Source organism: Pinus tabuliformis, chromosome 4_2 (genome assembly GCF_031772625.1).
Source record: "Pinus tabuliformis cultivar Carrire ecotype Pingquan chromosome 4_2, CPIR1, whole genome shotgun sequence".
NCBI classification, from domain to species: Eukaryota; Viridiplantae; Streptophyta; class Pinopsida; order Pinales; family Pinaceae; genus Pinus; species Pinus tabuliformis.
Genome location: NC_142304.1, coordinates 282,605,636 through 282,677,724, shown reverse-complemented (window position 1 = coordinate 282,677,724; position 72,089 = coordinate 282,605,636). Strand labels below are relative to the sequence as shown.

Below are 72,089 nucleotides of genomic sequence, written 5' to 3'. Positions count from 1 at the left end.
TCAATAGGATTATCAGAACAATACTTAATGTACCACGTTAGCACGTGATCCTACAAAGCGGTACCCAAATGCGCCTTCTTTTTATTGTCATCAGTAATCTATTACATTGTCCATAAATAATTCACAACAAACTAGAATTTCTCTACATCTTCACCTCCTATGGCCTTGAAGATCGGCATCTTCATTGCATTCCCCATGTTGAATGGTGGCGGTGGAGGTGGAGGTGTGGGCGAAGGTGTATGTAGTAGAGGTGGAGGCGGAGGTGGAGTGGAAGGATGATTTTCTTGAGGAATCCCCTAAGTGATTAGCTAAACAACGCTTCGTGACGTAGTCTGCCCCACCCCTTTGTCATCACTTGAAGGAGGTCCAATCAATGGACTATACTCTAGTCTTGATCCTTCATCATTTATAAAGAATCGTCCACTTCACATAGCTTCGAACATAAAGGTAATGACATCACCCATTTTTCACGTAACAACATTTTAATCCAAGTATTCAATGATCTTAAATACTTACCTCGTGGTCCTTTGAAAAATCATCACTCTGCTTCACTATAGCTTACTGAGGTATCAACTGCAAATTCTATAACATATCCTCCCAGAATCTGATCGAGCCAATGATCGACAAGCCACGCGATCTTGTTTTCAGAGGCTTCTAGTCGTCGCACTAATTCTAGAGTCCACACTATAGGACTATCGAGCTTCCACCTTCCTTGATTGTCTGTCAATTTAGCTAACCACTCATACAGTTCAATGGGGCAAGTGTAGAAGAAGATCTCGTGTATTTCTGTATACAAATACCTGTTCAACCACTCTTCCTTTGGCACTTGTGGATTCCTATTTTCTTGCACTACAAACTCGTGAATATTTCGATCCAACCACTTTTCAATTTCTTTCTTAGTCGGATTCAAATGATGCGACATCACACATCTATCTCAAGCAGATCCTGGTCCCGGCAATGGAACCATTTTTTGGCTTAAGGGGTCTTGACCTAGGTTCGAAGTTGGTTGTGCCAACCAATAAAACCCTACATTACTGGCCCTTTCGGAAACATACCGCATAATGTAGGTTACAGTCTCACCCGAAGCAATATGGTGGGATGCAAGAACCAAGTTTATGCATCTAGAGACTAGCGTGATGTCTTCCAACACCTCAGATTGTCCTTTGAGAAGATTGGTAACCCCTAGGGCTCGTTAATGTAACTCTATTAAAACATCCTTCAGACCTTCGTGAATGTCTAAGATCAGTCCTTGTAAACCTTTAACAGACACCTATTTACGTGCATCAGAAAGCAGTCCTAAATTAGTGTTCATGCAGATCTACTTAAGTCATTAGTAAACATAAGAAAAATCACCAGAGTCTTTGCGAAAGTATTTAAACATGTATTGCGTACATTATTAAGATAGATTCAAGATAATCACATAGCATTTATCAATAATTCATACAACATGTCATTTATCAGTAGCATATAACATTAACAGAGATAAACAAAAATACTCAATAATTCTTTAGAAACTTGTCTTTTTTATCTTAATTCATAGTTTATAGACTCAAACTGCCCTACACACATAGTTGCAGGCATATGCACACTCAGCTGCAGACTCTACCTAGACCTCTACGCACTTAGATGCAGAGCCTTTCTTCTTCTAAGTCCTCCTGAGCCTTTCGCTCTTCTCCCTTACCCTCTTCGACTCTACTTACCATCTAGTTCCTTTTTCCTTTTTCTAAGACTCGCTATTTATAGACTTTTTCCATACAATGCCATGGTCTGCGAACCTTGGATGAATCTCAAAACCCACTCAAAACTTATCCAAAATGAGGGGCTAAGCCCCTTTGACTCCTATTCATCTACACGCTCCGCATCCACAAATCAGGGAGACTTTAAATTATTTACAAAATTGTAACAACTTTTGGGTTATCTTAACCCCAACTAACCCAAGGGACCCCATCCCATCAGCCTCTGACAAAGATATAGGAGCATATCTAGGCCAGATAGATGACAAGTTACCTTATGCCATTTATTTCATTAGCAAAAATCTGTCCAAGGCTAAATTGAACTATATTGTGACTAAAGAAGAGGTCCTAGTTGTTGTCCATTCCTTGAATAAATTTTGACATTACATCATTGGTTACCATACCTTTGTACATATTGACCATGTTTCTATTAAATATTTGATGAACAAGCTTGATGTGAATGCCAAAATTATTAGATGGTTTCTTTTATTACTATAGTTTGATCTAACTATCATTGATAAGCCTAGTAGAGAAAATGTAGTTGCATATTTTATGTCTAGACTTGCTTTGCCTGCAGGTGAGGAAGGAATGGTTGATGATCAGCTGCCAGATGAGCCTTTATTTTCTATTTAAGTTCTCTCTCCGTGGATTCCTGACATATTCAATGACTTAGTGACTGCACAGTTCCCTCCAAATATTTTCTCTAAGGAAAAGAGCAGAATTATAAGAAAGAGCACACCATTCACTTGGATTTGGGGCAATCTCTTCAAGATAGGCCCGGATCAAATTCTGAGGAGATGTGTCAGAGATGAGGAAGTATTTGACATCCTTATGGCCTATCATGATGGGCCTTGTGGCAGTCACTTTGTAGCCAAGAGGACAACCTTCAAGCTACTGCAAGCTGGCTATTATTGGCCCACTCACCACCAAGATGAAAGAAGATATATCAGTCGATGTGACCAATGCAAAAGAATGGGGAAACATACTTCTAAGGATGAAATTCCTTTGCAACCTCAAGTGACCCTTGCACCATTTTACAAGTGGGGCATGGATTTCATTGGGCCCATTGATCCACCTTCAGGGAAAAAAGTACATAACTGTGTGCACTGATTACTTAAAAAAGTGGGCTGAAACCAAGGTTGTCAAGGTAGCAACAAAAGAGAAAGTGGTTGGTTTCTTAAGAGAGAATGTGTTTTACAAATATGGGTACCCTAGAGAGTTAGTCATTGATTAGATCACTCAATTCACCTCACACCTGATTGAGAATCTGTTGAGTCAGCATAAGATCAAGCATAGGAAGTCAAATTCTGACCATCCTCAAGCCAATCGATAAGTAGAGGTTACCAACAAAGCATTAGAAATCATTCTCACAAAGTTTTTGAGCAGCAATAGAAAATATTGGGTTGACGGACTAGTGGAGGCCACTTGGGCCTATAATACAACCTAGAAGACAACCATTGGCTTCACCCCTTATGATTTGTTCTATGGGAAGAAGCCTCTGCTATGCATTGAGTTTTATTACAACACTTTGAGAATGGCAGCACAGTTGGATTTGGATGTTACGAGGGCACAGCAAGAGAGTCTACTCCAGCTAAATGGTTTAGATGGATTCAGAATGCAAGCCCTCCTACACACAAAGGTGACTCAAGTACAAAGAAAGGTTTGGCATGACAAAAACATCAAAAGCAATTCTTTTCAAGAAGGTGATTGGGCTCTACTATATGATTCTAGGTTCAAGGACCTCAAAGGAAAATTTATGACTAGGGATGGGCCCATATCTAATAGAGAAGTGCCATGACAATGGGGTTGTGCAAGTAAGGACCATTGATGAAGAAGGTATCCCCTTGCTGGTCAATGGCTATAGATTCAAAGCCTATAAAAGACCTTTGTCAAGGGAAGAGTTCATCAATACCATTGGTAAGGAAGTGATTGTGCTTGGAAGTGCCTCGGCTTCCAGCTCACTAAATTCTTGAATACTATTTTATTTTTGGAAAAAAAAGAAAAAACAATAGGGACTTAGGTGAAAACCTCTATGAGGCACCTGAGGCCATCTTTTGTGGTTGGAAACCTCCTTGATGCAGCCCAAGAGTGAAAAAAAGGGGAAAAATAAAAATATCCCTAGGTGAAAACCGCCCTTGAGGCACCTAGGGCAGGAAGACAAGTTGAAAACCTCCTTTGATGTGACCTATGTTCCTTTCAAAAAAACAAACAAACAAAACAACGTGGCAGGGACTTCAAACCCGCCCACTAATAAAATTATGTGATTTTTGCATGTTTTTAAAGGAAACAGAGGTCACAAAGTTTAGAGGATAGCAATCCAAGAAACGCCTCATTCTTCCTTCATTCACTTCATATCTCCCATGCCTACCATGTCGCCATCATCCATCCTCACTTCCAGGCATCAAAAACCAGTTAGTAGGCAATTTTCTGACTTTTACAAGATTTATTGTAGTGACTACAAGAGTTTCCTATAGTACTATAGGATGTCCTGAAAGTCTACAAGAATGGAATTCTGGTTGGAAATTTATGATTCAGGCTTGTTATGGGTTGAAATAGGGGACCATACACCTCACCACCTCTCACCCAACACCAACTCATGACCATACCACCCTTTGTGTCCATCAAAAACCACTCAGAAAAAAAAAAATAATAAATAAATAAATAAATATATATATATATATATATATATATATATATATATATATATATATATATATATATATATATATATATATATATATATATATATATCAAAAATAGATTTACAAAAAAAAAAATAGAAAAGTCCAAGATTCATGCCATCATTGGCTTCACTCACCTACCACTCCATATCCCCCATTTGCACCCTTGCCACTCCTACATCACCACCTATTCCTCCTCCAAGTAAAAAAACAAAAACAAAAAAATGATGAAAAAGGTAGCTACAGGTTTCTTGTAGTAACTACAGGAAACCATGTAGCAGCCTATGCTCTCATTGGAGCATCTCTCCATACACTCTCCTTCATAACCAAGGTAAGCAAGGAGCTCTAGCACCCCTTCAAACACTATGACTCCCACCCAGAGCTCAACAATAGCAACAGCAAGACCAAGCACTTGCACACAGCAAAAAAGAGGACAACCACATTAACAAGAAGAAATATACAGAAAAATACCAAAGGAAAAGCATTTACCTAAACAAAAATAAGCACATCAAATCCATCCTCCAGCATGCAAAAATCAAGCAAAGGAAGGCACAGGTATGTCACCTAATCCAAGTTCTTCCCTAGGTACGATATAGTAAAAGTGTAGGAAAATGAAAAAGCCGATTTTATAAGTTGGAGGTGGCCAGTTAACTTGGAAACCGTCATATCGAAAACAAAAATTGAACTCCTATTCAGTCTGACACATGGCATCCTCACATAAAAGAGGAATTATTTGAAGAGGTGGTTGAGTTAAGTTGTGCGATAGGTTACATGATAGCTAACGGTGGGCCAATGGTCCATAAAAGGAAATCTTGTACACTGCCAGCCAATACAGCACTCCAAGGAAATTACCATAAAAAAGAAAATATTCCAAACTCTCATGCACCATTTGTTCATTTCAAGATCATATAGGGCTAGGACCAAATTTGAGATCCATCAAGGAGCCAAACTTGTTTCAGCCAACCTATAGGAAACAACAACTACAAGAAACGCAGGGAGCTACAGGAAACAGTGGAAATTCACAAAGAACACTAAAAGGAGGTGCATAGGGTCCAACTTCTCAAAAATTATCCTCATCCAAAGCATCACAGTGAAAGGTAGGTGGCCCATATCTCCTATGCTTTGAATTGATAGCTAGGAACAAAAAAAAGTGGGTTTTTAAGTGATTACAATGGGTCTGGGAGTTTAAATATTTTTGAACAGTTTTAAAGTGTGTGGAGATAGGGAAAATTACAGAAATTCACCACCATCCCTCACCCTAATAACTAAAGCTAATCCTACCATACTCCTTACAGTCAGCCAACTAGAAAAGGAACATTAAAGGAGGGTTTAACAAAAGGGAACCCATAGAGACATCCAGGGCACACCTCCGTCCCCATGTGGTAGAAATATTCAAAAGAAATAATTGATCGAGATTCTTTGAGCTACTTAGATGGTATGATGATGATGTAGCTCAAGATTTTTCCATGGCACTTAACTCTTAGGCTAGGATCAGTGCTACCACAGTGATAAGAAGACTGTCAATCACAATTACTCCCGAAGTAATTAGCAGAATCACCACACTTCCTCAAGAAATGCCATGGAGAAAGAAGGATAGTGTTGAAAACACTTTTTCAAAGAAGAACTTCTTCTTAAGGGATGAAGATACAATTAAGGATAAAAATGGGATAAGAAGGGAAATCCTTCCCTACCCTTGGAATGAGGTACGCTATCATATTCCCAAATATATCTCTTGTGAAGGGAGGCTCAATATATTCTATGGATATCAATTTAGGCTCATCCATTGTTGGGTTGTGTTATATTATTTCCATGACTAGCCCATGTATTTAACCAGGGGGTTAGAAGGGGGGCGGAACCCCCCCTTTCGTTGCACCGATTGTGTAGCGGGGGAGGTCACAGGGGGATTGAGGGGTGCAGGTAACCCCACTCTATGGGGTTCGGGGCAACGCCCCGGAAAAATTTGTTTTTGGACCCTATATTAGGTTGGGCGGACCTACCTATGGTTTTGTGCATGATTTTTTGCACATTGTTTTGGATGCGATGGTTTTCGGTCCATGGTTTTGGACGCGATGGTTTTCGGTCCATGGTATTGGATGCTTCGGCATGTATAAATATGTATTGTAACATCGAAAGTAACATAATGAAAAATCAAACTGGTAGTCCTGGTTTTGGGATCCAGGGGAAAATCTCTATGTATATGTGTTTTATGTGTTATGCTCTCACATTGTTTATTTTCTGTGTTTTAGAATTCGTATGCAGGTAGTTTTTGTACAGGGTTAAGACCTACATTTGGTATCAGAGTCGTTTTGGCTTCAAGGGGATGCCTTTATTGCTAAGGGTTTCGCTCGGGCCTGTGGTAGACCCTATTCAATGGGAGATCTGCGGAATCGATTCTGGTAGTGAAAGAAGATAGTGAGCAGTGGAAAGATAGAGATTGAGAAATTTAATGGTCAGAGTTTTAAGTTATGGAAACTCAAGATGGAGGATCTGTTGGTGGACAAAGATCAGTGGGTCGCAGTAGATCCAAATACTAAACCAACGGGAGTGTCCGATGAAGAATGGAAGAAATTGGATTGGAAGGCAAAGAGCACAATACGATTATGTGTCTCAGATTCAGTATTGTTGAATGCATCAAGGTAAGCTACGGCGAAGGTTTTGTGGGAAAAGTTAGGGACTTTGTACCAATCTAAGTCTCTAGTGAATAAACTGTTCCTATGAAAAAATTGTATAACCCAAGGATGAAAGATGGAGACTCGGTGACAGAGCATCTGAATGCATTTAATACTGTGGTAAGTCAGTTATTATCTATTGATATTAAAATTTCAAATGAAGATAAGTGAATCAAGTTGTCGTGTTCTCTACCAGATTCGTGGGATAGTCTGGTTATTGCAATAGGTAGCAATGCAACTGCCTTGCAGTTTGATGAAATAGTCTCATCCTTGTTGACGAAGGAAATGAGACGGAAAAATATGGAGAGCTAGAATGATGATGCCTTGTCTGTATGAGGACGATCCCAAAACAGAAACAAAAATAAGTCATCTAGTGGGAGATCTAAATCTAGAGGGAGATCTAAATCTCCAAGAAAACCTGTAAAGGTGGTTTGCTGGAAATGTGGAAAGGAAGGGCACTACAAAAGGGACTGTAAATCTAAAGCTCCTGACAAAGGAAAGGGATTTGATGATGCTCCTTCTGCAAAGGATAAAACCACCTCAGATGAAGGTGGGGATGTGTACTTGGCTTCTTCAAGTACACATGTAGATCATGAGGCATGGTTGATTGACTCAACTGCATCCTTTCACTTCACTCCCCATAGAGAGTGGTTCTGCAAGTATGAGAAATACGATGGTGGTGATGTGTTCTTAGGGGATGATAGGAAGGCTAGAATCGTTGGTCACTGAAAAGTAAAGTTGAAGTTGCAAGGTGGAAGGGTTAGAACACTTCTGGGTGTTCTACATATTCCTGCATTGGCCAGAAATCTGATTTCTGTAAGCAAGCTGGATGATGCAAGTGTAAAAATAGTGGTCAAGAAGGATACCTGCAAGATGGTGCGGGGAGCACTAGTATTGATGTGGGGAGTTTGGATTGGAACTTTGTACAAGATGGAAGGTAGCACTGTTGTTGATGGGTGCAACAGTTCTATGGTTCCTGAAAGTGGAGCAGAAAATCTAGTGGTCTCTGGAGAGAAGACCATGTTGTGGCATCAAAGGCTTGGACATATTGGAGAAAAGGGCCTTTGAATACTTCATGGTAAAGGTATGGTAGAAGGTATGAGTAATAGCTCTCTAGATTTTGATTTCTGTGAAAATTGTGTATATGGGAAGTAGAATCGGGTGAGTTTCCCCTCTGGTGGTAAGAGGGCGAAACAGATATTAGAGCTTGTGCACAGTGATGTGTTTGAACCTATGAAGGTTCCATCACTGGGTAAGCATGTGTACTAAGTATCATTTATAGATGACTTCTCAAGGAATACATGGATCTATTGTTGGCATTATGATGCATGTGTTGTACTTGATGGCAACCCTCTCATAGAAGAACATCTCACTTAATGAATCATCAGAAGAGAAATCAGATGTGACTAAATGCATGGGATGCAGGACGGCTCAAAGGAATCAGATGACAGTTCTCAGTATGACAAGTTAGCTTTGCCATCAAGTCCAAAGGGGGAGATCATTGGCATTATGAGACAAGTGTTGTCCTTGATGGCACTCACACAGATGGTAGATCATAGTGCAGCAGATCAGTAGCAAAGATTTGATGGTCAGAGAATGAAGAAATAAGAGTATATATGCAAGAAGAGTACATACGCAGGTTTGCTATATACCAAGTAGGGTATACACACAGGTATATGCAGGTTCACTATATACCAAGTCACATATACGCAGGTTTGCTATATACCAAGTAGGGTATACACGCAGTTTCATGCACGGAAAAGCGCGTACATGTCGAAAAGCTTATTTCTGGGTCCGTGGTATTTAGACCTATGGTTTTGGTCCATAGTATTGCACCCATAAGTGTTGATCCCAAGTATTGGGTCGATGGTATTGTTTTATTATGGTTTTGGTCCGTGGTATTGAGCAAGGCCTAAGACTATAAAAGGAGAGGAAGATCATTAGGCAAAGGTATTCAGAAAGTCTTGAATATCTGATGAAGTATGAGATCCAGTGTGCAGGTTATGGGTTGATGATGCATTGCTTGATCTGAGCTAAGGAGGGATCACATCGGTTGATGGAGAACAAGATCTAAGGAGAGATCGAGATCAAATGGTTTGAAATGAACTATCTTTATATGGTCGATTATATCTGCATACTGACGCATGTAATATAAATTTTATGAGTATGAATGATGTCTGGTACAGCTGCAAAGTTATAAGAAAATATTTTTAGATCTGTACGCGGGTTGGCCTTGGAAAAAGCACGTATGTACACGGGTTTGATTCATCATAGTAGCGTATACCATTTGAGCTATGATGTCTGAAGTTACAGGTGGTTCTGACTGTTGATGAGTTCTGATGACTGTTTAATGGTGTCAGTATTCTGCATATCTTGGTTGGATGATTGTGTATTGATGGATGAAAACTAATATGGATCAAGATCATAATGACTCATATTTATGTGATCCAATGGACTAGATCTGGGTGCTAACACATATATTATCCTTGTATATGTAATGATCTGGTTATGTCTGAAGTCAGGAAGTGCAGAGAAGTTATGAATAAGTAATTAATGACATATACGCTGGTTCACCTTGATGAAGTTGCATATACACACAGATTCAGCACTTCCAAGTAGCGTATGCACTCTGATGCATGTTTTTGATGATACAGTTGGTTCTGATTGATTTTGCAGAGTTTTGTGACTGTGTTGATTGACAGGGTTTCAGTGTTTCAGTGATTCAGAGATTGATGATTCTAGTAGTGATTGTTTTGAGCTTCAATGATAGTTATGGGTCTAGTATGAAAATTGGATGAAACGTGGCCTTCAGATTATGTGTTGTGCTTCAGGAGTATCCAGTCTGAAAATGTATGAAACATGGTACCCGAAGGAGAAAAGATTGTAGGCCGGCGCCTATGTACTAGTATCTTAGCTAGTACAAGAGCAAAGGGGGTTGGAGCTCCCTTCCAGGAGAATCTGGAGAACGTGAGAAGGTTGTAGCCTTCTGCAGGTTGTAGCCTGCGTGCTGGCAAAGGACTGCACCAGTACATTGTAAAAGAAGTTTCTTAATAAAGGAAGATAGAAACGAATTGCAGTAGGTGGTTTTCACCCACATTGGGTTTCCACCTTATATCATGGTGTTCATGTGTGTTGCTTATGTGTGTTGATCTATCTGTTTTACTGCTACTATTGACTGTTAATATGGCTAATAATGTTCTGATGCATCCATTGAAGATCACATAACTGAATCATGAGTTTAATGGTCATACGCTAGCTCAAATAGACACAGTCGCGTATATACGCGGGTATACTTAACTGAAGTAGCGTATATGATTCTAAAGTATGAAAATGAAAAAGTTTTATTGTTAGATAATACTGATTCACCCCCCCTCTCAATATTATTTCCAATAATTGGTATCAGAGCAGGTCCTTTGGTAGAAGCTTGATCGCTTGAAGGAGATCCGTGGAACTATGGGAAAGAAGCTTAAGAAGAAAGCACCTAAGAAGAAGAATACATCTCAGAAGAACTATGACAATGGGAGAATCGATTGGGGATTAGGTATAAGAAGCTCTTCAGATTCAGAATCATTTCATAATGAACTATCAGGTATGAATTTGCTATCCTCTGATGTTCCAGCTATCTATCCATTTGGAAAAGATGAAAGTGATAGCGAAACAACTGAATTTTCTCTGATGGGTGAACAAGAAAGATATCAAATAGAGGCAGAATTTAAAAGGCTTTCAGATAAAATCAGAGATCAACAAGATCTTTTGAACAAAAGGGAATGTGACTTCAAAGAAGAAGCTACCAAACTAAAGGCCCAACTAGAGGAAGGAAACAAGGTAAGGAAGTTATTCAAGGACAAATATCAAAAGTTGCAGGATGAAGCAACATCACTAAGAGATGAAGTCAATGAAAGAAGCACAACCATCAAGAAACTCAGAGATAGATCCAGTTACTATGAAAGTCTTGAAGCCACGAACCACTCACTAAAGGAAGATCTTGAAGAATCAAAGAAGCATAATAAAGATCTACTCCAAGCTATTGAAAAATAGGTAAACGAAGTTATCAGCTTAAAATCTCAGCTGGAATGTGCCTTCAGAATTCGTCAAATGCAGCAGGATCTGAATGAACAAGAAAAGGAGATTCTCAAACTAAGGCATCAGTTGGAAGAAGAAAGAAATGCTGAAGAAAACGTGAAGAAGCAGTATCTTGAAAAGGAAGAACAACTTCAAGTGGAGGTAAATATCTTGAAAGGTAAATTAGAAGAAAAGGATAAACTGTTACGATTTCAAGATAGTACTAAAGCCTTAGATGATCTTCTTAGTAGTCAAAGGTCTCCTGCTATCAAGACTGGTCTTGGTTTTCATGAATCTGTTGAAGGTGAATCTAGTTCACAAGGTGAGGCAAGGAACTCTAAAGAGAAATCTAAAATGATCAACAAGGAGATAAGAGAGATGAGAGGTCAACCCCATCAACAATCAAGGAAAGAGATTCTTCAAAGAAAACCTTTTTCTCATAACTATGGAAGTAATAGTCGGCCATTTACTCAGATGAATAATATTGAATGTTATGAATGTCATAATCTTGGACATGTTGCAGCTAGATGCAAAAGAAGAATGGTTCAAGGCCATGACACAGAAAGATCATCACATTCCAGGTACTTCAATGGATATTGTTTTTCTTGCAATATGTTTGGTCACAAAGCTGCTGATTGTTACAGGAAGAATATGAAACATGTAAGATGTTATGCATGTAACAAGCTTAGACATATGGCAAAGGAATGCATGAACAAAGTACGGACATCACACCAAAAGGAGAAAAAATCCTCACACTTGAAGATATGGAAGAAGAAGGAAGTACAGTCAGAAAGATGTGGCACAACACAATGTACTCAGATACAGCACAGCACAGACATAACAGACTCAGAGGGAACTGAAAGTATAAAACTTCAGTGTCCTGAATCTCATACGCAAGTTTCATAAAGGGAAGTCGCATATATACGTGAGTTAGACACTGCAAAGTCGTGTATATGTCAGTCTGAGGAAAAGCAGTGGGGACAAGCTCAGAAAAAGGATCTGATATGATTCAGTCCATTATTTGCTCTATTGGTTAATAGTCACAGTCTGCTGAGGATGTGTGAAAATGTTTTTGATACTTGTAAGATGTTTAGAAGTGTTTTGATCCTAACTTGATGATGATGATGTCTTGATGCTTATTGCTGATATATGCATGATCAGATCTAACAGATGGCACAGGTTGAGGGGGAGCATATGCCTTTAATAATTCATTGTTGGCATTATGGTTAATAGTCCTTGGTGATGATGCTTATATGGCTAAATGATATATCTTGCTATGATATGGTTATGAGTTGTCCATGATAAAATCTCATATGATTCTTGGGGTTACATAGTTGATGTTCAAATCATATTTGTGGATTGATTCTTAGATGGTGCATATATATGGTGATCAGGATAAGTACAAAGCTTGAATATAGAACTTCATTACTTGATGATGAGTCTCTCATATGTTGTTGTCGTCATATGCATAAAGATCATGATGCAAGGTTCCTATAGCTCTTGGTGCTCATATTTGATGATATAAAGAAGTTTTGACAAATGAGGTTGAGCTCAAGATACATAGTGCTGATACATGGATGACTACTCAAAGTTTCTTTATTGGAGACACGATGATGAGTTCTTATCTATATGATACTTACATATGTTGATTGATGCAGATGTTCCCAAGTAATGATACTTGGATCATGTAGATCTTGATGTTGATGAAATGGCTATGGTGGTTTCACACATGATATGATGTGAATGACTCTAAATTCTGTTCAAAGGGATGAATTGATGCAGACATACCTTGTTATAGGTTGATGACTTATACTCTACAGGACATTTACAGGTTGTTGATCTAAAATTGGTTGTACGCGAGTTTCACAAGGAGTATCCGCGTATATAAGCTATTTTCTATGGATACAGTCGCGTATATGTTGGTTTGAATAAAATCAGTGGGCCAGACTGTGGGTGAGAAGAGTCTGATATGGGTCTGACAGAGACCATCTGGCATAGGTTTAGGGGGAGCAGATTAACTTCTAATAATGCATTGTTGGCATTACCTTAGAAGATTTTGGTTCTAGCTGTTGTTGGTTTCAAGTGGAACAGAGGCAGATGGAGAACAGAAGGAGCTCATGGTTGCTGATATGAAAAGTGTTTGACAGATGATGATGCTATCAGTTATTGGTGTCTTTCATAAGTCTTGCTCTAGATATTTCGTCTCTATGTCATGTATCTCTTTTATGGTGTCAAGGTCATATAACGGCCTATATTGGTTTCCCCACTATGCTTGGGATGAAAATGTAATGTTCTTGTTTTATCATGTGTAAACTTTTGATGTATCCCCACTTGGTTGGGTGGATGAGTCAATTTTTGTATATCCTCACTTAGAGATGAATGTATGTATGAGTCTTTGGTGATAGGAAGGTCATTTATGATAGAGTCATGTTCTTCTTAGAACATATTTTTGCAGATCTTGCCTACAGTCAGGGGGAGCATGATTAGCACCCTTCAGCAGTGCAGAGACTCAGCATGTACTCAGGGGGAGCATGGACAGATTGGTACACCTTGGCATATACAAAGGGGGAGCTCATTCAGAAATTTCAGCAGGCACTCAGGGGAGTATGAACAGCGGAATGCTTATCTTGGAAAGAGAATATCTTGGTTCACACTTTGCCGTTGATGTCAAAGGGGGAGAGTGATTTGGTATTGTTGCCATCAAGTCCAAAGGGGGAGATTGTTGGCATTATGATGCATGTGTTATACTTGATGGCAACCCTCTCATAGAAGAACATCTCACTTAATGAATCATCAGAAGAGATATCAGATGTGACTGAATGCATGGGATGCAGGACAGCTCAAAGTAAATCAGATGACAGTTTTCAGTATGACAAGTTAGCTTTTCCATCAAGTCCAAAGGGGGAGATTGTTGGCATTATGAGACAAGTGTTGTCCTTGATGGCAACTCACACAGATGGTAGATCATAGTGCAGCAGATCAGTAGCAAAGATTTGATGGTCAGAGAATGAATAAATAAGAGTATATATGCAAGAAGAGTATATACGCAGGTTCACTATATACCAAGTAGGGTATACACACAGGTATACGCAGGTTCACTATATACCAAGTCGTGTATACGAAGGTTTGCTATATACCAAGTAGGGTATACATGCAGTTTCATGCACGAAAAAGTGTGTACATGTCGAAAAGCTTATTTTTGGGTCCGTGGTATTTAGACCTATGGTTTTGGTCTGTGGTATTGCACCCATAAGTGTTGATCCCAAGTATTGGGTCAATGGTATTGTTTTATTATGGTTTTGGTCCGTGGTATTGAGAAAGGCCTAAGACTATAAAAGGAGAGGAAGATCATTAGGCAAAGGTATTCAGAAAGTCTTGAATATCTGATGAAGTATGAGATCCAGTATGCAGGTTATGGGTTGACGATGCATTTCTTGATCTGAGCTAAGGAGGGATCACATTGGTTGATGGAGAACAAGATCTAAGGAGAGATCGAGATCAAATGGTTTGAAATGAACTATCTTTATATGGTTGATTATATATGCATACTGACGCATGTAATATAAATGTTATGAGTATGACTGATGTCTGGTACAACTGCAAAGTTATAAGAAAATATTTTTAGATCTGTACGCGGGTTGGCCTTGGAAAAAGCGCGTATGTACGCGGGTTTGATTCATCATAGTAGCGTATACCATTTGAGCTATGATGTCTGAAGTTACAGGTGGTTCTGACTGTTGATGAGTTCTGATGACTGTTTAATGGTGTCAGTATTCTGCATATCTTGGTTGGATGATTTTGTATTGATGGATGAAAACTAATATGGATCAAGATCATAATGACTCATATTTATGTGATCCGATGGACTAGATCTGGGTGCTAACACATATATTATACTTGTATATGTCTTGATCTGGTTATGTCTGAAGTCAGGAAGTGTAGAGAAGTTATCAATAAGTAATTAATGACATATACGCTGGTTCACCTTGATGAAGTTGCGTATACACGCAGATTCAGCACTTCCAAGTAGCGTATGCACTCTGATGCATGTTTTTGATGATACAGTTGGTTCTGATTGATTTTGCAAAGTTCTGTGACTGTGTTGATTGACAGGGTTTCAGTGTTTCAGTGATTCAGAGATTGATGATGCTAGTAGTGATTGTTTTGAGCTTTAATGATAGTTATGGGTCCAGTATGAAAATTGGATGAAATGTGGCCTTCATATTATGTGTTGTGCTTCAGGAGTATCCAGTCTAAAAATGTATGAAACATGGTACCCGAAGGAGAAGATATTGTAGGCCAGCGCCTACGTACTAGTATCTTAGCTAGTACAAGAGCAAAGGGGGTTGGAGCTCCCTTCCAGGAGAATCTGGAGAACGAGAGAAGGTTGTAGCCTACATGCTGGTAAAGGACTGCACCAGTACATTGTAAAAGAAGTTTCTTAATAAAGGAAGATAGAAACGAATTGCAGTAGGTGGTTTTCACCCACATTGGGTTTCCACCTTATATCATGGTGTTCATGTGTCTTGCTTATGTGTGTTGATCTATCTGTTTTACTACTGCTATTGACTGTTAATATGGCTAATAATGTTCTGATGCATCCATTGAAGATCACATAACTTAATCATGAGTTTAATGGTCATACGCTAGTTGCAATAGACATAGTTGCGTATATATGCGGGTATACTTAACTGAAGTAGCATATATGGTTTTGAAGTATGAAAATTAAAAAAATTTATTGTTAGATAATACTGATTCACCCCCCCCCCCCCTCTCAGTATTATTTCCAACATCTATTTCCTTAAGAATAAATCTAAAGTCTTCGATAGGTTTAAAGAATTTAAGGCTCTGGTGAAAAACTAGACAGAGAAGAAGATAAAGGTGTTGAGGACAGATAATGGTGGAGAGTTTTGCAATAAGGAATTTGAAGAATTCTGTAAGAAGTGTGGAATAGCACGGTAGAAGACTACTCCATATACACCTAAGCAAAATGGAGTTGAAGAAAGAATCATGCTCAGTGGTGCCCGGTTAGGATAGGAATTATGGGCAGAGGCGATGGAGACTGCATGTTACCTGGTCAACAGATCACCTTCATCAGCATTGGAAGATAAGACTCCACAAGAGGTATGGGCTAGTAAGAGACCTTCTCTTTCACATCTGAGTGTATTTGGATGTGATGCATATGTACATGTTCCAAAGTAGAAAAGAAACAAGTTGGATAGTAAATCTGAAAAGTGCATATTTATTGGGTATAAGGATGGTTTAAAGGGCTATAAGCTTTGGAACCCAGTAACAAGGAAGGTTGTGTACAACTGAGATGTGGTGTTCAGAGAGGTGAAAGATGTTATTAAACATGAAGTCCAACAAAAGGAACCTAAGAAGATAGAGTTTGAGATAAAGGAGGAAGACTCAGACTCTATAGTAGAGGAGGGGTCAGAAGATGAAGAGCCACAAACTCCGGGTGTGCGAAGATTATTTCAAGAAAGAAGGCAGCAAAAAAGGTATAGTCCATTTTCTTTCTGTTCAAATTTTGTTTTATCTATTACTAATGATGATCCCAGAATTGTGAAGGAAGCAGTAGATTTAGAGGATGGAAAACTCTGGAAAGATGCCATGGTTGATGAAATGGCATCTTTGCACAAAAATGAGGCTTGGGATCTAGTGGAGTTTCCAGCTGGAAGGAAACCCATTGGCAGCAAATGGGTGTTCAAGAAGAAGACAAATACAAAAGGAAACGTGGAGAAATACAAAGCTCGGTTGGTAGAAAAAGGTTATTCCCAGGTGCCGGGAATTGATTTTGGTGATATTTTTTCTCCTGTTTCCAAGGTAACTTATATTAGATTACTTTTATCTATTACTGTTGCTTTTAATTTTGAGGTAGCACAGATGGATGTGAAGACAATATTTCTTCACGAGTATCTGGAAGAGGAGATCGACATGAAGCAACTTGAAGGCTTTGCGGTGAAGAGTAAGAAATAACTGGTATGCAAGTTAAAGAAGTCTTTGTATGGGTTAAAATAGTCACCAAGGATGTGGTATCAGAAATTTGATACATTTATATGGGGACTTGGCTTCACTAGAAGCAAAGCAGATCACTATGTGTATTTTAAATTAATTGGTGACCTTGTTATTTACCTGGTCTTGTATGTGGATGATATGTTGTTGGTTGGAAATGACAAAGAAATTATCCAGGATTTGAATACCCATTTGTCCTCCAAATTCAACATGAAAGATCTTGGTGCTGCAAACTATATTTTGGGCATGGAAATTAAAAGAGATCGGACAAAGAGGAAGCTCTGGTTAAACCAGAGGAAGTATGTAAACTGGTGAAGGTTCCTATTCCTGTAGGTGTAAAGTTATTTGTTGAACAGTGTCCCAAGACACAAGGAGAGGAAGATGACATGTCCCGTGTTCCATATGCAAGTGTAGTCGGTAGCCTGATGTATGCAATGGTCTGCACTAGACCAGAAATTGCACATGTAGTGGGAGTATTGATCAGGTTTATGTCAAGACCAGGGAAGGAGCACTAGACAGCAGTGAAGTGAGTTTTCAGGTATTTGTGTGGCACTAGTGATTATGGTTTGTGCTACCAAAGAAGACTAGGATTGGACAAAGTGTTGGATATTTGTGGCTTTGTTGATGCAGACTGGGCTGGAGATATGGCTCAAAGAAGATCTACAAGTGGGTATGTGTTTAACCTATTTCGAGGTGCATTTAGTTGGATGAGTAAGAAACAATCTATAGTGGCACTATCAACTACAGAGGCAGAATACATGGCAGCTACTCATGCAAGCAAGGAAGCAGTTTGGTTGTAGATATTGTGTTCAAGTATGGGGTTAGTACAGGGAGCTATAAGGATAGACTGTGACAGCCAAAGTGTAATTTTCTTGGCAAAGAACCCTGCATATCATTCAAATACAAAGCACATCGATGTATAGTATCACTTTGTGAGGGATATGATAGAAGACAAAAAGGTGTTGCTGGTAAAGGTGGACATTTTGAAGAATACTGCAAATGCACTGACAAAATCTGTGAGCTCTGAGAAGTTCTCTTGGTGTAGAGAAACAATGGGTTTTGCAGGGTTGGATAAATGACTAAGCTCTCTTGTGGCCTCCTGTGGAAAGAAAACAACAAGTGGGAGAATGTTGGGTTGTGTTATATTCTTTCCATGACTAGCCCACGTAGTTAACCGGGGGGTTAGAAGGAGGGCGGAGCCCCCCCTTTCGTTGCATCGATTGTGTAGCAGGGGAGGTCACATGGGGTTTGAGGGTACAGGTAACCCCACTCTATGGGGTCTGAGGTAGCACCCCAGGAAATTTTGTTTTGGACCCTATATTAGGTTGGGCAGACCTACCTATGGTTTTGTACATGATTTTTCACACATGGTTTTGGACGCGATGGTTTTCGGTCCATGGTATTGGATGATTCGGCATGTATAAATATGTATTGTAACATTGAAAGGAACATAATGAAAAATCAAGCTGGTAGTCTCGGTTTTGGGATCTAGGGGAAAATATTTATGTATATGTTTTTTATGTGTTATGCTCTCGCATTTTTTATTTTCTGTGTTTTAGAATTCATATGCAGGTAGTTTCTGTACGGGGTTAAAACCTACATCCATGAGTTGAGATTTGGAGAGGGGATGCCCAATGACAGAAGACTCAGTATACCCTACTTATTTCTGCAATGAATAATAGACATGAGATTAAAAGTCTAAGAGGGAAAACATTAGCAATTGGCACACCATGGACTTATTAAACTAATACTAGAGGATGCCCTGAGCCAGCTCAGAATCCCCATTCAATGGTCCACATTCAAAGACATGGATAGAGAGGTTTTGATTGATATAGAATCCCTTGAATATGATAGGGACAATACCTCTAGTGCTGAAGAAGAGGAAGAAGAAGAACCTGAAGAGGAAGGAGAAGAACCAAAGGAAGAAGAGGAGGCAGAAACAGAGAAAACAGAGGAATAAGAAAAAAAAAAAGAAGGATAAGAGGAGAAAGGTGAAGAGAAAGAATAGGAGGAAGAAGCAAGCCCTAAGGAACACACCAAGGAAAGGGAGGAATCTCCAAGGTTGTCTCTTGAACCAACTGAGAGGGAGGTAGTTGCTTCCTTGACTGCCCTAAGCACACATGTCAAATCAAAAGGGAAGAGATAGAGGTAGACTCCCCTATATTTCAAAACAAGGAGGAGCACTAAGATCAAACAGGGGAAACCACAAACACCCACTAGGACAAATACACTAGCACAACAAGGGGACTATTCCTTTCCAAGACTATAGGTATTTCATTGAGCTATGTGACCAAAGAACCCTAGAGGATAAGGCCAAGATATCTGAATTCTACTTGCACAACTTGGCCTTAACAGACTTGAATGTGTGGGACCCCAATGCAAAGTTGGGGGACTTACAACTAATGGCCCTTGCATCATGGATGAGTCATGAGGAGGCCAGGGCTAAGGAGGTGAAGAGGGTGTTGGAAATAGAAGAAAAAAGAGCCCCTTTACATCAGAGCAGAACAGATCAATTCTATGGTTGTCATTAGCACCCACAACATCATTTCCAATGATTCCCAGCTTGCACCAAGATACCTAGCTACACAAGAGAAAGCAGTCACACATTTTGAGGACACCTTGAGATTGTTAGGGGATGAAAGCCAGCAAGCATTCCAAAGGAGATGGGGCACCCTACATACAACCTAAGTATCATAGAGTATCATTCCCCTGAAAGAATGAGAGATGCACTAGAAAGGACCCCATTGTATAAGAAGGCACTACAGAGACTCAAAATGAACTGGATTGGTTTGAAACTCAATCCACCCTTACTATTGGGTATGCTAGAAGGCATAAAGGAGGAAGAGGAAAGAAAGAAATGGGAGGAAATAGAAAAGCATGCAAGATTTTATCCACAAGAGGAAAATCCATCAACAAAGGCCTAGGATGTCAGAGAGGCCACAAGAGATATGAAATACATGTACATAGACTAAGTTTCTTAGAGGATGAGCAACACTTTCAGTAGGGGGGTGATAATGAGGATCATCAATAGGTAAATTATATGGGCCATAATGCCACTCTCCGGCTTATTAAAATCAACGTTTCTCACATTTCTTTACATATCTTATTATATTTTTCTTAGTGAGAAGGGTAAAGGTGATATGTTATGTCATGTGACTTAATGTGCATTAATTGCAGTATTTGGATTAGTTTTTGGCTAATTTAAGTGCAGGAACTTGAAGTAGACAAGAAAGAGGGATTTTAGGATATTTGATCTCCCTCCTTAACTCCTCAATCACTTAAAGGTTCCTCCACCAAATCTCATCAACTCATAATTACAAGTAGCCAAACCCACTGAGTTCATTGGCAACCAAGTCAGTGATAGTTGAAGACAGGTTAATCTCTAGCTTGGGAACCAAGCCTCCCTGATTTTAAGGAAGTTGTTGGTAGCTTCAGTTGTATAAATAAGAAGGCCTAGGGCCTCATTAGGATTTGACTTTTTATGGTATCCAAGAAGAAGTTTATAGCTAAGACAATGTGACTGATTACTCTTATCTGTTTTTGACATTTTGATGAGAATGAGAAGCATTTCATTGATCCAGAACTGAGTTGACTCAGAGGGTTGATTTTCTTGGGTTAGGGCCCAACCCTAGCAACATAGGTTCCTCTTTTTTTATAAGTATGCTTAGACTACATTCATAGTTAGCTACTGAAGTTATTTATGCTTTATTTCATTTACGAGTACTTGAATGATTGTTTAGTTTTACTTCCACTAACTAAAAAGTTTATATCGATGGTACAATAGTGAATGTGAATATTTCATAAAATCTTGTGATAGTGGCCTCTTCCTCATCTCCCTCATGGGATCATGGTTTGAGGGTCCCACTCTCACAGCCCCAAAAATAGATTTGTCTCTTTAGATCATTGTGTTGCTAGGATTCTTGATTGACTGTATTACTGTTTATAATTCCTTAGAAGTACTTGCAGTTGTCATTTTGGTTTCTTGAAGTTGATGTAGTCTAGAAAGCATTATATTTCATATATTTTTCCATTAGTCATCAATAACTCTGTTTTTCCTAAATTCAACTCCTATTTTCCATATTTAAATGAAGTTATGCATAAATAAAGGAAAGAATGTGTGGTGTTGTAGAAATTTCTGATTCGCAAGAAGAACTCATTTCACCAGCTTCATCCAAGTCTTCTTCACCCATACTGCCAAATTCTACCAATCCCTAATCCAAATTTCTGTTTTGTAGCATAGTAGACATCTTCCTTGAGAAAATCCAACCATATTGAAGAGTTGGGTTGAGCCTTAGGTAGTTTACACCTCCTCTATGCCTTATTCCACCTTACACACCTTTCCCACACTTTATTCCACCTCTCCTACCTTCCTATATCTTTTAGCCTGTTTCTTGTAGTAAACCAGGACATCTTGTAGTACTACAGGAAACCCTGTAGTAGCTTGTTTTAACCTTGAATTGAGCAGAAATGATCATCTGAGCTTAGGTTAGGCCTCTACTTTTCTTCCATACCCTTTGTACCATTTTGGACCTATTTCCCCATGCCTTTCTCCCCTACAAAAGATCAGATTGGTTCACTTAGCATTTACATATATAAAATTGAAAATCAAAAAGTCTCTTTTCTGCAATTTCTAGTTAATACATGCATACAACAGTCATAGTAGTTTTAAGATAATTTCCATGCTTAGTTAGTCTAAATAACTAGATGTAGAATGCAAGGTTAAAATAGGTCTCTTTTGCAAGTAATATGTGTAAATGTTTAGCTAGATAATTTCATGTCACTTCATAGCACTTTCCAATCTAGCATTTTCATTTCCTATAGTAGGCAACATTTCCTTTTTGCGTTAAAGATAGTTTTCCTTTTGTTGTTAGTAGTCAGACTCCTTCTAGTCACTAGAAGACTAGTTTGAAAAACCCTAGTGGTCTATCACCCCAATTGAAGAGTGATAAGAGTAGACCATTGCATCTAGTGTATACAGCACTGTCACCTCCAAGTTTGTACGAACCTCGGGTTGATGAATTAAAGTTGGTAGCCATATGAATTGCATCATCCTTTCTGCAATACTGGAGCTCATCACCTATTCTTGGGGTCTTTTTTAAGTCGATTAAAAAATAAACACACAATTTTTTTAATTCCAGCTCACAACTAGTCACCCTGCCTGCGTTATTACACAGATAAGCCCCACACTGAACCAATACAAAAATAACATGTTCAAGATTGATGTTTCTAAATTCTAAGCAGTGACTAGAAACTGGTAACAACAGAGAATTTGTGGCATCTTTTCACTAATGAGATATGGGCCATCATTGAGGAGAATTCTAAGCTTTATTTATAAATTTCATGTAGGAAATATTAGGGACAACAATGGAATTTTGGTACTTTATTGCTGGAACAGTAGCTAGAAACATGAAACACATGTATTTTTTCCGCAATACTAAAACCCACTCACAAATTTTTGGACCTAACCATTTCTCAACCCTATGGTATGTTGTTGATTTCATAATTTTAGTTTTTTGTTTTTTAATGCAACTTATTTGTGATTCATTGTTTGTTATGCAATCATTAACCCTTGATGAAAAATTCATAACAATTTTCAAATTTTCAAATTTTCAAATTTATATTTGATATATGTTCTATGTTTAGGGCTGAATCACCCATGCTAGGATATATTACGCCCACCATACACTAGTAGGCTTAGATAGAGAGGTTTCTTCAAACACATTTGTGGTACATTCTCATATATCCTTTTTGGATGAATGGTGCACTTCCGGGAATCCATCACATGGACTAACCAAGACCTTGGGAACATGAGACTAACTGCTCACTCAAAGTAATTGTAAGGGTTTGGAAATTTACTAATGCATATAGGTTTTTGGTGTAATTCCAATCCTGAACATGGTATCAGAGCCTTCACCCAATTTTAACCCCCCTGAGTCACATCAAAGGGGGTGTGTTTCACTAAGAGCCTCACCTCTAGGAATCAATCACGTGGCCTAATCACCACCTAGGAACATGCGACTAACTTCCCACTCAAAATAATGGTAAAGAATTGGATACTTACGAATACCTTCAGAATTTGGTCTAATGGAAAACCTCAACAATCCCTTGGTGGAACAATGGATATTGTCAAAAAAATAAAAATAAAAATCAACTAAAAATTGTGCTACACTCAAAGTCCTTGCTCAATTAGTTCTTGCACTAAAGCATATCTCGAATATTTATGCTTTAGATTTTATTAAATATGCATAGAATTATACACAAAATTTATAAGAATAAAAATAGAGATGCATCCTAAACAATGAACCCCTTCTTTGTTCTTTGCAAAAAATTATTAATGCGCTTTTGTCATTAGGAAGGACGAGCCTAGCTCTAGATGTTAACCTCCATATATCACAAGGCATAATGATCTAATGTCAATTGCATTCCCAGCAAGCCTAAGAATTGAAAAATTAATGTCATAAATTGATAGCCACCTCTAGTCAAGAACCATATTCAAAGCATATACTATAGTAGACTTACCAAGAATGCCATTCATTGGTGTACGAATTTCATGAGAAAATGTAGCAAGGAACTGCATTACAAACAAAGCAAAGAGGTCAGGAAGATGCTATGTAAATAAAATTGATATTGACATTAGAATTCCTAGGATCCATAAACTTCATTAACATAAACAGGCATAACATTGATAATTTGAGATCGTATAACGTGTATCACATAAATGAATAGTGACAAGATAACAATTCTAGTTGTAGCATAGATTTATAAAATTTATGAGTTAAATATTAAAATAAATTCTGAAAAATAATTCATGAATTTAACTCTAGCTTTTGTCACATATTTAAGGTTAAATTCATGAGGATGAAAACCTCACAAAGATTGTTAAGACAATCACAAATCTTAGAAGAATCAACATTGTGACAAGACACTATGTTGGTCAGACATAGTCTCCAAGAACAATTTGCAGTATCACTAAGTGGACCATATTATAATGTTGCAAAGTGCCAATTGCATGAAACTACAAATAAAGGTGGAAATGATCAAAATAATTGTTGCAGTGTCTGACATAAGAACCTAGCCACAAGGTAAAAATTAACAAAAATAAATAAAAACCAAAGAAAAAAAAAGGTCACAAGAAACAACCACGTAGACCGAAAAGACTACAAGCCCAGGTTGCAGAAATACTATAGAGGCTTGCAATGCAATGAGTTGTTGAAACACAAAGAAACTACAACGCCAATTTGAGATGATACATAAAACAAGAAGTAAATTGACACATACAACGAAGCCAAATTGCTAAAGACTTCGGAAGGCTACAACAAAAGGACTACAAAGAATCAAGAACACAAACATTATATAGAAGGAAAAAGATCAAAGGAATTTTCACAAGGTTGATTTAGGAAATATGGTCAATGATGACTAATGGTCCTCTAGTAATTGGAATATTTCATAATATATCTATATGTACTTCAACATTCAAGAGAGCTTTGAGGACAACTTCCTGGCTCCTGAATCTGTCATTTCTCTTTGTATGTCTATTGGTGGTAGTTAAGATAGCCAATAGAGCAATAAAAAGCTAGGATACTGAGTTCATAGCCACAGGGACTAGTACTATGTAACAAGGAATACACTGGTGTAATGACTCTTTCCTAATGAATTTGCGTTGTTATTTATAATTTATGCCTACGTATACCATGTAATGTGAATCTTTATTGATGCAGAATAAGTAAAACACTTTTTACTACATTGCATAATCAAAAGAACTGAGGCAGGAGTACAACATTACAAAGAATATCCTCTAGACCCATTGTATCATGAGATATCTAACTCTAAAATTTTAAATCAAATTTTCTTAAATATCTCAACATTTATTAAAAAATTATAGCACATAAAGAAGAAATTATTCTCACTTTATTCCAACTGAACCCTCATACATTATTTACTAAAATCTAGTCAAACTAGTAACCCACAAGTTTAGTATTGAGTAACATGTACTATGTTAGCGTACTGACTCCTTATTAGTGATTTGATATGTTTCTATTTACAATCTGTTTACATATTTAACACAATATGAATCTTTATAGAGACAAAATAAGTCATAGACTTCCTAAAACATCTCATAGTCAAAAGCACTAAGACAGGAGTACAAAATTGTGAATCCTATAGGATCCATGGTACCAGGAAGTTAGGTTTCATGCAGCAGAAGTAGGAGATATGTGGAAGTTATAAGAGAAATCACTATTGGAATGTTTTGAATCCAATTTTAAAATTATGTTTTTTCCAAGCTTTTAAGGCCTTCAAACAAAGAATATTTGTGTGTGCCTTGAAGAATCATAAAAAGATATTATATATGTTACCTTCTTCTTCCATTCTCCAAAATAGAGAGTATAACAACATAGATATTCAATAGAGTATCAAACCTTTACTTCACAAAGCATTGCCTATTTTTTTTACCTGTTCATCACCAATAGTCCCCACAAGAACATGACCCATCCTTGAAATGATGAAAACAATTCACATCCCTCAAAACAATTTCGCTTACAGATACTATAGAAATGAACTTGGAAGCACTATGGAAATCCCTACATACACAAAGGTTTTTAATCACCTTGATAAGCATTCTGTGTGATGTGCTGACAAGCCCAAATTCAATTGCCAGCTTCTCACTATGATGAGCAATAGAATATTATTTCCGTTCTTGCTCCACATAATGAAGAGAAACGTTCGTGTTGGGCACATATCCTGCCTCTTTAATTTCCTTCATCAAACTCTCTAATTTTGCATAGATACTCGTTGTTTGTAGGTATGATCTATCCCCTACTGCAAAAGAAAGAAATATTTTCCTAACCTCGATCAACCTTAAACATGGTTCCTTTTTAACCCCCTTATCTTTCATCATATTTCTCACTTTTGTTGCATCATCCCACATGCCATAGGAGGCATATGTTCCCAATGTGTGGGGCTCTTACTCAATAACATGTTTTGTTTCACACTTCCCTATGTCCATATTCCCATTCATCCTATTGGAACTAAGCAAGGCCCGCCACACCACAACATCATATTCAATTTTCATTTCAATGATGAACTGCTCTACCTCATCCAAGCGTCCAACATGACCAAGAATGTCAATCACACAGGCTTAATGCTCTATTTTTGGTTCAATTCCATGGTCTCTAGTCATGGAATCAAGGTAGCAACAACCTTCATCCACTAGGCCTACATGGCAACAAGCATAGAGGACACCAACAAAGGTAATATGGTTAAGCTTTATTCCTTCTTCTTTCATTTTCCCAAAGAGTCAGAGGGCTTCTTTCCCGCGTCCATTCTGAGCATATCCTGATATTAGCACCATCCATGACACTACATCTCATTTAGGCATTCCACTAAACATAGTGCATGCATCATCTACGCTTCCATACTTTGCATACATCCCAATGACAGCATTTCCCACAACAACAAGTGATTCAAATCCAATTTTGATAGTGTGGGTATGGAATTGCTTTCCCTGTTCCTCAGCTTCTATGCTGGAAGAGGCACCGAGGATAACAGATAGAGTAAATTGATCTGGCTTCATCCCTTCCCTTAGCACTTGTTGAAAAGGTTTGAGGGCATCTTCATCATGCCCATTTTGGGCATATCCTGCAACCATTGTAGTCCACAAAACAATATATTGTTTCGGCATTTTATCAAACCATCTATGTGTGTCTTCTACTACCCCACATTTGGTATACAAGTCAACAAGAGCACTTCCCACAAATTCTTCTAATTAAAAATTGCTTTTAATGATGAAAATGGATTTGTTTCCCATTCTCTTGAAATGCAAGGCTGACGCAAACTCCAGGGATGCTGGAGAAGGTGAAATGGTTAGGTTTCATTCCCCTCCATTGCATTTGCCTAAAGATACTCAGTGCCTACTCCCCATATTTTGGGCATGATTCAACATCTCCAACCTGGAAAAGTCCTACTATCATTGCATTCCATGTTATCACATTTTGATCAGACATATTATAAAACATTATAATTGCATCCTTTAGGCTTCCATAGTTAGCATACATATCAACTATGGAGCTTCCCACATAGACATCAGACTCAAATACAATTTTTAATAATGTGCCCATGGACTTGATTACCATGTTCCTGAACTACAACACTATTGCATGCTTTGAGAACATTGTCGAATGTGAAGTGGGTCAGATTTGAACCTGCTTGTTTCATTTGCCAAAAATGTTTTAGCACCTTCATACCATGTTCATTTTGCACAAACCCTGTAAGAAATGCATTCCATGAAACCTCATCTCTTTCAAAAATTTCATTAAACACATCATGAGCCTCTTATAGTAACCTACATTTGGCATACATATCAACAAGTGCATTTCCCACAAATATATGGTTATCATATCCACTTCTAATAATTTGTGTATGAACCTCTTGTGGTTATCATATCCACTTCTAATTATTTGGGTATGAACTTTCTTGCCACATTCCATATCTGCTAGGTTGGCACACGTGCTCAACACACTAGCAAAAGTGAAGTGATTCGGCTTCATACCCGACCTATGCATCATGCAAAAATTCCTTGGGACTTCCTTATAGACCCCATGTTGGGCATATCCTAAAATCAATACATTCCATGAAATCACATCTGGTTTATGTATTTTGTCAAACACTTGGTGTGGATCCTCTAAACTACCACACTTTGTATACATATTGATGAGATTGTTATGCAAGAAAATCCAATGCTTGAATCCATGTTTTATCATATGGACATGAATCTTTGTGCCCCTTGACAGAGCCTTTATCTTAATACACACTTGCAATAGAGGAGCATACACATTAGAATCTGTCAGGACTCCATGTTGGCTCGTTTGTGCCCATAAGTCCAATGCCTCGCGCAATTGACCATCCTTACACAGTGCACTGATTTGTTTAGTAGCTCTGTTGGGTAGGTAATTCTATATTGGGTATTCTTCAATACTAACGCAGCTACTATGATACTGAGAAGTTAAAATATTTTCAATCTCAAAGCTCGCAATCTTGAAAATATAAGTGGGTTTTCGCGCAGTCCTGGGACTGCTGCCAGAGATTTCAGAAGAGTTGTAAAATTCCAGTGATCCATGAATGAATTATGATTTATATGTTATTATTATCCAAATGTGATCAAGTTGAAAGGAATAGAACCTTAGACAATATAAATTGTTTTTAGAAAGTTTCTCCCCATTCTTCACCTGCACAAGTAGAAACCATTTTGAAAACATAATCTGTGAGAGATGGTGAGAACATTGAATGTGGCTTCCAAGTTCCCTACATATGTTAGGAACATTTATTTTTTCTTTAATCTATTTTTTTGAACTCCTACCGTTCATTTAAATTTCTATTTTTGGGAGTATGTCCCCCATTTTGACATCCATTCCTCTGGTTAAAAGTTAAAAGACTTTGGATGAGTCTGCGAGATACTAAACAGAATCACAATAGTTCGATATGTTTTCAAAACGAACCACGATCAATCATTTAGTTTCTTCGCTTTTATTGAGACACGCATTTATACATGTAAATCAAACAAGAAAACCCCTAGAATCGAGGGCAAATTCAACCATAGCTTCGATTTACAAGGGAATCAAACAAGCAAACCCCTAGAATCGAGAGAATATTCAACCATAGCTTCGATTTGCATGTATAGTAGAGGGAAAAATAGCCTTTGACCAGTTCCATTCCTAAAATCCGGGCGATTGGAAGCAAAATCAGGGCTTCAATTAAATTTGGAAAGGCAAAATAGTGCAAAATCATGGCTTGAAAGAAATTTGGAAAGGCGAAATAGTGTTTTATCCGCTTATGTTTCATGGCTAAAATACAATATTCATTTATTTTTTAAATAATTTTTAAGATAACTATAGAAAAGAGGTATAATATAAGAAATTCACCCCTCTAGATTATAAAACCCTTTAAATTTCGCCCATGGGCTAAGATTCACCCCTAAAATTTTCTATGCCCCAGAGAAGGATAAACCCATCTCTTAAGGACATTGTGAAAGAATAATTACAAAATCTACTGGATGCAGCATTCATAAACCCCATTTCAGAGTGTCACATCTTATTTTAGTTCCCAAGAAGAATGGGAAGTGGAGAATATGTGTAGATTACCAAGAACTTAACAAGGCTACAAAGAAGGACCATTTTCCTTTTCCCTTCATTGACCAAGTCCTATATGGCCTTGCAGGAAAGAATTTTTTCTTCTTCCTAGATGGATTTAGTGGATACAACCAAAACCATATCAGCCCTGAAGACCTAGATCATACCACATTTACATGTCCTTGGGGTACCTTTGCCTATAGAGTTCTTCCATTCGGTCTGTGCAATGCCCCTGCTACTTTTGAGAGGGCGGTTCTAGGTATTTTTGTTGAACTTGTTCATGACTCTGTTGAGATATACATGGATGATTTCACTCCTTATGGATGTGACTTTCATGAAGCTCTCTCCAATTTTTGCAAAGTTTTGAAGAAATGTATTGAAATGAATCTCTCATTGAGCCCTAAGAAATGTGAATTTTTTTTATGAATGCAACGACTTTCCTTGGTCATTCCATATCCAAGGAGGGAATACAGGTTGACCCAAACAATATTTCCATCATCAAAAGGGTCCCTATCCATCAAAATCAAAGAGATTATAGGATTTTCCTTGGATTGGTTGGGTATTATAGAAGGTTCATAAAAGATTTTAGCAAACTGGGTTCACCCTTGTTTGAACTGTTGGCTAAAGATTTAGATTTTTGTTGGACAAGCAACTATCAAAAAGCCTTTGAAATACTAAAATAAAAGATGACCATTGCACCCATCCTCAGTGGTCCCAACTAGGCATTACCTTTAAATATACACATATATGTCTCAGACAAACCTATAGGTATTGTTGGGCGCGAGATCCCCCAAGGGCTATTTTGGGGCTAAAAGCCCATATTTTGGTCCAATTTTGTAATCCAAATGTAAAGACTCCGCATTTTGTGGTAGTGGAGCGTGTAGATGTTAAAGAGTCATAGGGTTGTCTTCCCTTATTTTGATAATGTAATGTCGGTTGTAAAATATCTACCCATGGTCCGAGGACCATGGAATTGTATAAATAGAGCTAAACTCTAAGTAGTTAAATGAGGTAATGAAGATCGAACATGTATGAGAGATAGCTCTGAAGTAGAATTCTAAGTCTTGGATCGTAGCATAGGTAGAGGCCTGCAGCTAAGTTCACAAACGCCTAGAAGTCTACAGCTGAGTGCACAGACCCCTACAGCTGAGTGCGCAAGGCAAGTCGAGTCTGTAATCATCTAGAATTATCAATAAAGAGAAGTATTCTATAATTTCTGCGTCTTTATTTCCTAAATATGCATCTATTATATTGGGTATGAATTTCACTTCTAATGCTTATATGATGCACGAATATATGTAAATGTGTTGGTTAAGTGAACGGAAGTAAGAATATCTATTTACGTGAAGCTAACTAAGATTTGTTAATAAGATAAGTAAGATACTTAGCCTAGTTTGGTAGATATCGCAGTTCACTGCCCTAGTAGCGCGAAAGGACTTCAACCCCTGGTTAGGGCTGTGTGGAAGCCGATTGTAACATTTCAAGAAGGTACTGAAGGATAGAGCAGAGGGATAAGCAACCTGCATGAAGGCAGGTATGGGTGGAATAAACCGACATCACAACAATCTCAAGGGTGCAAAAACTTGGTTCTAGCATCCCCCCATACTGCTTCGGGTGAGATTTCAATCTGCGCTCTGTGGGCTGATGCCAAAAGGGCCAATAATGTAGGGATTTGTTTGGCTAACTAACGCTGAACCTGGGTCATGCCCCCTCAAGCCAACAAATGGTTTTGTTTTCAGGACCAAAATCTCCATAAGAGATGTGCGATGTCATATCACTGGAATCCAACTAAGAATGAAATCGAAGGCTGGCTGGACAAAAGGATTCACAAGTTCACGGCACAGTAAAATAGAAACCCACAATTATCAAAAGAATAGTGGCTAGACAGATACCTGTGTACGGAGATCCATGAAATCTTTTTCACCTCCTTTCCTACTGAGCTATATGAGTGTATCGTGAAGCTAGCAGATAGCCAAGGAAGGTGGAAACTTGACGGTCCTAATGTGTGGACCTCAGAACTAGTACAAAGGTTGGAAGCATCAAAGGATAAGATCGCCAGCACTGTGGATCATTGGCTCGATCGCGTCATAGGAGGATTTGTGAAAGAATTCACGGTTGACACCTCAATCAGGTATAGTGAGGCAGAGCGACGCTTTTTCAAAGGACCGCGAGGTAAGTACATGAAATCTTTGAATACTTGGATTAAAATGTTGTTGTGTGAAAAGTGGGTTATGCAGCTACCTTGATGTTCGGAGCTATGCGAAGCGTAAAACTTTACAAAAATGAAGGAAATAAAGGTCCAGAGCATAGCCCCTTGATTTCACCTCTACAAAGAGATAAAGAATGGATCGTGAAGGTCTCTCCACGAAGTGCTATTCAAATAATAAAACAAGGATTTCCATGAATACCACCTCCACCCACACCACCACCGGCTTCATGGCCATCACCTCCAATTTCACCCATACCACCTCCACCTTCATCGCGATTCAGTATGGCAAATACAGTGAAGTTACCTTTGCTCAAAGGCTTGGGAAATGAGGATCCGGACCAATTCTGGTTTGTTGTAAGGGCTCTGTGGGAAACTCAAGGTGTTACAGATGACCATATAAAGAAAGTGACACTAGTTAGCACTCTGCAGGATCACGTGCTAACCTGGTATATTAAGTACTCCAATGATAACCCGAATTCTAGAGTAGCAGACATCCAAGTGGCACTGAATAGGTGTTGCACAAAATCTTGTCAACATGACATTCTGCAATCGGTGTGAGTCTATCACCACTCATACTTTCCTCCTTTGCAAGTCTTAAACCTCATTTCTTCATGTCAAGCCTTGAAAATAAGAGAAATCCCTTAAAAGTCTCTAAAACTTTGGTTCCGCACTTTCTCTTAGCATTACCTGCGGTCCCGCACCTACTGGTCATGTCCCCTGCATACCTGACCGCTCTATCTCTATGTAATGGGTGCGGACCCCTGTAAAAGTCAAAAAGGCGCAAGTACATTCTTAAAAACTCACTTTGAGTCATTTCTGGAAGCTTCTAGAAGGAATCTTGAGGTGGCAAGTTCGCTCCTTTAAGGTTCATACATCCCATACCTTAAGGAGCTAACCCCTCGATGTGAGGAGCTTATCCCTTTGAAGGAGGACTCTATCCCTTCATAGGTGGACCTATAACCTCCTTCCTTTGCACATTAAAATGAAGCATTGGGCTAGTTAGTGGAAAGGTTGCAAGCTAAAGATTTTTGAGGTGAAATGCTGCTGGAACTTAGTCTTCCTAATTGAGCTTAAGTGAGGAAAGATTACATACCTTGTTGATCTCATTTGGAAGAGTGTGAGGCTTGTCAAAGTAGAGGGGATTCTTTTTTCGGACCCTGGGAGGAGCTTGTACAACATCAAGGCACCAAAGGTTGTAAAGTTCTTCTATTTTCAAAGTTAATACAATCAAGTTTATTTTTCTCAATAAGCTTTGTTTTATGGTTTATCTCATGGATTCCTTGATCACCATGATGAATATGATTTATTATATTGGCTATGCAGGTGTTATTTGATGTGTGCTTGTTTGTGATTGTGGGTTCTCAAAAGGAAACTCATTCGGACGGTTGAAGCGTGGCTGCCACAAACTAGCGTTGGACTTAAGGTAGGGTCTAAAACACCTCTTATTTTTTATTACTGAATTGCAATATATTTAGAGAAAGGTAGATTTTCTTGTCCTGCTTGTTGCTAGATATTTATTGATACTAGGGATATCAGTCTTGTCTGCAAGAACGATTTATTCGGCTAACAAATTAGCGACCATACTGGGGAATTGAATTTGGTTTTTGGTTGTCCTTTTCTTTGACTTGAGAAACGTTTTCTTGTTTCTTGTTTTTTCTTGATGTGTGTGGGATTGGGTAGTTTTTAGGATCTGGAGTATTTTTGGTTTTTTCCGAAATTTTGAAGAGGACTGCACTTTTTTTTTACAAGACAGTGTGGACATCCCCGCACTGTTCCTTTAGTGCACAAAGCAGTACCGCATCTGGTTCTACTGGAAGCCTGTGGACTCGGTCAAAATTTTTGAGAAACCTAAAATGTTTTCGTCTAGTTAGGTTTAGGTTTTATTTACGGCTTTTAGTCTACCCATATCTGTATTTTTCTGTCAAAAATCCTTGTTTATGAGTTTCTTTCAGCAAATTCTTCATCTCATCAATCTCCATTAAGCTAATTGGGTGTTTTGAGTCTCTTTTTTGAGAAATTCTTAATTTGATTTCCTTTGGTCATTACTTGGAGGTTTGTCTCAATCTTTTCACAATTTTGCATCTTTTTGCTTTTGTTTTAATACACAAATTGTGTATGAGTGTTAATCGCCTTTGAGTGTTTTTATTTTTTGATATTTGGAACTCTCACCCAATTTTCTTGACTTGCACTTGATTGGTTCTTAGATTACATTAGAATCATCTTGTGTTTGAGAATTCTCTTGCATAGATCACATTTTCATAATTAGAATTCTCATTTTCAGAATATGAATGAAAAATGTGCATAGATTACATTTGCATATTTTTCAAGTGAATTGTGCATAGATTACAATTGCATAGTTTACATTCTGAAAAATCAATCGTAGATTTAGATCAGTTTTCTTTGATTTGAATTTACATACTTTTATGCTTTTTTTTAACACACAAAAATAAAAAATAAAAAAATAAAAAATTGTTTTGGAATTGATTTGCATTAATTTTTCTTGATGAAATTAGTGCATTAGAGAATTTGTTATATTTTCTCTTAGTGATCAATTTTTTGCATTGTTGGAAGTGAATGGAAACTCTCTCCTTACTTTAGTTAGGATTCATCAAATTGAAAAGATTACATTATCATATTCGATTGCATTCAGTTTTGGGTCTGGTCATAACACCATTGGTTTCATATCCATTTACCCTTTTGAGTAATAACAGCCTAAATAACACAGCGCTTAATTAAAATTCATCTAGTAATTTTTACATTTTTAGGGCTCTTTCCACCAATCTAGCTTAGGCTAGTGTCTTGGAATAGGTTTTAGTTAACTCTCCAAGACAATAAAACAAACAAGTAGTCGATCTTGCGATAGGAAAAATTCCAATTGTTGCATGTATGCTCTGGGAAGCTCCACCTAAAGGAGTCAAGCATGAGATCATATCTGAACCAGTGAGGTAATCAATCCTTCCTCATTGGGAACGATAGCAGATATACATGTATTAAAAACGGTAAACCTCGGGTTGACCATTGTCGAGGAGCCTGGGGTCACTTGTTGGTAAACCTTGGATTATGTCAAGGAGCCTTCAAGGGGATTGAGCTTTGTTACTCTGCCCTTGCGTGTGTATCAGATCATAGACTGTTCCCCCAGGTATATTTGTTTCTATTGGTAACCTTAGTGGCCATAATATATAGGATTCTTTCCTAAGGTGGAGGTGGAGGGAAGATCCCACTGTACCTGGAACAGACGTCGACTAGACTCACTTGGACTCTCTGGGGGGTTCTCTTCACTCGAGATGGTTTTGTGAAGAAACTTGTGCTAGTCTGTTTCATTAAGCAGGTTGTCAGGGTAATTGTTCCAACTGCCCTTTCTGTATTAAATTTCTACTAAGTTGGATTTCAACACCAACTAGTTTTTTTAGTACGGGAAGTTACTGTTTGTGTGTGGTTTGACTCCTAGATTTGATGGCGTGCGTTAATTTGTTTGTTTTTACTTTTATAAACCATAGGTGTGAATTGTGAATTGTTAATTTTAGTTTTAAATTGTTAATAAAATTCACTGAAGTTGAATATAATGGCAACTGTTCCAGAATTTACCAACCAAGGAACCCCTCTTAACGAGAATCCTAGTACTATTCCTTGCTTTGGAAATGTGATCCTCCTTATATGGCTACTTTTTCATTACCTGGATTTACAATAGGTTTACCGATATGGTTATTTTCAACTTTGTTGGCCCCAATTACTCCAATTGTTCCACCTCAACCGAATGCTTCACCTCAACGGAGTTCACCATCTCAACATCACCAACCTTCTGTTGACCCTTTACCTTCTTCGCCTAATATCTCTTCCCCCATTTCTTCCTCTTCGCTTGGTAAAAGCCTTGACACTAGTAACCAGGTGGCTAAGAAGAAGAAGAAAGGGAAGAAGAAGAAGAAGCAAGATAAGAAAGAAGTCAACCAACCAACCATGGTTATAAGTGTTAGTTGTGTTGAGCAAACCTCCAACATGCATCGTAAACCCAAATACCCTTGCAGGCTTTGTAAGGGTGACCACTTCCTTATCAGTTGTCCTGGTATTCCAAAGGTCTTGGAAGTATGGTCAGAAAAATCTCATCAACTTTCCATTGATCCATCAACCAGTGATAGTCAGGTTCCTGGGAAAAAGGGTAAAGTTAGGTTTCCTTGTAAGTTATGCAAAGGGAGTCATCAAACTCACATTTTCCCTCACATGGATGAAGCCTCAAAATTGTAGGAAAACCTTACTGTTCCACAGCAATAATTTCCAACTGGTTACCGTAAAATTTCTCCCAACCTACCGTCAACTGACGGAGTGATTGACCTAATTTCAAGTACAGTCGATGCCACTCTTCCATTGGAGAGTGAAACTCATATCACTCAGGTTGATGATCCATTAGTTGATCAAGTGGTCGATTCAATTTCACATTCAGTCGATCCCACTCTCCCTTTAGAGACTGAACTTCATACCGCTCAGGTTCTTCTTGTTACATCAGATTCTTCTACGCCGGGGGGCATTTCACCTGTTTCTACAGAACCCCCTCCAAGTACTGAGGTCTTTTCCTTTGATTGGAATAGACTGAAAAAACCTCGTCTTCCTTCCTCCATCCTTTTCCAAATCATTGTCAAGGCTGATGGTAGGGACATACACTGCACACAGGTAGATGAAGGTTCTTCTATTAGTATTTTATCCTCAACTGCTTGGAAAGCTTTGGGTTCCGCTCAGCTTGTGCCTATTACGCAGAATCTGAAAGCTTTTAACAAAACCATTAGTGAACCTTTAGGGATCCTTCCTAAGTTTTCTATTACCTTGGAAGGAAAAACTATTTGTATTGATCTTATGGTAGTTCAAGGTCCCTTGGATTTCAATTTACTCCTTAGGCGAGACTATGTTTATGTAATGAAAGTTGTCGTATCGACACTCTTTCGCGTGATGTCTTTCCCTCACTATGGAAATATTTTGACTGTAGACCAGCTTTCGTTCCCTAGTCTTGTTTCAACTACCAATAATATGACACCCCTAAATGTTCCTAATTCTAAAGTGGTATCTACCCCGCCACGAGTTAATTATGTGGCAGCTGGTCCCATGTTTTTAGTTACCGATGTAAGTGAGCCTCTCACTGTTTGCTCATCTTCCTTTGATTTAGATCTGGTAATTGACATGGAAAACTCTATGGGATTACTTGAATGCGATGTTCTTATCCCTTTTGATTCCCTTGACATGTGTTCCTTCCAGAGAACTATTCTTCCTTCTGATGAAGACCTATTGGAAGCCATGATCAAGGTGTGTCCATTGACATGTCTTTCTTCCAGTTGGAAGCCATAATCAGGGTTTCGAGGAAAGTTCCTTTTACTGTGTCGACCTCATTAAAAAATGAATCAGTGAGTATGAGGATAGTTCTTTTCCTGTGTCAACCTCGTTAAAAAATGAATCAGTTGGTCAGAGGATAGTTCCTGTTACTGAGTCAACCTCGTTAAAAAATGAATCAAGTATGAGGATAGTTATTTTCCTGTGTCAACCTCATTTAAAAAAAAATGAATCAGTAGGTTATATAGGTATATTGTAGAGAGTAGACGTGAGGATATTTTGTTCCCATATTGTTACACTAAAAAATGTCACCATGACCATTTACAGTTAGGATGACTCTATCAACAGTCATGCTACCCTCTTAGGCAAGTCTTATGCCTCTGCTTTCCATGTCAAACTCCAAAAAAGAGAGAAAGTCTTTCTAAATGTATTTATCTCTGGGGACGCAGGTTCTCTCAACCTTACCTGCGGGGACGCACCCAATGTTCACAAAAACTGCGTCTTTGGACGCTCTGTATGTAAAGGTTCAGGTGCGTCCCCCTGAAAAGGTTAAAATGCGCAAGTTTCATCTTTAAAAAGTCACTTGTGGTCATTTCTAGAGCATTTTAGAAGGTTGCTCGACGTGTATTGAGCGCCTCCAGATGGTTCATGCACTCCTACCAAAGAGGAACTTATCCCATCAATAAGGGAGCTATCCCATCCAAAGAGGGGATTATCCCATTGATGGTGGACCTGATTAACTTCCTCTTGAGCACTATAAATACAGGCATTGGGCCAGAAGGAGGAGAGGTTGAAAGCTATACATTTCTAAGGGTAAATGCTGCAGGAATTACGACTCCCATTTAGAAGCTTGTGAGGAGAGATTGCCATCTTTGCTTGTTCTATTTGGAAGTGGGTGAGCTTTGTCAAAGTAAAGGAGAACTCTTGATGGACCCTGGGAGGGACTTGCACAACACCAAGGCTCAGGTTGTATTTGTTCCTTTTGTTACCTATTAATGCAAATGAGTCCATTCTTCTCAATAACTTGTTATTTATGAGTTGTTTCATGTACTCCTTGGTCTATGTGTGAAATATGTTTTATTCTATGAGATTATCAAGTGCTATTTAATCGTTTGATTGTTAGTGTATGCAGGTTTCAAAGTGAAGGAGGAGCTCATCCGGATCAGCGGAGCTGGACTGCTACAACAGCGTTGGATTACAGGTAGGAGCTAAACACTTGATTTCCCGTATAGTAAATGCATGTTTAGAGAAGGATTGCTCTCGTTTGTCTTGTTTGTCACTAGAGAGTCTTAGGCTCCTAGGGAGGTTGGTTGTGTCCGCACAATCGACTCTTTCCGCCTGACAAATTGGCGACTCCGCTGGGGATTCCATTGATGTGAAAGTCTTTTCCTTTGTATGAACTTTGCTCTGAGAAAATTGGTTTATTTTTCTGGTTTTTGGCTCTGTGACTTTGTCTTTGGGTGGGTTAGCTTAAGGTTATATTCATTTTGGTTTTTCTTGAATTTTCCAGTAGGACGCACCCTCTGAGTATTGCACAGTGCATCCCTGGACGGACTGTTGCTGTGTGCACAGAACGGGCCCGCACCTGTTCTAACGGGTCGCCTGCGTCCCCTGCTAAAATTTGAGAAAATTCCATTTTTTGCATTTTTTCTCTTAGATTTTGCTTTTTCTTAGTTTTTACTGCCCAGATCCATTAGTCTCCTGTCAAAGATCTTCACCTAAGCTTGTTTCATTGGCATTCCTGCTTTAAGCTTTCATCAATTGGGTGTTTTGAGTCTCTTTTTTGAGAAATTGTTAATTCGATTTCCTTTGGTCATTACTTGGAGGTTTCTCTCAATCCTTTCACAATTTTGCATCTTTTTGCTTTTGTTTTTGCAAAAAAATTTCCCCCTCATTCGCCGGGGGGGGCTAAATTGTGTATGAGTGTTAATCACCTTTGAGTGTTTTTATGTTTTGATCTTTGGAACTCTCACCCAATTTTCTCAACTTGCACTTGATTGGTTCTTAGATCACATTAGAATCGTCTTGTGTTTGAGAATTCTCTTGCATAGATCACATTTGCATAATTAGAGTTCTCATTTTCAGAATATGAATGAAAAATGTGCATAGATTACATTTGCATACTTTTCAAGTGAATTGTGCATAGATTACAATTGCATAGTTTACATTCTGAAAAATCAATTGTAGATTTAGATCAGTTTTCTTTTATTTGAATTTACACAAAATAAAAATAAAAAAAAAGGTTTGGAATTGATTTGCATTAGTTTTTCTTGATAAAATTAGTGCATTAGAGAATTTGTTATATTTTCTCTTAGTGATCAATTTTTTGCATTGTTGGAAGTGAATGGAAACTCTCTCCTTACTTTAGTTAGGATTCATCGAATTGAAAAGATTACATTATCATATTCGATTGCATTCAGTTGAGTCGGGTCATAACACCATTGGTTTCGTATCCATTTACCCATTTGAGTAAAAACAGCCTTAATAACACAGCGCTTAATTAAAATTCATCTAGTAATTTTTACATTTCTAGGGCTCTGAAACACCAATATAGATCAGGCTAGTGTCTTGGAGTAGGAGAGTAATTAACGCTCCAAGACAGAAAAACCAAACAAGTAGCTCATCTTGTGGTAGGATAAATCCAACTGTTTCATTTGTACTCTGGGAAAGCTCCTCTTAAAGGAGAAGCACGAGCTCGTGTCCGAACCAGTGAGGGGATCAATCCTCCCTCGTTGGGAACGACGCCAGACACGCACGTATTACAAACGGTAAACCTCGGATTAACCATTGTCGAGGAGCCAGGGGTCACTTGTCGGTAAACCTTGGATTATTGTCAAGGAGCCGGCAAGGGGATTGAGCTTGATACTCTGCCCTTGCGTGCTGTCGGAGTGTAGACTGTTCCCCCAGGTGCATTTGTTGTTGTTGGTAAACTTAGTGACCATTATCTTTAGGGTTCTACCCAAGGTGACGGTGGAGGGAAGATCCCACTGTACCTGGAGCAGACGTCGGCTAGACTCACTTGGATTTTCTGGGGGGTTCACTTCACTCGAGACGGTTAAAGTGGAGGAACTTGGTCCAGTCTATTCATTAAGCAGGTTGTCGGGGTAACTATTCCGCCCACCACTTTTGTACTGAATTCGGCGATGTTGGATTTCATCACCAACTAGTGTTTTCGGTCCGGAAGGCTACTCTTTGTATGTGGTTTGAACTCCTAGATTTGATAGCGCGTGTTAATTTGTTCGTTTTTACTTTTAGAGACCATAGGTGTGAATTGTGAATTTTAGTTGTTAAGTGTGAATTGTGAATTGTTAATTTTAGTTTTAAATTGTTAATAAAATTCACTGAAGTTGAACATAATGGCAAATGTTCCGGAATTTATCAACCTAGGAACCCCTCCTAATGAGAATCCTAGTACTTTTCCTTACTTTGGAAATGTTGGTCCTCCTTATATGGCTACTTTGTCATTACCTGGATTTACAATAGGTTTACCGATATGGTTATTTTCAACTTCGTTGGCCCAAAATACTCCAATTGTTCCATCTCAACCGGATGCTTCACCTCAACAGAGTTCACCATCTCAACATCACCAACCCTCTGTTGACCCTTTACCTTCTTCGCCTAATTTTTCTTCCTCCATTTCTTCCTCTTCGCCTGGCAAAAGCCTTGATGCTAGTAACCAGGAGGTTAAGAAGAAGAAGAAAGGGAAGAAGAAGAAGAAGAAGAAGAAGAAAGATAAGAAAGAAGTCAACCAACCAACCGTGGCTGTAAGTGTTAGTGGTCTTGAGGAAAACTCCGACATGCATCGTAAACCCAAATACCCTTGCAGGATTTGTAAGGGTGACCACTTCCTTGTCAATTGTCCTGGTATACCAAAGGTCTTGGAAGTATGGTCAGAAAAATCTCATCAACTTTCCATTGATCCATCAACCAGTGATAGTCAGGTTCCTGGGAAAAAGGGTAAAGTTAGGTTTCCTTGTAAGTTATGCAAAGGGAGTCATCAAACTCACATTTGCCCTCACATGGATGAAGCCTCAACATTGTTGGAAAAACTTACTGTTCCACAACAAGAATTTCCAACTGGTTACCGTAAACTTTCTCCCAACCTGCCGTCAACTGACGGAGTGATTGATCTAATTTCAAGTACAGTCAATCACACTCTTCCATTGGAGAGTGAAACTCATGTCACTCAGGTTGATGATCAATTAGTTGATCAAGTGGTCGATTCAATTTCACATTCGGTCGATCCCACTTTCCCTTTGGAGAGTGAACTTCATACCGCTCAGGTTCTTCTTGTTACATCAGATTCTTCTGTGCTGGGGGGCATTTCACCTGTTTCTACAGAACCCCCTCCAAGCACTGAGGTCTTTTCCTTTGATTGGAATAGACTGACAGAACCTCGTCTTCCTTCCTCCATCCCTTTCCAAATCATTGTCAAGGCTGGTGGTAGGGACATACATCGTACTCAGGTAGATGAGGGTGCTTCTGTTAGTATTTTATCCTCAACTGTTTGGAAAGCTTTGGGTTCCCCTCAGCTTGCGCCTATTACGCAGAATCTGAAAGCTTTTAACAAAACCATTAGTGAACCTTTAGGGATCCTTCCTAAGTTTTCTATTACCTTGGAAGGTAAAACTGTCTGTATTGATCTTATGGTAGTTCGAGGTCCCTTGGATTTCAATTTACTCCTTGGGCGAGACTATGTTTATGCAATGAAAGCTGTCGTATCGACACTCTTTCGCGTGATGTCTTTCCCTCAAAATGGCAGTATTGTGACTGTAGAACAGCTTTCGTTCCCTAGTCTTGTCTCAACTACCAATAATATGACATCCCTAAATGTTCTTGATTCTAAAGTGGTATCTACCCTGCCGCGGGTTAATTATGTGGCAACCGGTCCCATGTTTTCAGTTACCGATGTAAGTGAGCCTCTCACTGTTGATTTAGATCCGGTAATTGACATGGAAAACTCTATGGGATTTCTTGAACACGATGTTCTTATCCCTTTTGAGTCCCTTGACATGTGTTCCTTCCAGAGAAGTATTCTTCCTTCTGATGAAGACCTCTTGGAAGCCATGATCAAGGTGTGTCCATTGACATGTCTTTCTTCCAGTTGGAAGCCATGATCAGTGAGCTAGTGAGGATAGTTTATTCCTGTCTCAACCTCATTAAAAAATGAAACTGGATGTAGTGAGGAAAGTTCCTTTTACTGTGTCAACCTCGTTAAAAAATGAATCAGGTATGAGGATAGTTCTTTTACTGAGTCAACCTCATTAAAAAATGAATCAGCTAGATTTTAGGATATGTAGGTAGATTGTAGAAAGTAGGATTTTGAGGACAGTTCCTGTCACTGAGTCAACCTCGTTAAAAAATGAATCAGGTATGAGGATAGTTCTTTTCTTGTGTCAGCCTCCTTAAAAATGAAACAACTCCCTTTTCAAGTTAAATATTGAAAGTAAACCTTCATTTCATCCAGCCGGTTGAATGCAATGAAGCCTGGGGGGCATGTACCTCGCTTTGCATCATTATGCTGGGGGCATGCGAACTTTTTGAGCATAGTTCCTTGTCTTGTGTCAAGCTCGTTAAAAAATGAAACAAGGGTAGGTTAAGTAGGTAGATTGTAGAGAGTAGTCATGAGCATAATTCCTTGTCTTGTGTCAAGCTCATTAAAAAATGAATCAAGGATTTTTTAGCATAGTTCCTTGTCTTGTGTCAAGCTCGTTAAAAAATGAATCAAGGTTTTTAGAGTAAAGCTTTTTGTTAGGTAGATTGTAGAGAGTAGTTGTGAGCATAGTTCCTTATCTTGTGTCAAGCTCGTTTAAAAAATGAAACAAGGGTTTTGAGGATAGTTCTTTTCCTGTGTCAACCTCACTAAAAAATGAAACAGCTCCAACAAGTCTTTCCAAGATCTTGAAAGTAAAGCTTCATTCCATCCACCTCATTGAATGCAATGAAGCTTGGGGGGCATGTACCTTGATTTGCGTCATTATGCTGGGGGCATGTGAACTTATAACAAGCATAGTTTTTCGTTTCAAGCTTGCGTAAACATGAAACTGAATCCGAGCATAGTTCTTTTCCTGTGTCAAGCTCGTTAAAAAATGAAACAAATCCTCCTCTACTTGAGTCGAGAGAATGACTAGATCTCATAAATGTTAAATATTTAGGTTAGTTATTTCAGTTTTTGCATAATTTTCTTACAGTTTTAGGTCGAGTCTTTCAAATGATCTCGTTCATGAACCTTCATTTCATCCAACTGGTTGAATGAAATGAAGCTGGGGGGCATGCGCTCTAGCAGTTATGCTTAGGGGGCATCAAGCACAGTTTTCTCTCTGTTTCAAGCTTGTGTAAAAATGAAACTACTTCGAAGCATAGTTTTTTCTCTGTTTCAAGCTTTTGTAAAAATGAAACCTATCTCGAGTCAATTTCAGTTATTTTCAAGACTCGTTAAACTCATGAAAATCCCGAGATTATTTTGCTATTTTTCATTCTCGTAAAACAAATGAAAATGCCGAGTTCTTTCCGTCTTTTCCTGCTCGTAAATTAAATTGAAAGTCGGCCATATGAGTACACTTTTATCATTTTTTCGAACTCGTTAAAACTTACGAAAAAATGAAAACCATGAGTACATTTTTATCATTTTTTCGAACTCGTTAAAACTTACGAAAAAGTGAAACCTCAGAGTCATCTTTTAAGCCCTTTTCTGACTCCTAAAATATGAAAAGATTGCCGAGCGTTTCTTTTACACTCGTTAAAACGGAATTAAAAGACGGTCCCCTTATAGCTCTTTTCTGACCGTAAAATCAGGAAAAGATTGCCGGGTTTTTGTCGTTTCAAACTCGATACGGAAATAAAACGATGTGTCCTTGATCGCTTTTTACTTTTCAGGTCAGTGACACTAATTATGAAAGTACTCCTTGGTCGCAAGATCAAGCGGTTCCCCCAGGTATTATTTTATACTTTTTCGGGCTTGAGGGACACAAATCTACGAAAAAGTTCAACTTGGAGTCTTCTTAAGTTTTTCAGACTCTCTAAAATTGAAAAATTCCGAGTTTCTCCTATACTGGGCTCGTTAAACATTTCACAGTAAAGGACCTGTTCAATTACAAACAGGAACGAACCACTCCTTCCTAGGGTTCGAATCAAAACTAGGTTGGACTCATCCGAAGGATGAGCTTATAATCAAGCATATGTTATCCTCCTCAAGCTTGTTAAAAAATGAATCAGGTATGAGGATAGTTCTTTTACTGAGTCAACCTCATTAAAAAATGAATCAGCTAGATTTTAGGATATGTAGGTAGATTGTAGAAAGTAGGATTTTGAGGACAGTTCCTGTCACTGAGTCAACCTCGTTAAAACAAGCATAGTTTTTCGTTTCAAGCTTGCGTAAACATGAAACCGAATCCGAGCATAGTTCTTTTCCTGTGTCAAGCTCGTTAAAACATGAAACAAATCCTCCTCTACTTGAGTCGAGAGTTTGACTAGATCTCATAAATGTTAAGTTGTATATTTAGGTTAGTTATTTCAGTTTTTTACGTAATTTTAGGTCGGGTCTTTCAAATGATCTCGTACTTGAACCTTCATTTCATCCACCATGGTTGAATGAAATGAAGCTGGGGGGGCATGCGCTCTAGCAGTTACGCTTAGGGGGCATCAAGCACAGTTTCCTCTCTGTTTCAAGCTTGCATAAAAATGAAACTACTTTGAAGCATAGTTTTTCTCTGTTTCAAGCTTTTGTAAAAATGAAACATATCTCGAGTCAATTTCGGTTATTTTCAAGACTCGTTAAACTCATGAAAATCTTGAGATTATTTTGCTATCTTTCATTCTCATAAAACAAATGAAAATGCCGAGTTCTTTCCGTCTTTTCCTGCTCGTAAATTAAATTGAAAGTCAGCCATATGAGTACATTTTTATCATTTTTTCGAACTCATTAAAATTTACGAAAAAGTGAAAACAATGAGTACATTTTTATCATTTTTTCGAACTCGTTAAAACTTACGAAAAAGTGAAACCTCAGAGTCATCTTTTTAGCTCTTTTCTGACTCCTAAAACATGAAAAGATTGCCGAGCGTTTCTTTTACACTCGTTAAAACGGAATTAAAAGACGGTCCCCTTATAGCCCTTTTCTGACCGTAAAATCAGGAAAAGATTGCCAGGTTTTTGTCGTTTCAAACTCGATACGGAAATAAAACGACGTGTCCTTGATCGCTTTTTACTTTTCAGGTCAGAGACACTAATTATGAAAGTACTCCTTGGTCGCAAGATCAAGCGGTTCCCCCAGGTATTATTTTATACTTTTTCGGGCTTGAGGGACACAAATCTACGAAAAAGTTCAACTTGGAGTCTTCTTAAGTTTTTCAGACTCTCTAAAATTGAAAAACGCCGAGTTTCTCCTATACTGGACTCGTTAAAATTTCACAGTAAAGGACCTGTTCAATTACAAACAGGAACGAACCACTCCTTCCTAGGGTTCGAATCAAAACTAGGTTGGACTCATCTGAAGGATGAGCTTATAATCAAGCATATGTTATCCTCCTCAAGCTTGTTAAAAATAAAGAGGTACTTGCCAGAAATGGTGGGGGAAAAGAGAGAAGAATGAGCCTATTTGTTACCTTTTGTCTCAGAAGAAACTTTATTACCACTCTTGAACACGACACTTTTTCATTCACCTGGGTTGGGAAATCCTTTACCTCACAGTTGATCAAACCACTTTGAAAGTCTTTAACCGGGTTCCGGGGATTAACTTTGAATTATTCATCACCAAGCCATCTGTCGTGTCGTTATGTGTTCAAGAGGTTTGCAAGCAAAACTTTCATCTGCAAAATACTTGTCATCCGTTTGACCATCCCTGAGTCAGTCCTTACAGCAACATTTCTTCAACTTGAACAATGATTTCGTGTTGCAGGCTTGCCTGCAACGAGTCGCTTTCTATCGACATCAGCACATTATCTAGAGAGATGACTTAAAAATCGTCAGTACCTTGAAGTCTGCATGCATCAATGGCAGGTTTCTCGCCTTTGACGTCAGTTTACATCATTGACTTTCGATCAAAGGATTCCGTGAAATGTTCGACATCAACTCATTCATTCACATCTCATGGATTGTACTGGGTACTTTGAGAACCATTGACATTACTGGTGGTCTCTCTCACGCTTGTTAACAGTTTACATCATCGACTGGTAATCAAGTGGTTTCTACCATGTTCGACATCAACTCATTTATTCGCATGGCTAGAATCGTACCAATTTGAGAAGTAGAAATGAAGACCCTGGATCTAGTTTCCACCATCCAGGCTGCGAGGAGTTTTGTATTCATTATCTAAGTAGACTAATCATAAACAGATGGCTGCGCCCATACTGTGTCTACAAAAGTCTATGATTATGATGTACTGCAAGATCATTCCTGTATCAGAGTAGTTAGTCTGTTAGTTAAAGTTTTAATCTGAGTATGGGAATGCCTACCTCAGTGATGATATAATCTTATACATGTATTTTGTGTTGAAAATTGCAGGTTCTGACCAGGCTCTCCACGAGATAATCCTTGAAATGATAAAGCGCTTCACCCTTCCTAGATAATACAAAACCCTAATCTATTACAGGCTTCGCACTTTAGGGGGCAATCTGTTACACTAAAAAATGTCACCATGACTATTTACAGTTAGTATGGCTCTATCAACAGTCATGCTATCCTCTTAGGCAAGTCTTATGCCTCTGCTCTCCATGTCAAACTCAAAAAAGAGAGAAAGTCTTTATAAATGTATTTATCTCTGGGTACGCAGGTTCTCTCAACCTTACCTGCGGGTACGCACCCAATGTTCACAAAAGCTGCGTCTTTGGATGCTCTGTATGTAAAGGGGCAGGTGCGTCCCCCTGTAAAGGTCAAAATGCGCAAGTTTCATCTTTAAAAAGTTACTTGTGGTCATTTCTAGAGCATTCTAGAAGGTTGTTCGACGTGTATTGAGCGCCTCCAGATGGTTCATGCACCCCTACCAAAGAGGAACTTATCCCATCAATAAGGGAGCTATCCCATCCAAAGAGGGGATTATCCCATTGATGGTGGACCTGATTAACTTCCTCTTGAGCACTATAAATACAGGCATTGGGTCAGAAGGAGAAGAGGTTGGAAGCTATACATTTCTAAGGGTAGATGCTGCAGGAATTAGGACTCCCATTTAGAAGCTTGTGAGGAGAGATTGCCATCTTTGCTTGTTCTATTTGGAAGTGGGTGAGCTTTGTCAAAGTAAAGGAGAACTCTTGATGGACCCTGGGAGGGACTTGCACAACACCAAGGCTCAGGTTGTATTTGTTCCTTTTGTTACCTATTAATGCAAATGAGTCCATTCTTCTCAATAACTTGTTATTTATGAGTTGTTTCATGTACTCCTTGGTCTATGTGTTAAATATGTTTTATTCTATGAGATTATCAAGTGCTATTTAATCGTTTGATTGTTAGTGTATGCAGGTTTCAAAGTGAAGGAGGAGCTCATCTGGATCAGCGGAGCTGGACTGCTACAACAGTGTTGGATTATAGGTAGGATCTAAACACTTGATTTCCCGTATAGTAAATGCATGTTTAGAGAAGGATTGCTCTCGTTTGTCTTGTTTGTCACTAGAGAGTCTTAGGCTCCTAGGGAGGTTGGTTGTGTCCGCACAATCGACTCTTTCTGCCTGACACATATCAACCTCGTTAAAAAATGAAACTGGATGTTGCGAGGATAGTTCTTTTCCCGTGTCAACCTCGTTAAAAATGAAACCAGATGTCGTGAGCATAGTTCCTTGTCTTGTGTCAAGCTCGTTAAAAAATGAAACAAGGAGTCATCGAGGATAGTTTGTTCCTGTCTCAACCTCGTTAAAAAATGAAACAAGGAGTCATGAGCATAGTTCCTTGTCTTGTGTCAAGATTGTTAAAAAATGAAACAAGGAGTCCATGAGGATAGTTTGTTCCTGTCTCAACCTCGTTAAAAGATGAAACTAAGAGTCATGAGCATAGTTCCTTGTCTTGTGTCAAGCTCGTTAAAAAATGAAACAAGGAGTCAGCGAGGATAGTTTTGTTCCTGTGTCAACCTCGTTAAAAAATGAAACAGGGTGTTCTGAGCATAGTTCCTTGTCTTGTGTCAAGCTCGTTTAAAAATGAAACAAGGGTTTTGAGGATAGTTCTTTTCATGTGTCAACCTCATGAAAAAATGAAACAACTTCCTTTTCGAGTCGAGTCTTTCCAAGATCTCGAAAGTAAACCTTCATTCCATCCACCTAGTTGAATGCAATGAAGCTTGGGGGGCATGTACCTCGTTTTGCGTCATTATGCTGGGGGCATGTGAACTTATAACAAGCATAGTTTTTCGTTTCAAGCTTGCGTAAACATGAAACCGAATCCAAGCATAGTTCTTTGTGGTTCAAGCTTGCGTAAAAATGAACCTATACCCGATTTCATCTCGTGATTGTCGTTTTTATCTGCTAAATTCTGTTAGATGAGCCTTGGTTGTCTTCATTCCATCACCACCATCTCTTTGGCTAATGATATGCTTTCACTTGGTTGTTTACCCTTCCTGAGGGACAGTATCTATGAGTGGTTTTATTAGCCAACCTATTAACTATTACATGTTTTGAGCAGTTCCTCCATTGTTGGAACCAGTTGCTACCCTTTATACCACTCGTTCCTTTAGGACGAGTCCTCTTTAAAGCTCTTTTCTGACTCGTGAAATATGAAAAGATTGTTGAGTTTTTCTTTTTTAAACTCGTTAAAATGGAATTAAAAAGACGATCCACTTACAGCTCTTTTCTAACCGCATAAACATGAAAAGATTGTCGGATTTTTGTCGTTTCAAGTTTGATATTGGTTATAAAACGACGTCTTTGATCGCTTTTTTACTTTTTCGAATCAGGACACTAATTATGAAAAGTACTCCTTGATCGTAATGGTCAAGCGGTTCTCTCAAGTATTATTTTATACTTTTTCGGGCTTGGGAGACACAAATCTACGAAAAAGGACAACCATGGAGTTTTCTTAAGTTTTTCTTCTGACTCCCTAAAATTGAAAAAAACTGAGTTTCTCCTATACTAGACTCGTTAAAATTTAACAGTAAAGGCATTGTTCAATTTTAAACAGGAACAAACCACTCCTTCTTAAGGTTCGAATTTTAAACTAAGTTGGACTCATCCGAAGGATGAGCTTATAACTAAGCAAATGTTATCCTCCTCAAGCTTGTCAAAAATAAAGAGGTACTTGCCAGAAATGGTGGGGGAAAAGAGAGAAAAATGAACCTATTTGTTATACTTTGTGTTTTAGAAAAGCATTTAACCACTCTTGAACACGACACTTTTTGTTCACCTGGGTTGGGAAATCCTTTGCCTAATAGTAAATCAAACCATATTGAAAGTCTTCAGTGAGTTTCTAGGTATTAGCTTTGGGTCAATTGTCACCAAGCCATCTGTAGTGTCGTTATGTGTTCAAGAGGTCAGTTCAAATAAACCATTCATCTACAAAATATTTGTCATCCATCTTGACCATCCCTGAGTTAGCCCTTGCCAAATACATTTCTTCAAACTTGATCTATGATTTCATGTTGTGGGCTTGCCTACAACGGATCGCTTTCTATCGACTTCAACGCATTATCTAGAAAGATGATCTAGAAATCGTCAGTACCTTGGAATCTGCATGCTTCAATGGCAGGTTTCTCGCCTTCGACGACAGGTTGCATCATTGACCTTGATCAAAGAATTCTATGACATGTTCGACATCAGCTCATCTATTCACATTTCATGGATTGTACTGAGTACTTTGAGAGCCATTGACATTACTGGTGGTTTCTCTCACACTTGTTAATAGTTCACATCATTAACTGGTAAGCAAGTGGTTTCTACCATGTTCGACTTCGACACATTCATTCACATGGATAGAATCGTACTAGTTTGGGAAGCAGAAATCAAGACCTTGGATCTAGTTTCCACCATCCAAGCTGTGAGGAATTTTGTTATTCATTATATAGTGGACTATTCATAAACAGATGGTTTCACCCATACTGTGTCTACATATGTCTATGCTTGTGATGTATTACAAAATCATTCATGTATCAGAGCAGTTTAGTTAGTTCTTTAGTCAATTTTGATCTAAGCATGGGAATGCCTACCTCAGCAATGATATGTTTACATATATATATTTTGTATTGAATGTTTTTACAGGTTCCGACTAGGGTGTCCACAGGATGATCCTTGAAATGATAAAGTATTTCACTCTTCTTAGATGACAAATGCCATCCTCAACTATTACAGACTTCGCACTTTAGGGGGAAATCTATTGCACAAAATATTGTCAACATGACATTCTGCAATCAGTGTGAGTCTATCACCACTCATACTTTCCTCCTTTGCAAGTCTTAAACCTTAGTTCTTCATGTCAAGCCTTGAAAATAAGAGAAAGCCCTTAAAAGTCTCTAAAACTCTGGTTCCGCACTTTCTCTTAGCATTACATGCGGTCCTGCACCTACTGGTCATGTCCCCTGCGTACCTGACCGCTCTGTCTCTATGTAATGGGTGCGGACCCCTGTAAAAGTCAAAAAGGCACAAGTACATTCTTAAAAACTCACTTGAGTCATTTCTGGAAGCTTCTAGAAGGAATCTTGAGGTGGCAAGTTCGCTCCTTTAAGGTTCATGCATCCCGTAACTTAAGGAGCTAACCCCTTGATGTGAGGAGCTTATCCCTTTGAAGGAGGACTCTATCCCTTCATAGGTGGACGTGTAACCTCCTTCCTTTGCACATTAAAATGAAGCATTGGGTTGGTTACTGGAAAGGTTGAAAGCTAAAGATTTTTGAGGTGAAATTCTGTTGGAACTTAGTCTTCCTAATTGAGCTTAAGTGAGGAAAGATTACATACCTTGTTGATATCATTTGGAAGAGTGTGAAGCTTGTCAAAGTAGAGGATATTCCTGTTTCGGACCCTGGGAGGAGCTTGTACAACATCAAGGCACCAAAGGTTGTAAAGTTCTTCTATTTTCAAAGTTAATACAATCAAGTTTATTTTTCTCAATAAACTGTGTTTTATGGTTTATTTCATGGATTCCTTGATCACCATGATGAATATGATTTATTATATTGGCTGTGCAGGTGTTATTTGATGTGTGATTGTTTGTGATTGCAGTTTCTCAAAAGGAAACTCATTTGGATGGTCGAAGTGTGGCTGCCACAAACTAGCATTGGACTTAAGGTAGGGTCTAAAACACCTCTTAGTTTTTATTAATGAATCGCAATATATTTAGAGAAAGGTAGATTTGCTTGTCCTGCTTGTTGCTAGATATCTGTTGATACTAGGGAGATCGGTCTTGTCCGCAAGAATGATTTATCAGGCCAACAATAGGGAATTTATCAGGCCTAAATATGAAGTGTAGTCAATTGTGGGATTCAAGGAGATCGCGATGCAACTATGCAAGACGCCTTGGGAGCTGAATCAGAGGCTGAAATGTACGATTCGCGAAGCCAACATGAATTTGACAGATGGACAGCATCGCGAGTGGTTTGTGGCTTCGCTACTACCACACCTAAGGAGTTTGTTGTCGCAGCATAATATAACAACTTAGGCATAGGCCCTGGATATTGCCATGAGACTACATGAGACTCTGATGCAGGATCCTAATCTAGGAGTCCAGAAAATCCATGCGCAGCTGAAGAATCTATGCCTTGAGATGCAAAGTCTGAAACAGGATAGGACGGTTCGACCTGAGGTATGTGAAGAGGTATGGTGCTTGAAATTCAAGAGTTAGGGTCATGACAAGTACCACTGTCTATCTTTCACAAATTACCTTGCAGGAGGAGGGTCGATGCCTCTAAGGTCAAAAGCTCAAGCAGGACCTAGCGCAGTGCTTGCTTTATGGTGTGTTATCTGTTAGGTAGCCGAAAAACATGCCACGGACGATTGTCACCTGTTACAGAAGTATGTGCAAACACCACAATAGTTATTCTGCAACTTTTGTAGGTCTGTGGGACATGATGAGTGTACTTGTAGGAGCTATGAATTGATTATGGATAGAACTCTTGCCTACAGGGTTCAAGCCAAAATGCGGCCCCTTGAGCAGAATGCAGGGATGGCGCAGATAGGATTTCAAGGGCGCATAGGAGGCCGAGGCAGAGGAGGACCTGGTAGAGGTTGAGGACAGTTGATTTGCTACAATTATGGAGGACTAGGACATTATGCCCACGATTTCACTATTCCAACACGTTTGTCGTGCAAGTATTGCACACTGTTTGATCATGAAACAAAAGATTGTACTATGTTGATAGCTAGGATACGTGACAAAGGGGCGCTACCACCTCCCTCAACTCAGAACCTGCAGATGATGAGGTCTGAGCCATGCAAGGAAGATCCGAACATAAATATAGTTCTTAGAAGTGGAATCGCGACGGGAGATGACAAGGGGAAATAGCCAGAAGACAGTACCGAGGTTCGCAAAGCCCCAGCAAACGAAGCTGAGTTTGATTTGGAGCACACTCAGGAAACCTTCATGGAAGCTAAGAAGAGCTTCGCTAAGGCCTCCACTTCAGGAAGCAAAGATAAGCCTGAGCCGGAGATGGACCCCTCTATGCTCACAACTTTCTTGGAAACCTGTATGAAGTTACTGCACGACAGTAAGGCTATGAAAGGGTTACAGGAACTCATCAACAGATGTGCTGGGACCACGCTAGGAGAACTGCGTGTAGTCTAAAAGATCGAAAAGCATAAAACAAGGACGAGGCATGAAATGAGACTCACCATGGAGATCGGAGAATATGAGATGGATCAAGTCATTCTGGATTTGGGATCAGATGCGAATGTTTTACCAAAACATATATGGGCGCTGAGGATGGCAAATCAACAGAAAATCATACCCATGGGTTATCTGCAGGGAGTAACCGTGGATATTCAGGGAGAAAGTGTGCTGGCAGATTTCGAAGTAATAGAAATTGTTGATGACAACAATCCATACCCTAAGGTCCTAGGAATTGACTAGGCTACTTATATGAATGGGGTAATCAATCTGAAGAAGCAAAAAATGATCTTTGAGAAGAAATCACTGCGCGTAATAATACCCCTGGATCCTGTTGAGGGATCGCGCTATACGGAACCAGTCTACGATTATGAGATTGATGATGATATGGACTTCATCTATAAGATAACAGCGTGAGACCAAGACTGGGTGAATCCCAATGTGGATGGGCGGATTACATGGGAGCACAAGAGTTCCTGCACCTCAGATTTTGACAAAGAAATAGAACAATGGAAAAATGGTTACATGAAGTAACTACGTTGAATTGCAACATGATGACCCAATCGCTGCACTGTCTGTCGACAGAAGTACAAAATCTTCCTACTTACGATGGTATAAATAAGGTAGATACCTTCTTGGATGCATTTTAAAGGGAGGTTTCAGAAAAGAAATGCTTCCAAGCCTTGGACTGGGTACTGCGCGCTACGCCTGCAAGATGGTGGGGTACACACAAGGGAAGATTTGACGATTGGTGCAAATGTAGGAGGATGATGAGAGCATGGTTTGGGAAGCATAAGATGAAACTAACAGAAAAGTACGATGGGCAGACTGATCGGTGCGCGCAATTGGCCAAAGCAGAGAAGAACTATTCTACCACTAAGCGCGAGGGGCTAGCTATGGTGTATGCGCTCGAGAAGTACCATCACTACTTTCTAGGAGGCCACTTCAAGATGTATACAGACCACTCCGCGCTAAAGTACCTGGTCAATAAGCCTGTGTTGGCGGGGTGAATTTGCAGATGGATCTTATTGTTCCAAGAGTACAATTTTGAAGTTGTTGTGAAGCCTGGATGATTGAACGCAGGACCAGATCACCTGTCACGCATCGAGACACGGGAGGAACCTACTAATTTGGAGGAAGGATTATCGGACGCACAGCTCTTTTTTGTGCACATCGCAGATGGAAATTTCAAGGATATAATACACTTTCTAACAACTGGAACTTCACTGGAAGGATACTCTGTCCAACAAAAGAAGGAATTAGTGGTGCGCACAGCAGACTTCTCTATCATTGTTGGGAATCTATACAAGATGGGGAATGATGAAATACTACGAAGGTATGTACCTGAGTTTGAACAAAGCAGCATCCCCGCAGATGCTCATGGGGGCGCCTTGTGAGGACATTATGCAGGAAGAGAAACCACGCAGAAGATTCTACGTGCAGGGTTGTGGTGGCTAACCCTTCATCAGAAGTCAAAAGTATATTGCAAGGCATGTGATGTATGTCAAAGAATAGGTAAGCCACCATGAAGGGATGAAATGCCTTTGAATCCACAAATGACATTGCAACCTTTTGAAAAATGGTTAATAGATTTTGTAGGACCCATTCAACTTCAAGGGAAGACAAGCGCGAGGTATATTATCACTGCGACTGAGTATTTGACTCGTTGGGAAGAAGCATAGCTAGTGAAGGATTGCATGAGCGCAACTACCATGAATTTTCTATTTGAACATGTACTGACATGATTTGGATGTCCAAAAATCTTGATGAGCGATCGTGGTACACACTGTGCACTAATGGAGGAATTTCAGGTGTATCATCAAAAGAGCACACATTATCACCCACCAGCTAACAGGACACTGGAGGTGTTCAACAAAGTTCTTTAAAATGCACTGACCAAGGTATGGAATGCTCAGCGAAGTGATTGGGACCTATGCATACCTGCAGTGTTATGGGCTTATCGGACGACATGGAAGAAGCTGACGGAACAGACACATTTTAGGATGGTATACGAGGTTGAAGCCATAATTCCTATGGAATACATTGTGCCTATTCTATGCATAGAAGCTCTCACAGGTATAACAGATCGTGGAGCCCTAGAAGAGAGGCTCGTTCAGCTGGATGAGCTCAAAGAAGAACGATTTTTGGCTAGATTTCACCAGCAGGTCCAAAAGTAGCGTGAAAAGGAATGGCATGACTGACACATCCAGCTGCACACATTCAAGGTAAACGATCTGATGCTGATGTATGATATAAAGATTGATAAATTCCCTGGAAAGTCAGGATGCACTCATTAGAGACGTATGTTATTAAGGAGATTACAGGCGAAGATGTGGTACAGCTAGTCAAGTTAAATGGAAAACCTTTCCCAGGAAAGGTGAATGGCAGCCACTTGAAGCCATACATCGATGATCCAGCGATGTGACTATATGTAAGTAGCATAGTCTTAGTACTCCAGGCAGCTGGAAGGAGGCATGGGACTATAAACTACACTACCCGAGAGCTGCGTGCAGTAGCAAAGTGTCATATGGTTTGCAACCGCACGAAGAGAGCTGCGCTAGCGCATAGGTCTGCCAGAAAGTGACAGTTAAAGTCACTATTCATGATTTGATGGTTGGTTTGAGGCCAAATGGAGTAGGTGGCAGGCATTTAAGTCAAAATTTATGGGTTAGATTCTTGAAAATCTGGCGCCAATCTAGCATTAATGGGCTAAATGTGGGGGGAACAGTTGAATTTGAATTCAAAAAGCCCTATAAATTACAAGTGGTTGTCTAGTGAAAAACACTTGGCATTTTGAAAATTCAGTTGTTGCGCTATCAAGTGTGTATGGACCTCACGAAATTTGAGGCTTTGAGGGCAAGTTCAGTGTTTGAAACATTTTTGAAGGAGACGTAGAACCTTCTAACTAGACTGATGTCGACACCCAAGGAAGCCACGCATGAAATTGCGGAAGTGGAAGCCCCAGAGAGTGTTGGAGTAATAGTCGAGGTCCCTAAATCACCTAGAACACCGAAACCTAAGAAGGATAAGCAGGCTATGATCCTTGTGCGCGTCTTGCCCAAAAATCCACAGAGGACAAAGCTCACCTTACAGGAAAAGGGGAATGCCATTAATCTGGAGGCTGACGAGGAGGAATCTGAACAAATCCTCGTGGATGAGGAGGACATAGAGATTGAAGTTGAAACCCAAGGCGCGGACCCTATTACACGGTTACCTGAATATGTTCCTCCACGCAAGGGTAAAGAAAAGGTGCTGAAGGACATAGATGAGAGCAAGAGCTCTCTGCAAACTCTATTGCTCCTAGATGATATTGTTTTTGAGGGACCGTACTTGGGGCGGGTTCCTGTGTTGAAAGTTGGATATTGTGACCTCGCAGACCACGAGAAGTTCCTGCATTTAGCAACTGAGCAGCTAATGCGCTAGAGGATTGATGAAACTATTGGAACAATTCAATTGGAGCCGCGGACATGGCTCAGAGGTGTAGAGAAAGCCGGGTTGCTTAACCTGCTTTGGGTGCCGCATTACCACCGCGCCCCAGTGACCATCTTCATCATCAGGTAGCTGCTCTGCTTGGTGCATGATGGGTGTTTATGGCTGGAGGAGCCCATCCCCATCACAGACCATCTGATTCACCATATTACACTAGTGCCTTACTCAAGGGAGGATCCAGCCAACATTTCAGAGGGAAAAGGTGGCGAGTTGGCCCTCGTGGAAGTGATGAAGAAGAAGTTCAAGCTGGAGAAGAAGAAGCGAGGGTATGCCATCTCCAGCATTAACAACCCTGCAGTCAAGGTCGTGACACAAATATTAGCAGGGAAGGTGATGCAGAAGTGTCGCGCAGATGAGGTGCCTGCGCCAGTGATTGCAGTAGCGGCCCAATGCGCTGAAAGAGTCTAGTTCAACTGGGTGAATTATCTATGCAGCAATTTCCTTGCGAACTGTTGCGAGGAATAGGAGCAGGAAAAACATTTCACTATGCATGGCTCCTACTTTCGATCGTACTAGTGGCATGTGTTGGCTTGTATGGGCCTGACCTAGGTTCAAAGGTGATTTAGCCAAACAAATCCCGGTACTACTAGCCCGTTCGGCAACAGTCCACGGAGCATGGACTGAGGTCTCACCCAAAGTAGTATGGGAGGGTGCTAGAACCAAGTTTCCGCACCCCAGGGACGTCTGATGAGCTTGTGGAGGTCCGCAGTTTGACCCGTCGCTATGCACACTTACTATCCCTTCACAACCTACGGCGCTACTTCCACACATCCCTATTCGGGGCGCAACCCTTATAATACCCAAGTTCCTTGTTATTTAATCTGTTATTACCCAATTACTTATCTTATTGGTGCAAGATTAATGATTGTTACAACATATTCAGCAATCATATCAGTGTGTGCGATAAATAAAACAGTATAAACGTAAAGAAGGTAATGCACAACAAATACACATAAATAGGAATCAACTTTTCTTTATTAATCTTCAATCCAGATTACAGACTCGACATCGCCCTGTGCATTTAAATGCAGGGGTCTGCACGTCTTAGCTCCAGACTCTACTAGGCCTCTGTGCACTCAGCTGCAAAGCCTCTTCCTACTACTACGACCCTATACACTTAGACTCCTATTCTATGCTCGAACCATTCATACTCTTCTCTCTAATTCGCTCCTTTCTTTACAACTTAGAGCCTCGCTCTATTTATACAATCCCATGGTCTATGGACCATGGGTAGGCCGACATGACTTTACATTACATTACAATATTTTAGGGTGGGTAGCCCTATGACTTAACCTATACTTCTCGCTCCACGCCCGCAATTCACGGAGTCTTACAAAACCTTTGACCAAAACTTGGGCTTTAAGCCCCAAAACATGATGTGGGGGGGTTCCATGCCCAATATCATGGGAGCTACCTGAAGACAGCCAATTCCCTTCTGTCGTGCCGAACCTTCCAGATGCAGTGAAGTACGCTTTGCTGTGGGTGACCAAGGACGCGCAGTCTATCAGATAAAGTAAGATATTCTGGGTCTTAATGGAGATGAGCATCCAAATGGGGATCAATCGCAAGCCACAGTTGTTGCCCACAGTCTATGCCAGTTTGCAGATCTTTGCAGAATTCAAACTGGATTTCCACCATGTCTTTATCAAGGCGCGGAAGGACCCCACAAAGACATGGCACAAATTACCATATCTGTCGACTGACGATGTGATATTTGTAGTCCTCAAGTCTTGGCCGTCAGAGTGGCGTGCCCCAGTAGGCTCCGCGGCGGAAACAGACAAGTCCGCTGCACAGTGTAAAAAGGAGGAAATAAAGCTCCAAATGGCATAGCTGGCTGAGAAGTGAAGGAAAGAGGAAGCAGAGGCTAAGGCCTAGGCAGCACGCGATGCTACAAAATTGGTTGAACAACAGCATAAAATAGGAGAAGAAGAGTGTGAAGGATAGAAGTCACCTTCGCCTAGGACTGGACCAGAGATAGAGACAGAACAAGGTGGCATAAACCCGCAGACGACATCCACCCAACTCAAGCATCCGCGACCGGGAGAGAAGGCAGTGCCACAAAAGAAAACCAAGGCATCCAAAATGCCCTTTGACCCAATCACCCTCACTAAGGGGGATTTGCATGACATCAGAGAAATGGTGAGGGATGTCACCATGGAGGCCCTCCAACATTTTGAAGAACAGCAGAGCTAGTAGTGGGGGCTCTTCGAACATAACTACAGGAGTTGCAGGTTCGCACTCCACAGGCTGGCATAGTGTCCACCAACCTCATAATCGGCACTTCAGTTGTCGAGGAGATGTTGCATACATAGGTGACCAACACGATAGTGCTACCAGAAGGAGCACTCACTACATAGAATGAGGCCGACAACCCACGGTCAGCAGTATCAAAGGGGTAGGATTAAATATGGTCGTGCTCCCTCAGGAGACGCTCTACCTCTTGTAGGATGGAGTCACCGCGGAACTTCAGGCCAAGGAGAGCCACGCTCTACAGGTGATGAGCGAGCAGCACATCAACATTGAGAAGTTGGGCCTGCAGTGCAACGAAACGGTAGAGCAGAATAAGCAGATAATGCAGGTTGTGGAGGAAGACTGCCAGATGGTCCCGGAGTTGGCCATTCTGGTAGAGGAACCGGTTGAGGTGCGTGTCCGCAAGTTAGCCACAAGGGTGCACGAAGCTCGAGTAGAGATGGCCAGAGTTCAGCTAGAGTTGAACCTGCAAATCATAGAATTGCAATTGAGGGCTCAGCCTTCAACTCCACCAGAGGTCAGAGAACAGCGTACCACCGTGGTTACAATAGCAATAGCGGCAGTTGACAGTGCAATAGCGGACTACACGAAACTCTTTGAACGCACCTACAGCCATGGATAGATAAGGCTTATACAATTACAGCCTCCATTGAAGGAAAGCTCACGCAACTGCAAGAAACGTAGCAGAAAATTCAAGGTAGCAGTTCAACAGCAGCAGTCACCGAACGGCGCATGGAAGAAGTCCAGCAAGAAGCCACTCAGTGCGCTGCCAAAGTTGTAGTGATCCAAATGGAGCTGGGAGGTCTTCGAGCTAAGATCTCCGCAGCTGCAGAGTGACTCGAGGGTGAGTCACGATGTTTTTGTTGGGGGCCTATTGGCACAGGATCCCCCAAGGGTAGTTTTGGGGCTAAAAGCCCATATTTTGGTCCAATTTTGTAATCCAAATGTAAATACTCCACATTTTGTGGTCGCGAAGTGCGTAGATGTTAAAGAGTCATAAGGTTGTCTGCCCTTATTTTTATAATGTAATGTCGATTGTAAAAGATCTATCCATGGTCCACGGACCATGGGATTGTATAAATAGATCTAAGCTCTAAGTAGTTAGAGGAAGTAATGAAGATCGAACATGTATGAGAGATAGCTCTGAAGTAGAAGTCTAAGTCTTGGGTCGTAGTGTAGGTAGAGGCTCTGCAGCTGAGTGCGTAGAGGCCTAGAAGTCTGCAGCTGAGTGCGCGGACCCCTGCAGCTGAGTGCACAGGGCGAGTCGAGTCTGTAATCATCTGGAATTATCAATAAAGAGAAGTATTCTATCATTTATGCGTCTTTATTTCCTGTTTATGCATCTGTTATATTGGGTATGAATTTCACTTCTAATGCTTATATGATGCGCGAATATATGTAAATGTGTTGGTTAAGTGAACGCAAGAAAGAACATTTGTTTACAAGAAGCTAACTAAGATATGTTAATAAGACAAGTAAGATACTTAGCCCAGTTTGGGAGATATCGCAGTTCACTGCCCTAGCAGCATGAAAGGACTTCAGCCCCTAGTTAGGGATGTGTGGAAGCCGATTGTAACATTTCATTAAGGTACTGAAGGGTAGAGCAGAGCGATAAGCAACCTGCATGAAGGAAGGTATAGTTGGAATAAATCAACATCACAACCATCTCAAGGGTGCGGAAACTTGGTTCCATTATCCCCCCATATGCTTCGGGTGAGACTTCAGTCCTTGCTCCACGGGCTGATGCCGAAAGGGCCAGTAGTGTAGGGATTTGTTTGGCTAACTAACGCTGAACCTAGCTTAGGCCCCCGCAAGCCAAGAGGGGCTTCCTTAGGACAAGTGGAAGACAATTTTCCTTATGTTATCTATTTCATTAGTAAGAATTTGTCTAAATCTTAGTTGAATTATACTGTCACTGAAAAATAAATCTTAGTTGTAGTAAATTATTTAAACAAGTTTAGGCATTATATCACTGGTTATCAAACTTTTGTTCGCACTGATCATGCAGCCATTAAGTATTTAATGAATAAACCCAATGTTAATGCTATGATAATTAGATGGTTGTTATTATTATAGTAATTTGATTTGACTATTGTTGATAAACCGGGGAAAGAGAACGTGGTTGCATATTTCTTATCAAGATTAACCTTGTCTACAAGAAAGGAAGAAATGATAGATTATTCACTTCCAGATGAACATCTCTTTTGCATCTCAGTGATTTCTTCTTGGTTTGCTAATATAGACAACTATTTGGTTGTTGGGAGGTTCCCTCCTAACCTATCCTCTAGGGAGAAAGATACATTGTCAGGGAAAGTGCCCCATTCACCTGGATTTGGGTAAATCTTTTCAGATTGGGGCCAGATCATATCCTGAGAATATGTGTGAGGGAAGAATAGGTCTTTGACATCTTCTCAGCATGCCATGATGGACCCTATGGGGGATAATTTTTTGTTAAGAGGACAACTTTCAAATTTTTACAATCAGGTTATTATTAGCCCACATTACATTAGGATGCAAGGAGGTACACCACCAGGTGTGATCAGTGTCAAAGAATTGGTAAGCCAACACCCAAGGATGAAATGCCCTTACAACCTCAAGTGACTCTAGAGCCATTTGAAAAGTGGTGCATGGAATTCATTGGACCTATTGATCCCGCATCAGGACAAAAAAGGTATATCATTGTATGATATGATTACTTGACCAAATGGGCTAAAACAAAAGAAATAAAGGCAACAACTGAGCAGAAGGTGGTTGAATTTCTGAGGGAGAACATCTTCTACAAATTTGGTTTTCCAAGGGAAATAGTCATTGATAAAGGAGCACAATTTACATCAAGTTTGATTGAAGACCTTATGAAGTAGCACCACATCAAGCACAGGACATCTACTACCTATCACCCTCAAGAAAATGGGTATGTGGAAGTCACCAACAGAGCATTGGAGAACATTCTTACCAAGGTTATTAGCAGTAGCAGAAAATATTGGGCAGACAGACTTGTGGAAGCCACTTGGGCCTGCAACACCACTTGGAAGACCACCACTGGATTCACTGCATTTGAGTTGGTCTAGGGGAAGAAGGCCATGTTATCTATATAGATTTGAGTACAACACCTTGAGGATGGAAGCTCAGTTAGACTTGGATCTCACTACAGCACAATAGGAAAGGTTTCTCCAACTCAATGGTATAGATGAATTCAAAATGCAATCTCTCCTACACAATGAGGTAATCTAGCTACAAAGGAAGATTTGGCATGATAAGCCCATCAGGGAAAGGAATTTCAAGAAGGAGATTGGGCCCTAATGTGTGATCCTAGATTCAAGGATTTCAAGGGGAAGTTAATGAAAATATGGTTGGGTCCCTATATGGTAGAGAAGTGTCATGAGAATGGGTTTGTCCAAATTAGAATAATTGATGAGGAAGGGATTCCCTTAATTTTCAATGGTCATAGGTTGAAGTTGTGCAAGAAACATTTTTCCAAGGAATAACTTTTCAGTTCAATCAACATAGAGTTAAATGTGATTGGGAGGATCATACCCCTCATTCCACCAAATTTCTAAAAATAAAATAATAATAATAATAAGAGGGCCTCAATGAAAACCTCCATGAGGCATATGATGCCAACTCCTGAGGCTCCCTCATATGTCATAGGTGGTTTGATTTTTCCCTTTGGGGAGGTAATCTCCTCAATTTTTCATTCACTATGCCCCACTTCTCCCTTTTTACTGGGTGACTCCTCAATAGTGATAGGGACCTCTGAAGGAGGATATGGTTTCCCCTTCCTGATGTTGGTCCTCTTCCTTGTTTTGACATATAGGGGACCTTGCCTTGGTTTCCTTCTTTTGGGCTTAATATCTGTGATCAATGTGGCCAATTTGGTAGCCACTTCTTACTCTAAATTCCCTAGAGAAAGACTTGTTTGATGTCCTTGCTTCTCTTTTCCTCAGGGTTTAGAAGTCTTCTCAAGGATTTCTTTTTCTTCTACCTGTTTTTCTTCTTCTTATTCCTTAAGATCTGCTTCTTCTTCATCTATTTTGCCTACTTCTTCTTCCTTTGTTCCGCTGCTTCTTCTTCCTCTATTCTACCTGCTTCTTCTTCCTCTGTTTTTCCTCCCCTACCGCTAGTGCTAGAGGTTGGTGTTTATTCAGGTGTGATGGCTTGGGTTTGAATGAAGACCTCCCTGTCCATGTCCACAAAATCAGTCCAAAGGATAGGGTTCCTTAAGTGTCTCAAAACATCCATCACAATTAACTTGATGAGGCCATTGTGGGTTATGTGTTGATGCTTTCCTTCCCTCACCTTCTCAGTCATTTCAATAATTGAGTGCAGGAGGAAATGGGGAACACTAAGTATTTGAGGAAGAGCCAATTTTGCTTTGAATCTTAACTCATGAATTAATCTAAAGTGATATGCATATACCACACTCAATCCCCCTTCACAAGATATATATTTGAGAACGTGATAAGCCACCTCATCCCAGGGGTAAGGTAGGCTTTCTCTTCTTACTCCATTCTTATATTCTATGGGATTTTCTCTTTGAATGAAGAATTTCTTCCTGGCTATAACACTTACTGCCTTCTCCTCCTTGCTCCATCAAACCCCTAAGCGTAAGGTAGTCACTCTACTTATGTTTCAGGACTTAAAGAGATGGAAAATCCTCCAACAACAGTAGTGGCACTATCTTCCCCTTGAGGATGTAGTGCCATGGAAAATTCATTAGTGATATCATCACCATACCCTTTTAATAGCTGAAACAAACCCGACCATTGATGCCTTCTAAAAGTGTTCACTACAAGAGGGTGTTAGTTAATTCTCTTGGTGTCTGTGGGCTCTCTTCTATTAAATCCTTCCCCCATTTCTTCTACTGCCCCTTCCTGGTATTACTTAGGTGTGGAATTCAATTTTCTTCAGAGAAATATCAGTGGTAAAAACAATGTTAAACTTCCTTCTTATTAGTGAGGGAGAAGAATGCTATAATTTATATCAAAATAAATTCTTTTTCTTTGCACCTATCTTTCCTTTACACAGTAATTTCCAAGAAGACCTATTTCTCAATTGTTTATTACAGGCTACTAACTTTAGGCAGAAGTTCTCATGCAATTGTATGGAAATCAAGGAGGAAGGAAACCACTTACTCATTTTTTAAATTAGTTTTATATATGCATGAGGGTTTGAAGACATTTTCAGGTCATTGTGGCCTTATCTCACCCTTAAATTCCTATTGTATATTCTTCTTGGCACTCATGTAGTAGTCCAGACCTCCCTGTAGCTTCCTCCTATAGCACTTGCAAATAGAATTCAAAGCACTTTGGTGGCACCCTAGGCAATCTGATAAGACTAGCTCGTCCTTCCTTCAACTATATTTTAGAAATGAGAAATGGTGCAAATGAAGTCGAGCCTAGTACATAATATTCCCTTTGTGGTAAGAGCGCAAAGCGTATTTGGTGACACGGCACATACACAAGTTTCCTTTTTAAACTCGTTGTCCCCACTCCTTGCAATCATTACCCTCCTCCTCGTGATTATCACCCCACTTATCGTAAGCACCACCTCACTTGAGTTGACATTTCCACGTTACATGGGTGACTAAGATAGACTTTAGTTTACTAGTCGAGGGTGGCCAAGTTCATTGGCCACCTCCAACCTATTAAAACTCCTTTCTCGACTATTAACACATTTTGGCATTTTATGCATAGGGAAGAGGTGAGGGGTGTCATACGTAAGCCTACATGTGGATCAAATTGTTGGATTTGATTGCATGATGGAGTTGGGACTCATAACATCATGAGCTTGAGGAAGTCGATTCCTTTTGCTTGTTTTTGTACATGTCTTCATAGTTGATGATCTTCTGATTAATAACTTGATTGTGTGTGTAGGTGCCTTCCCTATGCCCAAGTTGTTGCTGGTGGAGTAGATGCATTCCTTTCTCAAGATGATGTGCCTCTCTCTGTTGCAGAATTGGTTCCATGATGCTCTTTGTGGGTGAAAAAAAGAATTTCAGGGATTTATTGTTGTGTCTGTACAGGCTACTACAAGAGGAGTCTCCTTCTTGTGGCAGTCAGTTAATCCTCTCTTCAAGTCTCCATTTTACATGTCAGGGAGGGAAAGTGGTGAAAGGCATGAAGGCAGGCTTAGGATCATGAGGAAGTGGTGTACTTGATAAAAGAATAGAAACAAGGAATTTTTTGTGTTTTTTAGATGCATGGCACAGTGGAATTTTTTAGCAAATGTTTGGCTAGATGGAGTGGATAGGTGATGGGGTTGGCATTAGAGAGCCCCTCTTAGCATTTCCTAGAGAAAGAATGGCGTCCTGGTTTGTTTTTCCATTAGATCCTCCTCATGTATCCTTACAGGCTCCTCTTGTAGCATTACAAGACCTCCTGTAGCATTATAGGACCTCATGTAGCATTACAGGACCTCCTGTAGCATCACAGCGAGGAGGAAAAATTGGAATCTTTTCTTAATTGGATGATGGAGAGAGATGGGTATGTGAGTGGAGAGTATAGATTAGTGGTTAGGGCATATTATTTAGTTAGTTGATTAATAATTAGTGAAATTATGAGCTAGTGCATCAATGGTTAGAAAATGTGTTAGTTATGTGGTTATTGATGAAAAAGTTATTAAATTAATAATTAGTGTTAGGTTGAATTAAAATATATCTAGAACATTTTATTAATATATTTAAATTTATTTTGTAATTTAATATGGAAAATTATTTCTTAAAGCATTGTTAAATATAAGGTTTTTTTTATTTCTTTGTTTATATAATTTTTATAGCATAGAAAAAAATGAATTAAAAAAATTCGTATTCACTAAATACATCGCTTATATTTATTTTCAAAAAACAAGATAAATAAAAATACAATTTTTGTAAGCATAGTTTAAAAAATCTAACAATAAATCTCTTGTTAGAATCTTTTCTTAAATATATCACTCCTATCTATATGAAATACCAAGAATTTGACACTCAAATATATCACTCCTATCTCTATGAAGTGACAAGATTGTGACATTTACATTTACTTTTAGCTAGTCTAAATGTCACTTATTCATTTTATTGTGATAATATTTATCTCTGAATGGCTAGATATTTGAAAAGGTTCAAGTAATGCCAGCACAATTCCTTTTATCAAAATGCACATTTACATATTACCTGCATTTTATTTTGATAATATTTATTTCTTTATGGGTGGATTTGAAAAGTTCAAATAATCCCAGCACAATTCCTCTTACCAAAATGCACATTTACATGTTTACCTAAATCACCTGCTTCGAATTTATTTTCAATTGTGACGATTTTAAAATTTGATAAAAAAAAAATTACAATACATTTAGACATTAAATTCAACAAATTATTTTCTCGCTCTATATGTATAATCAATTTTAAAATTTATATATATATATATATATTCTACCGACCATTGGGAATTAGTAATTTGCTGATTTGCTGATTTTTAATTATATGTATATATATATGAAAATTGGGAATAGGGAATTATAATAGTTATTATTATTCACTTTAATATCAAGATGTTCAAATATTTAAATTTTCCAATCTTTTAGAGCTTATATGAATTACTCGCCATTATTTTTCAACTTATTTAAATTTTGACCACACAGAGTAAAAACAATCATAATTCATTTCATAGCAAAAAGAAAATTTAAATGAATTTAATTGAACTTTTTAAGGTTTAAGTTCATGTTCATGTTCATGTTCATCTTGAAGTTCTCCATTAAGATTGATGAACTTCAACAAACAAGTTCAGTTCAATTTTAATTTTGGTGAATTCAAATTTCAACTTTGAAATTTGCTAAACCCAATGACTTCACACATAACTAGAGAGGGATAAATAGGGGTTTGTTCATACTAATTAATCATGTAGACACAATTTTAGGAACAACATTTAAAAAAAATATTAAGGCAAATTGTGTTTAAGGTAGTGTGTAGTGAATAGACATTGGACGGAAGATCTTGTAGGGGATGAAGAGTATTTAATGCAACTCCATTTTAATTTCTGATTTGTAAAATATTGAGAAGCACTAAAAAAAAATCCAATTGCAAATCTTTAAGTGTTTAATATATCTCAAGTTATGATATATTTATGTTTGTTTATTTATATATAAGTGTACTATAAATGTTTGACCTTGAGGACTTTTTCTGGGCATAGTTTCTGACCAATGTTTCCTAATCTCTTGCTAAGAATTGTTGGAATTACAAATTTGACTTGTTGGGTCTCTCTCTATGCACACATGCATGCTTGGTGTCACGTAGTTAACTATTGATATTGTATGTATCATGCACCAAAGTCTTCTAGTTTGACATGATATACATGTCCACCTAAGCCACTTGACATGGGAACATGGGACATGTAGGACACGAAAATAATAGATTCTTACATGGGACACGGAGGCCCACCGGAAAAGGACACATACGACACCTTATCTATATATATATATATATACACACACACACACACACACACACACACATATCACATTATGATATTAAACAAATTCTCATGATGATACAAGTAACAAATTCAATCATAGATTCATACATGTACATTGTAATTTTGTAACATTATGCATATAATCATGATTCATCAATGATACAAGTTTACAGCTAGAAAATAACCATACACTGGAGCTTTTTCATTAAGTCATCAAAATCAAAATGTATTACATAGGTACTGAGTCCTGAGGACTCCTGATTAGGAATGTCAATGGAAAATAGAAAATACAAAACAATGTAGACACTAGAGATAGGAACCATAGAATAGGAAGGAAGAATTTCATAGGTTGTTGAATGCTGCCTACAGCTCAAAGTTATCAACATCAAAATCAACATCAGTACCACCACTACTCTCTTCTACATCCTCTTCCTTTGTATCCAATGTAATATTTCCATATGTTGGTGTGGAGGATGACCCCTCAAGAGTATTGTCATCATCAAAAGTGACAAGGGCTAGCACTAGGTCATTAAAATCCAAGTTGGCCAATGCCAAATCAACACTACTTTCCAAACCCATGTCATTAGGAAACACATCTGACTCTTCATCTTCCCCTTCAACCACTCATTCCTCTGCCTGTAAATCAAATGAAGGTTGGTGTGCACATACACCAATGTCTCTACTCTGGACTACTCAAGCTTTCTCTTCTTCAAACCATACATATTCCCATATCTGATCCTATTCTTCTCGCAATTAGACAATGAAGTAACCTGAGAGAGGAGCCTCATGGCTAACTGTTGTAGAGAATGGCATGTTGCCCCATGAGTTTCCCACTAAATAGGGTTTCTTAGCCCCCTATCTCTGGTACCATCATAACCTGTAAATCGCCCTGTGCCAGTGGAAAACTATGCAAATGCATCCTCCACCACATTAAGGGATCCTCTATCATGAAATATTTTCCTCATTGCATCCTTCCTCCCTTGTGAAATATCGCCATCCATGTGAGGAAGGAATATGCATGAAGGTCCATCATTCAATCACTCATGGTTGTAGTATTTTGGATTCAATGAGTGAGCCAAGCAATGCAAAGGTGTGTAATTATTTTTCCCACCTACTGACAAGAATATCTTGTATGGTGGTGAAGAAGGCTCCATTTATTTCTCATACTCAGGGCACTCGCTCTGAAAAATAATGGTCCTCATGGACTCAACCATGGAATCCCGTCCATCATAAACCTCTCCTAGGATGGGATGGTTTGTATCTGCAAATCACAACAAAGTAATGAAAGGGTTCATGATCCTAATAGTAAGATCTACCCTCTTCCACCAAGCATCATCTAATATTGTGTCGTTAACTCTTTTTGAGGTTTTGATCTCTCTTTCTTCAAAAAGAACAAAAAAATGAAATAACCATGGACCCAAGAGTGGTCTCGACCTTTGTCAACCTCTTCAGCATTATGAATGTAGAGACAAACCATGTATCTACAATCTTCAACAATGATATATGTGTGTACTCTTTCTATATTATGAGGGAATTGGTATGATTTTGTACAAAGTTTTGGATATGTCGTGCATCTTCAATAAGAGTTTCAATCCATGGTACATCAGATGCAATAAATTTAAGTGCTAAATTCAAGGAATGGACAATGCAATTTGTCCAAGATACTTGTGGATATTTAGCTTCCAGAATCATGTCAGCGGCCTTGAAAACATATGTATTGTCTGTAATGATTTGAACACAAGAATCAACACCTAAATATTCAATAAATTTAATGAAAAACTCACCCATATATTGTGCATCCTTGTATTTTCCAAGAGCATCCTCTAATTTCAAGAAAATTGATCCATTCAAGGAAGACACCATGAAGTTGATGAGTGGATGGCATGCTACATGTGTCGATCCATTAGAAACAATACTAACCCTAGATGTTTGCCATGCTGATTTAATAGGCTCAAGCATTGTATCCACCTCCTTCTTTGCCTTACTCAATAATGAAGTTCTAGGGCTCTCTGAACCAGGAGGCACATACCCCCATGGAGCCCCTTGAGTTAGAGCTCCGCACATCTCAATAAATAAATGTGAGCATGCAACATTAAATGATATGAAGTTGAGATAGAAAAATAAGGAAATGGTGATATCAATCTCTTCTCAACTCTCTTGCTAAATTATCTTGTCCATTGGACCAAGTGCCCTCTGGAACTCCCAAATGGATAATTGGCACTGCTTTTCCTCGAGAATGGAAGGGGATCTTAATCCTTGTTTTTATTAGATGATGCAACCACCATTTCCACACCAACATTGGCATTGCTTTCTAATTATTTCCTCTTAGATGCATTCACTCCTAAAGATGCTCCAGTTCAACAAGATGGTAAGCCCAACAAATGTGTCTTCACAAGGAAATAGGTGCTCTTAAATTAAGTGTTGCAAAACTTTCATTTCCAAACAGCATTTCCTCCTCCCTCTCACTTTTTTCGTGACCCTTGATCTCTTCTAATATACTTCCACAAGGGATATTTACATTCTTGAGTTTGTTGTCTTGCTAAATTGATGTTTCTCTAAACATTTGAAGTTGTTGTTGCAGCCCCACTTCCAACAGATGGAACACTAGTAGACCCTAATGAAATTGAAAGAGGGGGGAACTACCAATGGGGATATTCCTCTCAATTTTTCCCCTTCCTTACTTCCATTGATTGATCCATGGTTGTTGTAAAATAAATAAATCAAATGGAAACAAATTCAGAGGCACACTGCTATAGCAAAGCTCAAAAAAAATGGAAGGGAAATCCACATATATATAGCTTGAATCACCTTTAAAACATGCCTTTATGCTTTTTTGGTTTCTCCCACAATCCCACAGCTCCAAACCCACAATTGCAAATGAGGAAAAATTACCCAAATTCATATTTTATCAAGCCCACTATGGGGGTGAATCAAAATCTTCTAGGGCATGAAATACGAGTTCGAGACACACACTAGATGTTAGAAACCATGGAAACCATGACACTACTGAGAGGAGGGCTGAATCAATATTGTGGCCAAATTATACAATTTTCAAAAATTATAATTTTCAGTCACTTTAGCAATTATTCATGGATTAGAAACACAATTAAATCATGTAAAATATAACCTCATAAACATCAATATTCAATTTATTACAAGCTTCAACTTGATTACATCAATTCCCCACAAAATACTACTTGCAGGTTTATCAACTACTACTGAAAGAAACTTTTATCCCTGCTTGTTTATCATTCTTCACTAAAAGGGACAGTTTCCCCTACTCATTTATCAACCTCTGATGTAAGGGACTCTTTCCCCTACTCGTTTATCAACCTCCGCTGAAAGGGACTCCTACCTCGGCTCATTTATCAGCTACTACTGAAAGGAACTCTTGTCCCTGAGCATTTACCAACACCCACTAGAAGGAGTTGTTACCCCTGATCTGCAAGTTATCATTTGTTGTCCCTCTTGATTCATCTTTGACCCATTTTCAAACTAGAACCAATAGACCTCTTACCTCATAAACAAATAAAAATTATCACTGCAACTACTCACCAAAACCACTTTACAAACACCTTCGGCTATCTCTAATTACTGATAAAGTCACCATCAAAATCACTTTCATTAATTTCTCATTACTAAACGAATCTCCAAACTATATGCACCACCAACATTAACATCGAAAACACCTTTAATGAACACACCAAGGCACTAATCACCAATTCATCATTCTCCTATCAAATATCAAATCTGATCTCTAACTCACCCTTACTGCATACCACCATTGTGCATCTCGTTGCACCAAAACCTCTCATCCACACACGGATCCACCCACAAACTCTGCTCCTCGAAATCTATTTATAAATATTTTTTACTAGTATTTTTGGATTCAATTATTTTCTTGTATACTTGCATGAATCGTTATTTTTTCATTTGATCTATTCATTCCAGTATTTTGTATGTGTTCTTAACTTCTCAATCTCTGATCTGTCATTTTGGGCTCAACTGTGAGTTTTTCTGTTAATTTTTCTCATTTTGGCATTCTACGTAACTTAGCTGGGACTTTCTATTTTTGGCAAATCACTAGACTTAGTGTTTCTGCTAAAAATTGTCTCTTAACTTGTCCATGCTGCTATTGAAACTCCAAGTCATTCTTGCATTCTTTTTAGCAATTTTAGCATTGTGAGTGTAAAATGCCAAATCACATTGTTGACTAGTTTCATGCATTAGCCATTCAAAATAGGCCAAAGTGTTATTATATTTGGCATATACGACAAATAAAACCTATTGACTCATTTATCCAAGGCCTTTGATTTCATCCCAAACGCTTTATTCCAAAGCGTTGCCACACATATAGCTACCAATTGTTCATTCCATAGTACTTTAAAAATAGGCTCGAAACATTTTAATACATTGTCACTCCTAAACACTGTCACCATATAATTCTTGGCCCCAAGTGCTTACGCTTGCCAAAATAACTTTGTGGCCCTTTTTAATTATAGCTCCTTTCGTGATTGTGTGTAGCCTCTTGTCCACCATAGGACTTGGTGTTGTGACTGTTGCTCAAACCTTTGGGCACTAAACTCTTTTTAATCCCGCGAGGACTTATTTTTGTTTGCACAACCTTCGCACCATTGGTCTTGTTTTCCAAAAATAACCTCATGTCGGTCACTTAGCCCATAGCCCTTCTATCTTGGCACTTTTGTTTGTCCCTCCTTTTAAATATTTCAGGCTCCTCTTAGTGGGCCTAGCTGTAGGCGGGGTCTGTGTTGGCTTGAGGGGGCCTGACCCAGGTTCAGCGTTAGTTAGCCAAACAAATCCTTACAATACTGGCCCTTTCGGCATCAGGCCGCGGAGCGTGGACTAAAGTCTCACCCGAAGCAGTATGGGGGGATGCTAGAACCAAGTTTCCGCACCCTTGAGATGGTTGTGATGTCGGTTTATTCCAACTATACCTGCCTTCACGCAGGTTTCTTATCCCTTTGTTCTACCCTTCAGTACCTTTGCAAAATGTACAATCGGCCTCCACGCATCCCTAACCAGGGGCTGAAGTCCTTTCATGCGCCTAGGGCAACGAACTGCGATATCTCCCTAACTGGGCTAAGTATCTTACTTATATTATTAACATATCTTAGTTAACTTCGTGTAAACAGATGTTCTTACTTGTGTTCACTTAACCAACACATTTACATATATTCGCGCATCATATAAGAATTAGAAGTGAAATTCATACCGAATATAACAGATGCATAAATAGTGAATAAAGATGCAGAAATTCTAGATTACTTATCTTTATTGATAATTCAAGATGATTACAGATTCAACTCGCCCTACGCACTCAGTCGCAGGGGTCCACGCACTCAGCTACGGACTTCTA

General features: G+C 39.1%; 1 pseudogene; it reads right to left on the bottom strand.

Moving 5' to 3' along the window:
• Positions 1 to 25,843: 25,843 nt before the first annotated feature.
• Positions 25,844 to 58,012, bottom strand: LOC149169096 (pentatricopeptide repeat-containing protein At3g13880-like; annotated as a pseudogene).
• Positions 58,013 to 72,089: the final 14,077 nt, after the last annotated feature.